Source organism: Chanos chanos, chromosome 6, assembly GCF_902362185.1.
Source record: "Chanos chanos chromosome 6, fChaCha1.1, whole genome shotgun sequence".
NCBI classification, from domain to species: domain Eukaryota; kingdom Metazoa; phylum Chordata; class Actinopteri; order Gonorynchiformes; family Chanidae; genus Chanos; species Chanos chanos.
Window position 1 is genome coordinate 36,891,775 of NC_044500.1, and position 58,725 is coordinate 36,950,499.

The window sequence follows — 58,725 nt, forward strand, 5'->3', positions numbered from 1 at the left end:
TCTACACTCTATGGTACTGTCACAAAATCAATGCAAATTTTCTAATATTTCGCAAACTAAATAGATTTAGAACTTCAAGATGACAAATTAAATATTAATTTATTAGTATGATAATATGTATTACTAACTATTTGAAAGTTATAAACATTTTTAAGAACATCTCATGTTTTCAGCTGCCACAGACATAGACTTGCTCTCAGCTGATGAATCTGTAAATAAATAACGAGTGTGGAGTCATCTCATCACATATTTCAAACACTAATTTATTCTGTCATCTAAACAGAACTGTGCACTCTGAAAGGGCTAACACATTTCAAGATCGTTTCTTTCTTGTGTTCTCTGCCATCTGTGCTTCACTTGCTTGAAAGTTCAGACTAGGAAAAATTTGGCGCATCAGTTTCTTCACACCAACTGCTGAACCCCCATGAAGAACTCAACTTCTAATGTATGGGTTGGTGAGAATAACCGTCTTCTGGCTTGTATCTTTATTCAGTTAAGGTAAGAGTTTTGAGTGTCCGAATATAGTGTTTATGTCAGTAACATTATATAACAAATAGATCAATAGTAACATCATAATTGAGAAATGAGATACATGCTAACCAGTCTGTAAAAAGAACACTTTTTGTAGTACTTATAGTTAGTAAAGCCTGGGGAAAATGAAAGCATGAACTGTTTGAAACAAGGACAAAATGATTCAGTTGTTACTTCCTGCAGGTTGGCATCGCTTTTATGAACTCTCTGGAACCGTATGACTCATTTTAATTTGAGTGAAGTAAAGTATGTGGCATAAATGAACCATTGAACTTTCAGTATCAGCCTATGAAATAGCACAGTGAAACAAAGGATGAACAAATGGTGATTACTGGCATGTATTTATCAGAAATATTTATTAATGTGATCAGGTAAAATCAGGCAAAAAAAAGTCAAAGAGCCCACATTCCAGGTCTTTGTTAAACCAAGAAAGAAACTCAAGGTTTGTCATACTAGCTTATTTCCATTTTCACCTGAAAATAAACAAACAAACAAATAAAAACTCCAATAAAATAAGTAAAGATTGCATGTCAAGAATTCAGAGAATGTGAGGCATAGTCAGAATCCATGCTAGATGTCTATATACTGTATGTACCCTCACAAAACTGCCTGAGTGATTCATCTCAGAAGGGAACTGTGATGCCATGTGAAACAGCATGAACCATTGAACTTTCATGTGTCTCAACTGCCTACTCATTTTCTCATGAGAAATTTTTTTTTTCAATAAAAGTGCTATCTACTTAACTGGTACAGTTTGGATAGGTCTCTTCTGAATGTGACTTATCTCTGTTCTATCTTGGTAATGGTGCATCACTGATTGATTCCCAACCAGACCTAAAAAGTGACATAGTGAGTTTACTGAAAGTCAACAAGATAATCATAAAAGGGTAGGATTATTTAATTTAATTTAATTTAATTTAATTTAATTTAATTTAATTTAATTTAATTTAATTCAATTTTCATTTTCATTTCAAGATTAATTGTTTGAAAAATTGACATCAAATTCTTGGTATCTCCAAATTGAGATTTTGGCACATACATTTATTTTTGAATTTGAGTCAAAGCTACAACATAAGATTGTATGTTTTCCACTCTAGAAGATGTGCGCAATTCCTAAGTAGCTAAAATGTAGAACTAATAACAAAAATTCAATAGTGATGTATTGATAGTAAGTTGCCAAGAGTGAAAAGAGACACAATTTATGGTAAAATGAAAAGATAAAACAAAGACAGCATAAAAATGTTAACATCAGGATGCAGTCTACTTGGGTACTTCTTACAACAGTTATTTACAATTTTACTTCAACCAAGCAAGTAAAAAATTCCTATCTTATAAGTAAATCTTTAATGATGGCCATTGTTCATAACAACCTCAAATGCTTCATACTAATTCACAGAGCATGCCACAATAATGCTGATGCTATTGTATGTACATCAAAATTAAGCTTAATGCATAAAATAAAAAAAGTTGATCTCACCTAATGTCACTTTTACATCAACAAAACACCCTTACTGTCTTTAGTCAGACTCTTTTTAATGAATCAGGCTGAGGTTAAGTCTTCAGGTTGACTGAGTGGAGTCGGCTTCGAGTTGTGGTTCCAGAGAGGCTTTCTGAGGTACCATTGGAAAGAGAATTTGAAGAGATGTAGCTTTCGGTTACCCCACCCCGACCCAAAAAGAAAAGACACAGATTTCTAGCTCTTCGCCTGAAGTGATGGTCCAGGAGTAGGTATATGACTGGATTCACACAGCTATTGAGAAATGCCAGGCAAGAGGAGAGAATGAGACCATTGCTTAAAACGATTTTGTTCTCCATGTTTATCTCTGTTTTGAAAATCTCAGAGATCACCCAGATACATTTGAACACGTTGAAGGGAAGCCAGGATACCACAAAGGCTGTAATGATGGTGAAGACGATTTTGACTGAGTGGCGGTGTCGGGCTTCAGCACGGCCATTGCTGGTGACTTTGCAGTGGTGGCGTAATTGAGCAAGGATGGAACCATAACAGAATAATATAATGAACACAGGCAGCATGAAGGTCAGCACTATAGTGAGCAGACAGACCGCCTGGAAGAGAACTGACTCCATGTCTTCTTGACATCTGTCAGCTTCATCTTGAGAGATCACCTTTCGGAACACCAGTGAGGGGATGCCCAGAACCAAAGAGGTCAACCAAACAAGGACACAGGTGAGCTTCATACACTGATTGCTGCGGAGGAATCGAGAGTCCATGAGGCGCACCACTGCTAGGTAGCGGTCGATGCTCATGCAAGTGAGGAAAAAGATGTTGGAAAAACGATTGACTGCGATGATGTAGCTGCTGATTTTACACAAGGGATCCCCAAAAGGCCAGAGGTGATGCTGACCAGCTGAGACGGCCCATAGAGGCAGTGTGAGTACAAACACAAGGTCTGCAACAGCAAGATTCAAAACGAATGTGTCCACCAGTCTTGCACTCCTCTTTCTTTTGCTGGCCATAACAACAATCACAAAGAAGTTCCCAAAGACTCCAACGAAAAACATGAGAAAATACAATGCCGGGAGATAGATGTGTGACCAGGGAAGGTGTGAAGGAGAAGAAGAGGAAGAAGTTTCCTCATAATCGTGAGTGTAATTCTCGTCATAGTCATAGTACGGTTCCAGCGTTACAGAAGCCATTGCTTGATTCAGTTGGGCTGTCTCTGGGCTGCTTACTCTCTGTCTGCACAACTGAGTGCCAAAACACAGAGAAGCCACTATATGTCACATGTTTGAAAACCACAAACTGCAAACCAATGTTCTGTTTTTGTTGAGCTGCAATCATCTCTCTCTCTCTCTCTCTCTCTCTCTCTCTCTCTTTTCAGTTCTTTATTCTTTTTTCAGCTCTACTTTGCTACACCAGGCCAGGAGGGAAATAATTTTTCCTTTCCCACCACAAAACTCTTAAAGTCTAAACTTTGCTAATTTTAAGTATATTACCGTAAGAGCTATTTATGAAGAGCAAATGTTGAATTGAGCAAAGGCTGCCACATCAATATGCAGTGTTGACTTGAATCAACACATCCTTTCACATTTGTTTTTAAAATCAGTTGTGGAAATAACTTAGGCCAACTCACTCGCTATAGAAAATTTGATAAGGAGTCTAGACTAAACGTGCAGGTCTACTTTACTGCAAATTTGCTTGGGGCAAATGGCATGTAAACAACTTCCATTTTGAGAGAAAATACAACACTGGAGGTATTAAAGTAATGACAAAATGGATGATCCATGTAGTCTTCCTGGGCATGGACTAGGCTATATCATTGTGTAAAAATATGCAACCATTGTATTTTATGAGAAAACAACCAAATGTGACTATTAGATTGTTGTTTAGGTTTGGGCACTGAACATGTGAACCACAGTTTCATCATCTTGAACTTAACAATTTAGAAATGACTAGAATTTCTCCGTTTGAAAAATAACTGTGCGGCTCAAGTTGTGATGTAAATGACCAAAGATTATGTCAACAATTACTGACACCTTTACAAATCTATAAAAGGCAAATAAATAAATTAATGAATAAATAAATAAATAAATAAACAAACAAACCCACATTCTGACTTCAATATGCCTATTTCCCATACTGCTTCAATCCAGTGGGGAATATTTCACGATTTTACAAAAAATGTTTTGCTATTAATGTAGGGCATTCTGCACAGTGTTGAAAACCGATTTTTTTAAACAATTGATCCATCACTCAGTAAACTAATCTAGCACTGATGCATCAAAAAAGTCTTTGTATTGTACAAGTATCAATGTCTTGTTCCAGATTTAAACAATCACGTCTGATTCTCTGAAAACTATTGTAACTTTTCTCCACAACATTGCAAAAGTTATTTCATTCCTGGAGTAGAATAGTAAATAAAAGTAGTAAAACACTGTAGTGATTAATACATGTAAAATGGGTGAGCATTAAATTACAGATGTTTCCTTTGGTTTAAGAATATATGTATTAGGAAATAATTTACACTTCTTTTAATAATATGCATACTTTTAGCACATAAACGTATGTTCATCGAAGTAGTTTTCCAGAATGCACTCAAGAGAGAATGAATAATAGAAAAACAACAGATGAACTGCACAAAGGGTTTTACACTAGTCTGACATTTTCATATATTTGCAAATGATTTTTATTTAATCTCAGTGAGAGCTCTCCCCCTCTTGTCAAGACATTTCAGTCCAATTGTTATGTTAAAATGTTGTTATTAATGAACATTAACAACACAAAATTTCAAATAAAATACTTTAAACTTGAAGAAAACTCAGGAATCACCTTTGCCATCAATCATGTCAGTCAGTCTTTTGAATCAGCCCATCCGATTTCTGTCAGTTTCCTTGAGGAGAGTTGTTGGGTTACAATTTTCACGTCAGAATTTCCATTGGATTTAATTTGAAGCTGTGCAGTGTTTCCCAAAAACTTAAAAAGAGCAGCCCATCGCATTCTACTGTTCTGCAGTGTAGCTTTGCACTAGGGTTTTGAGTAATCGTTATATTGAAAGGTCAAAATTCATGCCAGTTTCTGTTCTCATGTAGAGTGCAGGAGGGAATCATAAATTGTTTTGTCCAAATGAACGCACCAGTTGAAACTTCAAACGGCACCTCTGAAGAAAACTTTCTTCAGTTCAGTCAATTCAATTAAGACCATCTCATGGTCAAAAAACTGTCCTGTTTTCAGACTGTTTTTACCACCTTTGCTTCAACTTCCTCACACCGAGGTGATCAGTCCAGACATAGGGAACTGAATCTTTTTTAATCTTTCTTTCTTTTTTTTTTTTTTAAACAAAAGAGCCTTGAGTTTGGTTCTTATCAAGACAATCATAAATGAAATAACCCACAGAGGATTAAGCAACATGTTTTCCAGTTTTATCAGCTATTGAACTAAAGTATATAGGTATATACATTTACACGTATTTATGTGTGTATTCATATTTATTACAAGTCATGTACTTTGATATATGTATCAGGGCGCAATGTGCTTGACCTGCCTTGATTTACTTTAATCAAAGAATTCTCAGCAGCATACACACCAAAAACCCCCCCGAAGAGTTGTTGCCATCTTGCTCACTTCCTGTCACCTCTGGCCAACAATGCTCTGCACTCAAAGTCTCTAAATCCAGGGCACAAATCACAATGTTTCAAGCGGCAGAATTGCATGATATTACAAGCTGCAAAGTTCACAAACCATCTGACTAAAAATAACAACAACATCATATTAGCTTCATCTGCAGTATATGTTTATGACAATGTTACAAATATTGACAAAATTCATTGATCAAACCTATGTGTGGTTTTATTGCTGAAATATAATTGTTTACTTCAAAATCATCATGAAAACTTAATACCTAAATTCACTTAAGCCAGTTTTTCCTAACTTATCTTCTATTATATTTGCATAAACATAACATGTTTTCAAGAAAAGTTAAGAAATAAGGGTCAGGTTGTGTACCACATCTTTAGCACATCTTCCACTCTAAAGGCACAACTTGGCACAGACATTGATTACAAAGTAAAATATTTATGAGTCACGAGATTTTTCCATAAGTATTGCATTCTATGTGTCTGTTCTTATGGCCTAACATCTCTCGCTGAAACAGACTTTTTTTCCTCTTAAAGGAAAAAAGATCAAAATATTCATTTTTCGGGTAAGCACTCTGAAATCACATTCAGAAGTACACTTCCACCAAATAATGCATAGCATGATTGCATTTAATGGATGGTAAGCATTAAAATCAACTTCCTTGAGCAGATTCTAATTGGCTAAGCCTGAGCGTAGCTGTCCACAGGAATGAGACTGTGAGAAGTTTAGAGTTTATGTGTGGAAAAGAGTTGTTTCTCTTTGCTGGATTTAGAGATTAGATTTTTATATTTGTCTGGAATGACTCCTTTCCTACAACAACATCACTTTCTTTGATCTTTTTGTTTTTTTTATGTGAGATAAGACCAGGCAAGATAGGACCTGAATAACATGAGAAGATGTTTATTACCTTCTGAATTTGATATGGACAAATAAAGATAAAAAAAGGAATAAATAAAAATTAATTGAGATGACTGCCTTTTATCCTGTGACCTAACTCAAAAAACCTATGTGAAAGCTTATGGTAACTGTCATGTTGAACTGTTGAGTTGTCATGGTAGCTGTTATGTTGAACTATTTCAAAGCTTTGAACTTTTGCCTCCCAAATGGACTGGCACAGGTGATTTGGTCCCCCTGTGATCCTAATAAGTAATGGTACTAATGTTAATAATGGAAGTAATGCTCTCATTGTAACCAACCAGCCAAAAAATGTTGATGAGATTTGGCTGACTGACTGATTGACTGACTGATTGATTTGTTTCACTGAATTAAATGCACTTCTGGTTATTCAATTTTGAATATTCATATTTTAAAACTTATGAGATGTGGCTCATTTGAGTCACAAATAGTAGATTCAGAATTCTGAAATGAGGATAACCCTGGTGACTAGTGGTTGAATCTATAGGCTCATCCTATCAGACATCTAAGAATCAAGGAAATGCGAAAGTTTTCTTGTGATGATAGTATGACAGCAGAATACATGACTACTTTATTTTTTAATTTAATGAAAAACTTGACTAAACTCTTCTTACAGTCATAATAATGAATAGTAATGTGTTGATCCTGAGAGAAAATCAGACTAGCAGACAATTCCCTTAGGACATGTCAGAAAAAAGGGACATTTGGTAAGCAAATAGATTGCTTGGTTGTCAACATGAGAAAAAATAAAGCAATCAAATTGAATTTCAAGGCAGCAACTGCTTTACATTATTCACAAAGACAATCACACTATATTTAGTTTCTTGACTGAAACCCTGTGGGTGATAAGTGGGCTACTTCACGAGTTCACATAGCTGACATGATGAAAAACACAGTTCATCACAACAAGTTTATTTTTTTCTCTGCAGACACCACAGAGAGAGCAGACTGTGCATGAAAGGCAAAGACCAACCGAAATGCTACACATCTGCCACCCTTGTTGCCTTGCAAGATGATATGACCTCATTCAGGAAACTAGGAGAGGCCGTTCACTGCAAACAATCATAGCAGATATTAGCTAAAAAAAAAATACCTCGGTCATACATCACTAGAAATGCCATATACACATATAATTTACAAATCAGTCTAGTTCAAGGATATCATTCCAAATCCACTTGTTACAGAGACAAAAAAATGCTTTTGACAATGTATACACATGTTCAGAGTGGAAATGAGAGTTCTAAATAGACTCTACAGTTAAGGCCAAATAGGGCTTTGGATGCAGGTTTACAATCTTGATGCTGAATACCATATACACCAAATATCATTATAACATGCCAATGGATGAAAAAAGTGTTCTAACAGATAAGGAGGGGGCAGCTCCATTATTTGGAAGCTATCTTTCTTATAGTATTGCTGAAATAATGTTTGTTGGGAGTTTTTATTCCCTCCCCAATGTGTCGGTCCTCCAAAATGATGAACTAGCTTTCGCTTTGCTCCAGTGTTATCTCCATGTACTCTGTTAATGATGGGTGGAAATGTGCAGGTGTTCTGCTATATCAAATTCATGTTTCAAAGATGCACCCAAAAACATTAATGAGACTATGAAACAGTCATCAACTCAAATCAACTAAAACTGAATTCACTTTTTAATTATTCTTTTTAGAGAGAAGTACAAGTGCATGCTCTTTTCATTTGGTGTGTTTCAGCCATTTTTTAAACCATGTCGTACTTTCCTTGAAATTCAATCGCTGAATTTCACTTTAAATTTTTTTTTTTTTTTGGAGTGAATTTGGATAACAAATGCAAAATATTTTGAGTATGAAGATGGAAACAACTTGTGCATTAATTGTCTTCTATTTTTATAGCAGCCCTCATGGACTTATTTAATACACAAAATGATTGTATTCCACTCTGCTGGCAAGACAGTATGTCTCACACTTTGTGGACATTAGCTCCTAACATTATATAAGTTTAGTCTTACTTCACTGGATGGCTGACAGACCTCTAGTCCCTTCATGTTCAGGCCCTTTTTTTGTAAGAAATACATTACACGTGTCACTGTAAGTCAGCGAGATAACCAACATAGAATGAAATGAAAAAAATCAGATGTGATTTTAACAGGGATGCCTAATTACATCTCAGAAATGTTCTCACCATCTTCACCAGAGAGAATGTACCATTGACTTCATATACAGGGGTTGGACAAAATAATGGAAACACCTTGTTAAATAACAGTTTTATGATTTAATATCTAGTTGGTCCTCCTTTGGCAGCAATAATTGCTTCAATACGTTGAGGAATAGATTCATGCAACTTTTGGTCAATGGCTAAGGGAATTTTAATCCATTCCTAAAGCAAAATCTGGTCCAGCTCTTTTAGAGATGATGGTGGAGGGAAGTGGCTCTTTACTTGCTGCTCCAAAATATACCAGTGACACAATGCATTTTAGTGCTCTGCAGTCACGTTCACAGAGTTTTGGCTTCCCAGAACTAGTTTTCCATAGTTTCTGGTATGCCATTATGACTTTAGAAACAGTTCCTCTTGATACGTTATGCAACTCAGCAGTTTTTGTTACTGAAAGAAAAATCTTGGGTAATACATAAAGCACAGGATGTCTGCAGTGCATATACATAAGATTTACATATCACTGGGAATAGTATTTACGTCTAAACGTCAGCAAATTTATATGTCTTGAAATACCACGTTTCCGTTATTTTGTCCAAGCCTTGTATATTGCTGCAACTGTGTGCTTTTTGAGAGAGATCATTCTGAATAATTCTAAGCAAAGAGTTCAGTTCAATATAGGTGTTCTACTTTTGTTACAGTCAAATATGACATCCTGTGAACTTCCTCAGAAGACAGGCAATTTACTCCTGACCATATATTGTATCGTAAGTGTTTGCATTATAGCATGTCACCAACCACTCAGCGGTTCTGGGAGCCAACACTGATCTGTGGCTCTTGAGTAAGCACATTGTATGACTCATTGCAAAACAACTGCGCTGCTACCGCTGCAGTTTGAAAATCTTTCATTTTTTTTTTTTTTTTGACTGACAGGAAATTCCCATCATGTTGTTGTGTGCACATAGACCATAAAAGATATTACATGTCCCTACTAATAGCTGAAAGCAGCTGTTTTTTTGGTGAAGTTGTTTATGGATTGGGTTATTGTTAAAATAAAGACTTTGTTAAGTCTCAGTTGAGAGATCTGGTTCAGGGGTTATCACCTTCTTTCTTGAGGTGATAAATAGCAAAGCTATTTGATAACATGACAGGGGGCTCAGTAGATAATCTTCTCCAGGGGAATTTTCTGACACGAACTTCAAGCACATATCTAACATGTCTGAAAAGGCCTTGGGCTGTGTAAATTGTTATTTTTTTAATTGTGCAACTAAAGAAAAATGGATCAATCTAATATGCACTTAACACTTGCTTTATACTCATTGGCCTTATATGCCGTACTCTATAGGCTGAACATACTTCATGTCTACTCAGTCTGAAATCTTAGTTGATTGTTAGAGGGTGACAAGGAGTCGCTGAAATGTCAATATCTTGCATATCCTCTGCATGAGAACGTTTTAATTTAATCGTCTTGCTCTACATCAGAATAACAGTACAAACAATATCAAAAGAATATCAAAAGTTAACAGCTCTCACCCTAATCACCAAATATGCACACAGGTGTGAGCCACAGACATAAAGCATGTACTCTGTTTCAAGGCTTCATTGTGCTAAAGATGACCTCGCTATAAATACACCATGTGTTAACAGGAAAAAAAAATCAAACACCACAGCTGAAAGCTATTAAATTTACCACTGCTCACCTATTCACCAAAAAACCCCCAAAAGTTTGTTTGAACTTTTAGCCGTATAAATGAGGTGTCAAAATGTAAACCAGTCTTTGGATGTGAAAGTTTTGCCTGGTGGAGTGTGAATAGTAAGACAGACATAGGAAATTGATGCAAATATTGTTGACATCCTTCCTCATTTATCTTCACCAGATAAGATGACTTATCAGATAAGTCATCTTGCAGCGCTTACACATATCCTTCAATGAGGAAATGTCTAATAACCTATGGTTAAAAGAAAGAAGGTCAAAGTGACCTATCAGTTTTGTAATCTTGTCAGAGGGCTGAGGTAGCCTTGAATCACATGTACTTTTTGATGACAAAAGGGTTCTTGGTTAAAAACTCAAGACAATGGAAGCATCAGTGACTAGTTGCGCTAATTGTGGTCATTGGCCCCCCTATGCATAAGCATCTTTTTAGTGATCTGACTCTAAATCTTGACAACTGCATCATGTCTCAAAACTCTACAGCTAAAAATCTTAGTGTGATTTTTGACTCTAGTCTCTCAGGGGTCACTCAGATCAAAAACACTACCAAAACTCCACAATATCACTAAAATTAGGCCCATCTTAAGTATGGCTAATGCAGAAACTATTGTTCATACATTCATCACGTCTTGCCTGGATTACTGTCATGTTCTGTACTCTGGTCTGCCTCTTGTACCAGAAGTCTTCAGCTGGTCCAGAATGCTGCTGCAAGAATCCTGACCAGAATGAGGAAGTTTGACCACATTACACCTGTCCTGGCTTCTCTTCATTGGCTCCCAATTCATACCAGGGCAAATTTCAAGGTCCTGTTATTGACATATAAAATATGACATATAAAATATAAAAATTTAAGATTTAATTGCACCCAATAACCCTCCTTGCACCCTGTGCTCTCAAGGTGCTGGACTCTTAGGTGTTCCAGTTAAAAAGAAGTCCACTGGCCACCGAGCCTTTTCCAACGCTCTCCCTTCCTCTGGAATGCTCTGCCTGCAGAAATTAGGGAGTCAAACTCCCTTGATACTTCTAAAACCAAATTTAAGACTTATCTGTTTTCATTAACTTATGAATAATATAATTTTGATTTGACCATTGAGGGAGGCTTAGTCTCTGCCTGTAGGCCCTCATGTCATAGTTTACTTTAGTCTCTGCCGGTTTAGATGGCTCCCACTATTTCTCTCTTCTTCTCTTTCCTCTCTCTGTCACAACTGTGTTGTTTTCTCTGCAACCAACCTGTTCTCCTCTGTTTGTGCGTGTGGTTGATGTCTATGTCTCGCTGCATGGATGTGGATCCCATCTTTAGGTCGGTGGCCCGTCTTGGTGCCCTGCTGTCCCTGGCCCTGCATGGCCCTGCTCCTCCTGCACCTTCCACAGCCATTGGCTTTGCTGCGTTAGTACATTTATACACTACATTTTTTCTTTGCTTTATTAAGTCCTGGTACCCCACCAATGCCCCCGACCATTTTCTGTGTGTGTGTGTGTGAGAGAGTGTGTGTGTGTCATATGCTTGAGTATGAACGCCTTGTTTGAGAATGGCTGTCCTCTACCCAGGTGTGCCCTGCCCCCCCCCCCCCCCCCACCCCCCGCTTCATCCCTCTCTGTCATCCTACTAGTCATCATCACCCCCCTCGTCCTGGCGGTTGCAGCGGCTTTGTGGCTGGTCATCATCACATGCTGCTGTGGCTGTGTCGCCTGCCTTGGTTGAGGCCCCTGCTGGTTTTGTTGTCTTTATTTCGTCTAGCAGTGTGTTCTCTTTTGCATTTGTTGGTAACTGCTCACTGGGTCGACACCTATTGCACACCTGTCTGGCCATGAATGGGTCTCCTCTCTCTGTGGTCCTTCTCAAAATTTCTTCCATTTTTTCTCTAATACACCTGGGGTTTTTTGGGGAGTTTTTTCTTTCTTACCATGAGGATTAAGTTAGGGGGTGCCATCCAGTTTTGTTTGTTGTAAAGCTGTGGGCATGTGAAGCCCTTTGAAACTGTAAACAGTGATACTGAGCTTTAAATAAACTTGAACTTGAAACTTGAACCTCTAGATTTTTCACTTTGAAACTGACAACAGCAGGGCCTCCCAAGACAGTCTGTTTATCAGGAAAATCTCTAAACTATGCATTCATCAATTTGGCAGCATGTAGGGATGATGACAAAGAGCAAATCACCTCTATGTGGTGACAACACTGACAACACTCAGTGTTTCTTTACCCACATGCATTCAGAAAATCAAACCTTCATTGTTTGTCTGTGCTGCGTCTCTCATAACATGGCATGTCATAGAGATACAACAACAGGTATTGTAAAAAACAAAAGACAAAAAGAAAACAGGTTTGTAAAAAAGAAGACATGTTTAGTTGACAATACAATGGCTTGGGTTTATATCTTCCAGCTATTCTGTCAACAGATATTTCATTTTTACTATTTACCTCTCATTAGAAAATTACGTGGCATGTGTCGTCAACAGGGCTGTAGTACTCGAGTCGTTTTTTCTATTCTCTCAGACTTGTCCTGGACTTGTTGGTATTTGCACTCAGACTTGTCTCGGTCTCGGCCATTAGCAGTGGCGGATTTAGGCATGGGCGACATTGGCAGCCAGCCAGGGCGGCATCTTGCCGGGGGCGGCATGGGGCACTGGCCCAGAAAAGTTCGGAATGGTGACCAGTTTTCCATCGCTCATTTGCATATCATGTCACCGTGTGGGTCAACTAACCTTGTCGGAGTGGGCACCCTGATTCTAGTTTGTGAGCTAGGCGGGCTACTGCCTGGGAAGGTCTCCCACTCAGAAGTACATATATCTCAGAAGATATTTCACGCGTTACGTTATAACGTGAAAAGATTATTGTGATATCAAGATTTCATGTTTTAACAAGATAGTTTCACGTTATTACGTGATAACTTATATTGTTAGAACATGAAACATTTCAAGTTATAACAAGATCATTTATATTGTTAGGCTATAAGGTGAAACTCATGTTTGACTTAGGAAACTGTGTGTGCAGAATGGAGAAACAGAGGAATACATAATAACGAGAAACTATCTTGTTAAAACGTGAAAAACATCTTGTTATCACAATAAACTTTTCACGTTATAATGTGAAACTTCACGGTGTAATGTTATACTGGACCGTTTTCCTTTTTCTGGTGTGGCAGCAGTACGCTGCTGTAGTCCAGTGACGTAAGCAGAAATGTATTTTCAGATGGGCCTCGGCAAAAGTGAGTGGGCACAACTTTCACTCACAGTCCATCACTAACTAGCTTACACATTCTTTATAACCTACTGATGAACTGAATGACAGGTCAGACACCTCGTATCGCAACTGTAGCATACACAATAACCTAGCCAGTCCAATTCTTCCGTTCTTTGTTTGGACTGAAACAGAATTTGTAGCAAACCACAAAATACTGCCGCATTTTTATTCATCACACACACTTTGACCAGAAGTAGCATAAAACGCATGCCCTGTCACAACAAACATTAACATAATGCTGTCACAACACTAGCTGGGTTCCCATCCAACTATTTCATGCAAATTGACGTTTGAACTTCGCATAAAATCTTTTAAGTCGCATAAGAAGTTTATTTGCTAGAAAAAGGTGATTAGCATAGGGTGACATGATCCTGGTTGATGGAAACTGGTTCAATTGCAACAAAACAAGTAGATCTAAAGGGGGTTTGCTGCGATTTTACATGTATTTCCGTTTAAGTTCTCCTAGACAAGTTTTAAACCCACAGCTGTTTACAACTCTTTCCGAACAGACATTTCTGCAGCTGAATTTTCATGAATGCACTTAAAATGTGCGAAATATGGAAAACCAGCTGCTATCTCCCACTAAAGGTTTAGGTTTGGATCTATGAAGTCAAAACCAAACTTGTTAATTGGCTAATACAGACGTCAGTCAAGCCCATCAAGCATTATCAACAAACAATAATGTGTTCTTTTCTAGTATTAAATTAAATAATGCCATCCTAACTTGGGGGGCCTGTGCATCTTCTGGGTGGGCCTAGGCCCATCAGGCCTGTCGTTTGGCTATGTGCCTGACTCTCTCATTTGGACTCAGTTTTAACTTGGACTCAAACCTCTTTGGACTCAGTCTTAACTTGGACTTGAACCTCTTTGGACTTGGTCTTGACTCAGTCTCGACTAGTCCTGGTATTGGACTTGTCTTGGACTCGACAAAGATTGACTACAGCTCTGGTTGTCAACAATGGTGTCCGTTGTCATGAGCTCAGAATATTTGAAGGATGGTACTGCTACACACTAAACCATGTGGTATGCAAATGGCAAGTAGTGGATATTTGTGACTATATATTCAGTGGCTGAGACTTGTTTTCTTTTTTCGTTTTTTTTTTTTTTAAACGTTATTCATTTTTATGTTATACATTGTTGCTGGTGATAGGCCAAGTAAAATTCCCACCATACAAGAAAAGCTGGAAAAGGACAATTTATTAATAATTACTCAGTAATGTAGATAAAAGGATTGTTAGAACACTTTTTAAGTTCCATTTTTGGCCACAAGCTGAAACCTCTCTGTTTCATTTTTCTGAATTAGCAGTCTTCATTTTGCTGACACACACGTTGTCACATTATCCTACCAACTCACACAGCTACATTTTTAAAAATACGTTTATTGTTTTTTTTATATCTCAACAAAAGTGGTACTATACATACAAAAAATCAGCAACAATATAATATAAAGGAGTGAAATCAGACATCACTTGGCAGCGAGAAAACAAGCTAGTCATACTTTAAGCATGAGAAGAAAGAAAGATGATATCGAGTACATTGTAACGTGAGGGTGCACAGAGTCCTACACACCAGCCATATGTTATATACTTTGGCCAAGTATTGGTTTCAGAAAGTTCACACAGTTCTATTAGCTGAGAATGGGTCCCCAAAGTCTGAAGAAAATAAATGAGCTTTATTGTCAAACATTTATTTGTCCCTGGTTTGTTTGATTAACTTTTTTCATGTTATGTTATGAAAAGTTTTATGACGTACATGATTTATTCATGGAACACAATCTTGCCCATTCAGTTTAACTATTTGTATTTGATTGAGCAAGAGTTGTCACCTGTTCCTGTTGCCCAGTTGCCTGGGGGGCAGGGCATATGGGAGAGCAGGATGTTGGAAGTGCAAGGAGAATGAGACTGGGGACTACAAGGCTTAGTTTTGAGGAAAAATAAATGTTAAAAAAAAAAAAAAAAAAAAGTAAAAGTTTTAAATGTACTTTCAGAAGACATTGTAAGATATCGCTCTGTGTAAGTGGAAATAATTGTACTGAAATGTATCAGATTGACAGTGTTTTTAAGTATATTGTAAGGCAGTTCACAATAGATGAGTTTGTCCCCTCTCCTTCCCCTTACAAAATGTGTTGCTTGCGCTGAATGTAGAATGCTGATTGGTCAGGAGTGTGACATGATCGCGCATAATAGATGAATGAGATTCCACCAGAGAATTAAGGTTGAATGACAGTGCTCATGGCTCACCGCACGGACAGTACTGATTTGCTGTTCTGTGCCTGAGCTGGAGTGCACAACCCTCCATAACTGCCTTCACTGATGTATACGGCTGTATGTTCTGTACTCACCTGTCAAAGTTCAGTAAAGTTTATAAACGGAAGATTTCTTGTCGGGCGAAGTGATTTCCACCCATGCCATCCAGACAAGTCACCTAACTCACTTTAAAAGGTCCAAGCACAACAGTATTAGGTCTACCTGAATATCTGTTAGTGCAGAAGTTAATAGTTTATTAGCCAGTGCCTGTGGAAACACGAGCTGACTGCTGTTCTCTGAATCTCAGACTAGAAGAGAAACACCAGATAGTGCTCCAGGTGACTTGAATAAAAGCCCCTGTGCTCCACTGGCAGCATGGGATGATACAGGTACAGATAGCACTACAGATGATTGGAGATGCCTGTGAATTCCTTGGCAGTCCTTCTCCATGGGAGAAAGATTTCTCCCTAATCCTCTGATTTTCGCAACCCGTCTCGTTACAGTCTCCCCTCCATGCAGGTGTATGTACAATAATCTCAGGGCTGAGAAAAAATGTTATAAGTAACATTGTTAACACTGTGCTACATTACAGAGAAATACAAAACCGTAGTAATGAGCCTTTAAAATATAAATTTCACAAGTGCACACACAAAGCGAGCCACCTGTTAACGATAATGCTAACGGCAGAAGAATAAGGCCGTAATAGCCTATTACGAGAATAAAGTAGTAATTGAGAATAAAAGTCTTAATATTACGAGAGGAAAAAAATCATAATACTAACGGTTTGGTTGACTATTAGGGGGCAGCCCTACCAGGAACCCCAAGGATATGGAGAATGTCATCTGTACCTCTGGGAATACAGAGTGACCTGGGTAGAATGGAGTGAAAATGGCTTCTCCCACTGTCATCATAGATAGAATGACGGTGAGCAGACCCATCCAGGATACCTGGGGTGGTCAGGTGGATGGGTTTATGCATGAAGCCAGTGGTAGTCAGGTACATGAATGGTAAGGATAAAACTCTGATCCATCCCCTGAATCCAGAGTGGAGTTCAGGCTGCGCCTGGTGCTGCATAGACAAGCCTGCTCTCATAGCCTGTAGTTCTTCATGAAGGTTGGAAATGTACAGCTTTCATGTTCATAGTAAGAGACTGGTCTATTGAAATGATAGTCGGGGCAGCTGTCGTGTGTGTGAAAGTTGGCCCCTGATTTTTGGGGAAGGTGACATTGTGTTTGAATACAGGGTTCAAATCAGCGAAAAATCTCCTTAATCTTTCCATGTTGACAGTTGCCTCACTATAAGATGGAAAATCTTTATGTATCAGGCATGGTATTGTGCAGCATAAACCTCTAAACCCTCTTTTGGTGATGTAGGGTGCACATTTACCAAGTTTTGGAATGGGGTCGCCCCGGTATTGTACTTCACAAAGACATATCTCAACTTTTCAACAGTCTATTTGTAGTCCAAACAGACATCACCATGAAAAGAAGTCCAGTACACTGAGTCCCCACTTTGTCTAGTTGAAAGAATTGCTCTTTGACAAGTTGACACAAGCCCTTAACTAATACCAGACATGTGTTCCAGAATGTAAAACTGTCTTTGTCCTTCCTGTGTCTATGAAAAGGCAGCAGTAGATCCACTTTTAAATGAACGACTTCATTTACTGTGGTACATGTTTGCTGCTGGCTGGTAACATTACTCACTGGTCTGCACTGGAGTCAGGGCGCTGTGTATTTTTGCTCTTCCTCTGTTTAGTATAGGTGATCGGATACTTTTACCTCTTCCTTGTTGAACGTAATGTTCTCTTTTTATTTCATGCAGTTGCTTTGAATGTATACCAAATATACCCAGTGGGCAAGTTGTGGTGAGTGGTGAGATGTTATGTTAGCTCGCTAACTTGCTAGGTTTCATTATTTTTTTATTTTTTTTTAAAGTCCACTCACTAGCTCAAATGGGTATTCCACACTGCTACCACCACTTATGTGAGCACATACTCGATGAAGTCATCAGCACTACGAAGTTGATCATCGACCATTGGCCTAAGGAGCTGTGGTACCAGGTATACATGTGAGCTGCCTTATGCTCGAACATGATGTTCATTATGGACAATCCATGACTCACACAGAAGTCCAACAACAAAGCACCACTTGGGTTACCGTCAAGTAGGCCATTCCTCCTAATCACTCCCCTCTAAGTTTCTTCATCATTGCCAACTTGAGAGTTGAAGTCTCCCAGTAGAACTACAGAGTCCCCAGATGGTGTCTTCACTGGGACACTTTCCAGTGCCTCTAGGAAGGCTGGGTACTCCGAGCTGCTGCTTGGCACATACGCCATCATGACAGTTAGAAATTTCCCTCTTGCAACCCGAAGTCACAGTGAGACAACCCTCTCGTTCACCAGGACAAACTCCAACATAGCAGTGCACAGTCGGGGGCTAACAAGTAACTCCACACCAGCCTCTCACCCCGGGCAACGCCAAAGAGGGATAGAGTCCAGCTCTCATACAGAAGTTTGGATCCAGAGCCAAGGCTGTGTGTAGCAGTGAGCCTGAATATATCTAGTCAGTATCGTTCGACCTCCTGCACAATTTCTGGCTCCTTCCTCCCCAGAGACGTGGCATTCCGCGTACCAAAAACCAGTGTCTGTACCGTAGGTCCAGTCCGACAGGATCTTCGCCCCAATCCGCCACCCGTGTGGCATCGCACCCAGCACCCAGGTAATGCACCCAGGTAATGGGCCCACGAGAGGTCCCCATGGCAAGTCCCCTCCTCTCTCAGGCCTGGCTCCAGGAGGGGGCCCCAGTTTCCTGTTCCAGGCGAGGTACCTGTATTTTTGTGAGGACTGTTCATAAGGACTTTTGTGAATCGCTTTTTGTCTGGCCCCTCACCTGAGACCTCTCTGCCTTGGGTGACCCTACCAGGAGCTACGTGGTCCAGACAGTACAGCTCCCAGGATCACAGGGGCACACAAACCCCTCCACCATGATAAGGTTGCGATTCCGGGGGGGGGCCCGAATAAGTCCATATGTAAATTTTATAACGCTTACATTAAACTTTGGACCACATAACTTGGTATCAGTCACTTTCTCAATCTCCTCATAACCCTTCCTGGATCTCCATTGACCTCTTGTGAAGGGCATGTATGCTTTCTAGTGCTGTATGTTGTAATTTAACTGTCAAATTAGCACAGAAAACATACCACACCTCATGTGGTATTTTCATATTTACTGCCTTTCTTAGGTTTACTAAGGTTGGGTTCAGGTTACTTTCAAACAGCAGAAAAAATATAAAATAACAAGTAACTTGAATAAAATGAGGAAATCTGAAAAACTCTCTGCTCCATAAGATATTCTCTGGCACACCCCACACCTAATTTTAGAACGATCCATTTGTTTTGCCTTTCACCAAAATGTCAGCAGATGTTTACAATGACTTCAGTTCCTCCTCATCAGCCAGTTTATGGATCCATGTCTTCAGTTCCTTTCTCTTTGCTTCTAATCATCTCCATTGTCTTGGAGACTGTTCAGGCTACCATGACTGTTATTCTGCAGTGTCCATGTAATTAAACAATTCATGTTCTCCTTTCCACTGGCTTCCTGTCTGTCTAAGTGTGAGCCAAACAACTAATTCCTCCAACTGCTTTTTTTATGAGACACATCACAGAGATGCGTATATTGAGATGGCTCAGTGATTGTGGGATTAATGCTCGCAGTAATGGGATACAACAATGACATTTAAAAGGTGTTTTGGTATCAACATTGTGAGTGAACACAACATATGTTGTCAATTAATTTTATAATGGATTATGAATGTATTGTATGACTATTGGTTTCTAAAACTGATGATGTAAGAGTGACATCTTGTGTCCAAACATGGCCAAGCTGCTTTTGTGTACAAACGTACGCACGCACGCACACACACACACACGGAATGAGAGGGAGAGTTTTGGCTATTGGTTTAGGAGCCTAGTGAAATTCTGCACTGATGAGTTTAAGTGACATTAGATACAATCTCAGGGTTCAAGCCTTGAAAATGTACTACTGAACATTGGACAATGGACTAATTTGTGCCAGTGATGATCTAAATTTCTGTTATGACATTATGTTCAACTTTACTACTGTCATCATAAAATAACGTAAAATAAAGGAGAATACTGGGTTTTGCAGTTCAGTAAAAGTATTTCTAGTCTTTCTATCATATCTTTTTCTGAGTTTCTGTGTTTTTTTGCACTGTACAGAATTTACGTTGTCATTAAGCCTCATTGTACAGGAAGACTCTATCTCATGACATCTTGGTCTCCACTTGTAGATTTTGGCCAACTGGTCATCACCCACAAATTACACTTACTAATTACAAATTAAGCTAAATTACGCTTACTCCTTTAGCACTGCAGGGAGGTACTGGATCTTGTGATTGTAAGACTATATCTATTTTTACCATTCCCTGTTAGCCCTTTGTTTTTGAGCAATTTCTGTGGGTAAAACTATATGTGATTAATTTTTTTATCTAACTGTTCATGTAGTCAGGAAGGCTGGAGCTGAAAAATGGAGGGAGGATAGAGGAGAGTGAAACTGTGAATCAGGAAACATGGTGCTGTAATGCAAAATAAACAAATGAGCACATTTCTTATTGCCAGAATTTAAAAATGCCCTCATCAAAAAAAACTTTTACTAACATTTTATTTATCAGTGAGTAAATTACAATTCAACTATATATTTCTGGAAATCTGGAAATACATATTTCCAGAATGTTTCAGAAATTTGCTTTGTCCCTAAATTTATGTTGTCATTACTCAGAGTAGAAGTGAGGAGGAGTAGAGAGTTCTAGAGGAAAGAGAGGAAGGAGTACTTCCAGATGTGTTAAGCCCCTCCTGCCAAGCTTTTCAAAACATTCCAGCCAAGTTTAAGCTTTTTTTTCTCCTCTTCTCCTGTTCATGCACAGACACATTGAAACAGGATCTGATAGACTGTGTCCATGATGACAGCCCAACAGCTTCTTCTCCTGGTCTTTACGGGCCTGGTCAGTGCCCAGCAGCAAGCCCTTATGGATTACCTAGAACGGAGACTACTGGCCATTGAGGTAAAAGTTCCTGTCCTCCCAGCCAGACCCTGGCCTCCAGCACATGACCAAAAAGAATTTAGAATAAGTATCACAGGAATAGTGATATTCAGAATGATGAATGTGTTTTTTTTATATTCCAGAGAATGTGATTTCTGAATGTGTAAATGATTTATTAATCATTATTGCTCAGAATACAGAGCAAGTAGTTAAGCTGTTGTTAGCATGTGTTCAATCAGCTGCTTCTCTTCTGTAACCAAAAAAAAGTCTAGTTAACCAAGAAAATGTGGTACATCTGCAGTACCTGACTTGATTTAATTTCTGACAGACTGAAATGATTTCTCTTGCTTTTTTGTCCAAGTAAGACTCTTAGCAACTAATCCTTTTGTAGTTGTGCTGTAGCTCTACAGCGTTTCTCCTCTGGCTGCTACATCTAGGTCTCTGCAGAACACTTCCCTTCCTGTCCAATCACACAGCCCCATTTGCAATTTCACTCTTTCCCTTTTTGCCGTTTAGATATATCATCACGGAAAGTTTCTCTTTTTCTCCTTTTCATTCTGCTTAGTATGGACTTTTGTTTCGAGTCAGTTCATGGGCTTTTGCGTCACAACTCATTCCATGCAGTGAGTCACAGCTAAAAAAATAAAAGCCTCTGCTGATGTTCCTGCCAGGTTTTTATTCGTTTCCGTTATATATGATGCTGTTATAGTGCCAAAGTCTTAATGATTGCTGCAGCTGTCTGAAGATCAAACTTGTATTCTATGCTTGATCAAGATTTCTTGGCTCAGTGTAGGTTTATGATAGTTTGAAATGTTTCAAAGTAACTGTTATGTCAGGGCTTTTTGCTGACTGCAAATCATGTACTTTCACACAGTGGGAAACAGGCAACACAAGAGAAGATGTTTTGTTCCCTTTGTGTAATTAAACAATCAACTGACTACCCACAACAGTTGTAACTGGACTTTCATGCCATTGTAAACTCAATATTGAATCAAATAGACAAGTGAAAAACAAATAGTTTTACTCGAATTCCTGTTCCTTTTATCTGCTTTAGGACCGCATTTCCTTGTGGCATGAGCAGACTAGCCGCTATGCCTCTGAGTTGCGGGAGTTCAAACAGCAGATTGTGTCCCAGCTTGAAGGCCTGGACAAAAATAAAGAGGCCCTGCGGAGTGAATTGGAAACAGTGGGCACACGGGTGGACCGGGTGGAACGGGAGATGGACTACCTAGAGACCCAGAATGGAGCACAACCCTGTGTTGATGTGGATGACAAACTGGTGGAGCAGCAGGTAACAGTCATCAAGGAGAGGAACAAAGCCAAGTACTCCAAACTCACAGGTAAATAGACCTCATGCACACACAGAACAATCGTTTAGTACTGGGACACTGTTGTTGTATATAAAATAATAGTAAGATCTGTTGATCTTGACAAGTTTTCTCTATGGAAAATAAACTTGTACACAGCACTCTGAGGGTTAACATAGCCGGCAAATGGAACAATCTTGACTACTACTCTTTGTTATCATGTAAAGTTATTTTATAAAGTTAACAAAGTTATTCTCTTTATAAACATCAGATATACTGTTTACAAATGCTTATTTGTAAAAGTTAAGCTACAAATGTATTATAGATTAATCCAAATTCATTTTTAATTACTTATATTACAGCATTTTTCGTACGACTGTAATGTTTATAAAGTGTTTGTGAGTGATTTTTATTACTGTTTTAGTGTGTCTTGTTGCTAAAATCTAATCATGATTAACTTCAGTTATCATGAACTTTGGCAGGGTTGCATCATTGAATCATTTTTTAATTTCCTGGGTAATTAAACTAGAGTGCTGGGGGCAATGTCCTTTATTCAGACCTAATCAGGTTTGGAGTCTGAAATATGCAGTACTTCAGGGACAAATGCATACTAACGTGACTGCAATGACAAGGTGGTGGAAACACTCTAATGGATGGGGAAATGGGAAAAGAAGAACATGCTAATTAGATAAAAAAGCAAGCCAATTTCAAAAGTCACAACTTTCAGACATCACTTTTTAGACGCTGAGCACTCGCTTATGAAATATTTTGGGGCCTTCAGATGTTCTCTGGTTGTTTCAGCTAATAAATTATGCTAATGTAATTCTTATTTTCTTGACATTCAAAGCAAAGCAATTTTCTTTTTGATGGTGATTGGAGAAAAGGGATTCTGATGCATAAATAGATAGAACTGTGACCAGTATGATGCATGCACAAGATAAAAAGGGAAAGAAGTAAAAGATTAGTGTAATGCTGCATGACAGTTCTGTAATGTGGGCTATCTCTTATTCAAAGATTGCAAAGATATGATCTCCAGCATCAAAGCAATGAAGATACTCAAACGTGTTGGTGGCCCCAAGGGCATGTGGACCAAAGACTTGGGCAGTGGTTCAGGCAAGGCCTACGTCTTTAATGGCACAGGGGAGGACACGCTATATGAGTTTCGCTCTGTGCGTGATTTCACCACCTCCCAGGGGACCAGTGGGGCCACAGCCATTAAACTACCTCACTCCTGGAAAGGAATGGGCCATGCTGTCTACAACAATCACCTGTACTATGTAGAGAAAGGTGAGGAGCTAAAAGTAGTTAAGTTTGATCTACAAAAAGGTTCTGTGGTGGATAGCGCTGTGTTCCCTGCCGAAAACCAACTGCCGGTTTATGACCTGAATCCTGAGACCTACATCGACCTGGCTGTTGATGAAGAGGGTCTTTGGGCCATTTATGCTACACAGGAGAGTGAGAAGCATGTTTCACTTGCCAAGATAGATCCCAAAACTTTGGATATTGAGCAGATGTGGGACACACCATGCCTGAGGGAGAACGCTGAGGCAGCCTTCGTCATCTGTGGGACTGTGTATGTGGTTTACAACTCCAAACTGCCCAGTCGCTCTCGCATCCAGTGTGTCTTTGATGTGAGTGACATGGTAACCAATGACGATGTTCCAGTGGTCTACTTCCCCAAACGCTATGGCGCCCATTCAAGTCTCAAATATAGCCCCTTGGAGCAACTGCTTTATGCTTGGGATGATGGTTATCAGATCCTCTACAAGCTCCTCATGAAAAAGAAGCTGGAGGTTTAGAAAATGAACAAAAGAGAATATCATTCCAGTTTTCCAGTGCTTCACAGTCCAGTAGAAAGCATTCTAACTCTCCTCAAGATCTTGTATCACTAGAAACTAATGTGCAGATCCTTTTACCTTAAATGCCCATGAGTTTGGCCCCAAGTTTATTTCCAATGTTATGAATTTTGTGGAGAGCAGACCAGAGTGATGACAATGCAAATATATTTTCTAGTGATATATTATTAACAAATTAATTAACATTTTGCCTGGAGCAAAGAACATCAAAAAGTGCATTTTATTGTATGCTGGTTAATGATTAATTATAGACATTGTCCGCTCTTGCTGTTGTAACTGTAAGATAAGAAAATCTCTGAACATTTCCATTCTGTAAATTTTACTGCATTTATCTTACATTATTTCTTCACAATGTTGCCAGAGTTTTTCTGGTTTGTTCAACTAATGTCCATTACAGCAGAAGTAAAAAATAATTAAGAACCTTTGCTTGGGAGTGATATTGTACATCTACATATAGGTTATGACAATATTCGTTAACTTAACTAAAACTAAAATAATTGACGTCTTGACAACACAGTCCTTTACCATGGTCTATTCCCAAGCCTACAAATGATAAAATGTCTTCATTTTATTTATTACTTTTAAGATTTGCCATACATACAGGCTCAAGCATGTTCAAGTGATTTTGTCAGGTCCTATGATTCAAGCGATCATGGAGAATTCCTTTTATTATTTTACTGTTTTTTGATACTTTTTCTAATAATTTTAAAAAGATCACTCAGAGGAAGTTACACTCAAGTTAGAAGGGCAAACTTTAATGACACAAGGGGATGCTCTGAAATAGTAACAATAAAATGCAAATACAAATTTCCAATATAAAAGTGAAAAGTTGATCTTAACTGCCTGAAAAATGGTGTTTTGCTCAAAAACAGTATAATTCACATTGACTAGTACGGAAGGGTTCCAGCCAAGCCAATCACCAGAGCCTATAACATTAACATCTGTGTATAGTCTAGATCATATAATTAGTATTACTTTACAAAACAGAAAAAAAGAAAATAACAAGGATTTATTCGTTTTATATTCTGATATCAAGTAAATGCTATCAAGGAGCAATACTAATTCTCTGGGCATCTTGCCCTCTCACAACTACTCAGTGCTAAGTATGCACTGTGGTTGCACTTTGTAATGAATGATTTGGAAACAAGACAGAATGAAAATTTGATATCACAACTTAAGGAATATTACTGTTTTCTGCCGGGCTCACTTTTTTGGACTATGAAGCCTGAGATTATGCCTGGCATAGACAAATAAAGGCTGAATTATAAGACTTTGTCATGGCTAAAAATGGACCACTCAAACTCACAGATGTACTTACAACACTGCTGTTATGACTTAATTGCATTAAAAGTCCAAATAATTACATTTTCTTTTTTTCATTATGTTTAGTGTGAACCGGTAATAGAAGGAAAAGCTGAATTTTTGGATGTATGTTTATCTACAAAAAGTCTGTATTTTGTTATGAGGAAACACCATGACTTGTAGTACTTCAGACAACAGCTGATGACTCATACTTTGGAATAGCAACCTGAAGAACTCCCTTTTTGATAATTAAACCATAGCTGAGAGTTAGGCAGAAATAATCCTTAAAACAATAAGCGAAAATATGAACATTTCCAAAGTACATGTACAAAGATAGAAGATCCAAAACATTTTAACAAGGTAAAAACAGGCATGGAGAAAAGTCTCTTGGCATTGTATTCTCATACCTTATTGAGTGGTAGATGCACAACAGTGTCACAATCTCACAAATAAAAAGAAAATGAAAGGACTACCTCTGCCAAGTCAACTACATATGACAGTTCTGTTTATACACCTCATGTTGACAGTAAATCAATGCAGACATTACATGGCATCTCTGTGAAGCTTCTTTTGGCGCTTAATTTATCTTTAATATCTAAATGTGTTCTAAATTAGAGATGAAAGCACAGCTTTTACTAAAACAAATTCATTAAGAACATAGCTAGCATTTGAAAACTATATATTTAGAATATTGTGACATAATAAACAGAAAATATATGTTTATATTATATTGAACTCTTTCTCTCTGTTTCACTCTTCATCTGTGCTACTTCTATCTTGAAGTCCCACATATGGCTGCTCATTAACAAACCCTTTTGGACTGGTTCATGAATAAACTTTTGGTAGGCAAATTAGACCAGCACTGAAACATGTATTAAGATGGACTCTGCATTTGAAGGTCTGATTTTGTTAGACTCAGTAACACAACATACCCTTATATCATAAAGTCTTTCTCTCTGTTGTTCATTCATCTGTTTTTCAGTGTCTGTTCAAACAGACAAATGTTGTGCCACACAATGCTCAGGATACATTTGGAGTCTACCAAAATTTCCTGGCAGATTCTTTTAATTTCTGAAGCCCTAGGGAGAGGCATGTGCTCCAGCCCCTCCCTTATGGACTGGATAGGAGTCTGGGGGAGGGGCAGGACCCTTGGCTATCAAAGCTTGAAGTGCGAGCTTTCCACTGAAAGAGAGAAAGAAAAGAGAGAGACAGTATGATGAGGAGAAGACAGACAGAGAGAGAGAGAGAGAGAGAGAGAGAGAGAGAGAGAGAGAGCATAGATCATGATTATTAATAGTTCATAATCAACTAAGTGAAAATGTCATCATAAAAAAGCTCGCTTGAAGCTATTGTCAGATCAACAAGACCAGCAAGACAATTACCTCTTTATCCGTCTTCTTGGGTTCAAGAAGTGGATGCCAGTGTGCAATAGGCTTTCGAGGATATGCAAGCATTTCATTCCAGTGGTCTCTGCCCAGTCCTTCCACATGGCTCCCCACACGGTTTACACCTATGATCTCGTTGTGTCCCACCCTGCCAGTTACAGAAATAAAAGACAGAAAGAACAGATAGAGTAGACAAACCATTTAAAAGTTCTCTTTTACACTCTTTTACACATACCAACACTAAATGTACAGAGGGATATTTTATATATATCCCTGTGTCACTGTTGAAACAATTTCATACATATCAACATAACAGTCTGTTACTCACAGGTCATAGTCCATAACTGATATATGTAAGCTGACTTGATCCATGTTTTCTGGGGGAATGTCAAAGATGATAGCTTCATTATAAGTGGGATTTAAAGTGTTCTTCTTGATAGTAGTCTTCTTCTTTTTTAAGCGCCTTCCATCACAAATGAGGGATACCTTCACATATGGATCTGCACCAAACCAGAATATGTTTGGTTCATTAATTACCAACGATGCACCTCATACAGTCTTGGTTCAGTCAGACTCTCTCTCTCTCTCTCTCTCTCTCTCTCTCTCTCACACACACACACACACAAACAAACAAACAAATGGATTATGCTTAAATGCATGTAAACACAGGAATTTACCAGAATAACCAGTGATGTCCATTGCCTTAAGGTTTCTACACTTAATGACAGTAAGAGTGAGTCGTCCTGCAGTGGGTAGGTAGCACAGGGAGAACATGATTTCCCCCAGGTCCACACTCTCCTGTTGGGTCAAACAGAAAACAGAATACTGTGGATTATCAAGTCAGGTGTCATTAGTAATTCAGGTATTTCCTGTATTGCCTCTGAGATATACTCTCTTCCATGCTTTACAGTGCAGTTATTACAGTAGTTTATCAATCAGTAGAGGAGAGATCCATCAGTTATTGAGTTTGGACCTCACGTCTCACTTACCACCGATCAACAAATTATGTATGAAAGTAATCTGATCATCTCCAGACCCATTCCCATCAACTTCCTGGGTCAAATGGCAATAAACTGATTTGTCAGAACATTGACAGATCAACATTACTGTCTCCTAAAGCAGGGAATGGACAACATACCACAGAAAACAGCTGATGCAAACATGTTTTTCTTCTAAATTACAGTTGAAATCCCGCAGTTCATATTGTGCACTATGTTTTGCAAATTACAGAATAAGTTTCATATTTTATGTCCTACAGCAATGTTGATCTTATCACCAACAATTACTGTCATGTGATCTCATTTTTGGAGCATTGCTACTGCGTAACTTAAAAACTAACATTTTAAAATGAGGCTAAGAACTATATTTTGAAAAAATGTGTTTTTTCAGGGAAAAACTCGAGAATGTAAGGATGTAATATGTTTTAAATCAGTTTTAAACATTAAATGCCTTCCCATGGGCACTTTTCCCCTGTCTTTCTACGAGTGAAGTCACGCTGTGTAACACCTGAATAACTGATCTAGGGTTAGGCAGATGGATGCCCTAGTTACCAATTTAAAAACCCATACTGATAGCACAGTTGCCACAACATCTTTTGAGATTTGGGTAGAGAGGTTAAAGTGGCTTGATAGAGAGATATGAATCACAGACAAAACAGATAACAGGTGACAATAGATGACAGTTGCTACCAGTGGTTTTCACTGTTGAAACCAGTGAAGAAAATGAAAATGAGATTTTCAAGATATCCTGATGAAAATCCACTGCGATAGTTCATCTGTTCAAGAGTAGGTTATTCTAACATGTGGACACAGTATCCAGTTCCAGATGACCTAGATAGGACATTTGAAACCAAAGCCTGGCTTAAATTTCCCCAGTGAATCAGTGTTATTGAGTATAATCATGTGCTTTTGGAAAATAATGATTTCTGACCTATCCATTGCTATAATGGATATAATTAACAATGGAAGGATATGTGGGCTTACTTGGACCAAAATTCTCCTTGCTAGGTACAATATTTATCATTAAAATATATGTGCTTATAATAGTATAAACTATAATAAGATGGTTAATATCCAACTAAAATATTTTCCTCTCAAGCCTGGAGAGACTTTTCATGTGATATACAAAATACTACCTTAAGTCTTTATTCCTCAACCTACACTGCACCTCGACACTTTTTCTAAATGGCTTTAACACATTTTCTAAGGTGCTACATACTTCTGAGATAGCCTGTCCACAGCCTTGCCATACTGTGTCATCATGTACTAACGCTCAGACACTTTGAGGTGAGGAGCAGTTTGCCACTGCCATTTTTAGAGAATAAAACTTTCTTCTGCATATACTTGGAACATGAACACGGCCATTTGTAAGATATATTTAGTTCATTTAGATATCTCTTCTGGATTGCACTTGCAGTGCACTTGACCGTTAAGCACTCTATTGGGGAACATTTTCTCTCCTTCTGAAACATTCTTACTCTTTACCTACTCAATCAGCACAATCCCAGATGGCCTGTTTCTACTTCAGCTCCAGATCAAAACAGTAAATTCAAACCTTACTGCAGTTGCATATCTGCGAAACACGAATTATTTAGCATCACTTTCAGACAAAATGCAAATGTAAAGTAAATTTTTGGCAAATGCATAAACAAAATCTGAACACCAGTCAGGTAAATCTTGTGACCTTAATTCATGTACTAGTTCACAGCTGTGAGAAACCCATCCTGTGTGTTTTCAATCTTGCTTCAAAATCAATGCTTATATATAGATGTTTGCACCACTGGTTTAGGGCTTGCTATTTTAATTACTGTAACCGTATACGGCCCAGAGCGATGTTATTTATAGAATGTATTGTGTATTGCATAGCGAGAAAAATATTCCTTGGCACCTGAAATGTGACACTGTTGAATGAATTTTGAGTAGTGGATTAAGTAAGTTAGTGATAAGAAGTTACTGTGTTTCTAGAGATGTATTTAAGCACTTGAGAAAAAACGTAAATCAAACAGAAAAGGTAACTTTTAAGTAACCCCATGTTTCTTACTATAGTCTTTATATTTAAACAATCTTAAAACAACATGCCGTGCATGAATTACTCATTGAGTAGATATGGAGAATACACTTGGAAGAATCAGTGTATAATCTAAAATCAAACTATTCTGCCTATGTAATGCTGATCAAATATTTTCTGCCTGATGTATTTTTTATGTTTCTGGAGAAGGTAGCCTATTGCGTACATATGCAAAAATGTTCCATCGTAGTGAGTCATGCATTACAGGGGTATAAACTGCCATATCACCATGCACCTGAAGTAGGACTATGCATTAGTTTATCTCGGTAATAAAAAGGATGGATGGTCTTACGCTGGTGGCGTATTGAATGTCTTTCCAGATGGATGTCTCTCGTGAGAGATCAGATGCTTCAAAGAGGTTATCCAGAATCACTTCCCCAATCATGTCGTGGCGTGAGAAACGGTCGAAATCAAACACGCTCAGGTGGAGCTTTCTGGTCCCTAGCTCGTCATAAGGAACAGGGAACTGGAAGGTCTCGTCAAACGTAGGGTTCAGTGTTTTGCGGTGCACACGTGTCTGGAATTTACGTTTGCGGTCAGGAAGCAGGTATATCTTGACATAGGGGTCTGAGCTGCCGCAAAAGTCTTTGGCGGGCAGATCAAAAGCCTTTATGATCGTGACAAGGAGGACCTCACCCTCATAGTCGTACTTGAGGGAAAAGTTGATTTTACCACAGGCTTTGTCAGCACTGTTCTTAGAGGTTTCGTCTGCTTCCATTGTGCTCTGTTTGTACAGCTCTGGCTGGATGCGGCCAAGTGATGCTGCTGTACAGGTGGGATGGTCATCCACGTCTAAGAAATCATTGCCACGGTCCAAGCTGGTCACGTGGTGGATCTGCCTGGGGAGGTGCTTTTTGAAGGAACTGTGCCTGGTGACATTTAAACATGATTTAGCCATTCAATAATTTTAATATGATGCATCGGTTTGATCATAAAAGACATACCAGGTGCTAATTTGCACTTGAATGAAGGCTTGAGATCAAATACAATTTAATGCTGCTGTACACAGAAAAATATGACTAGCGCTGTTAATGCATTCATGGAATTATTTAAAAACATGAATTTGCACTGTGGACTGTAAGACTGATTATAGCCCATGCGTCAGTTATCAGCTAAAAGAATCCACCTTCATCCTCAACATCAACCATACTGAGAGAAAGACAATTAAGTATGATCTAGTTTAATTGAAAATGACTGCCACAAGTAACCTGAGCGCTCCTTGCCAAAACATTATTGTTTATAGCTGTTAAAAACAAATTTTGTCACACAAAAGGAGCAAAAATAACCGCATGCACTTTGCCAAAAATGACAGCACTTCAGTTGCAACATATTAAGACATCAACCAGGGCAATAACTACACTGGTAAGGTATGAACAAATTAGTCATTTCAAATTACTCTCCGCAACATCCTTAAAATACTTTTTAAATGACGCAGCTGAAATAATGAAAGACGTTTTTGGTTGGAAGGGGCAACGGCTGTGAGAACGTCTTACCACAGGCTTGTACCACAGATTTAAACGTCTCCAGACTGACCTGTTGGAGGAAGTAGGTTCGGTGGTCTGGCGTGCAATGCGCGTGCGGCGCAGCAGGTGGTCTTTCATTGAAAGCTGCACATCTGCAGGGATGTCTGGTGATGTGTGGCTGATCTTCACCGCAGCCTCCAGGAAGTTGCCTGGGTCCTTGGTCTTGTCTGCAGCCATACCATGTAGGTGGTACTGGCAGTCTCTGTCTGCTGGTCTGCCTTGGTTTGCACTGGGGTGGGAAGGGCTGAAAGCAGGCGTGTCAGTTGAGAGGCCTTTGCTGCGCCAGGGCACCCAGCACAGTTTCCAGGTGGCAAGGCTGATGACACCCAGTAGGGCCAAGCCACACACCACAAACACCAGCAGCAGGAGACTGAAAGAAATGTCTGATGATCATACAGAGGATGGACATGGAGGAAACAGCAAAATGGGACAGATGACACATGGGGGAGACAAGCAGATAAAAGATTTATTCATGGAAATCATATGGGTAAAGAAGAAAAACACAGAACCCTAAAACAGAAGGTTTGCAGTTTGATGAAATTTTCTGCTATAGTAATTATGTGATGTTCATGATTGACGTATTACACCAAATTAAAGAAAAAAAAGCCATCTCTCTTATTCCTTCGTTTGCCAGTTGTAATCACCAGTGAGACACATGGCTTTGTATTGTGGTTATTAGAGTCTACACAATCCATACACCACCACAGCAGCCAATAATGCCCATCACCGTCTTAATAAGAATGGGATTAGTTCTCCAATGTAGCCTGACACAATGGAGGTAGTAAGAAGTAGGTGCTAACAAAACGGAGGTAGTAGAAAGTAGACACTAACAAAATACTCAGAGTCATCTACCTTACTTTCCCAATACAGGGCACATTTGTACAAACACATGCAAACGACAAGCTGTGTTTTGTTCGTGGATTTGACAAGAGGAGCTTATAAAAATAGGAGAGATGCACTTCCAGGGGGCGATGTAGATAGTATATTCTTCTGATCACAATTATCTAAATAGATCTTATTTTCGAAAACAGCAATTAAAGGCTAAAACTGGAAACAGAGCTTGAAAAGATTCAGACCCAGTGTGAGAAATTGCATGGAAAGCTCTTTATTTTCTGGTTAATCTCCTGCTAAATGTATCATGTGATGAATGCACCTCTTCCATGATGTGGGTAAATATTTTGGTGATATCATGATGATATTGTTTCTCACACAGACAGCGATCATACGGGCACAGGCAGGACTACTGACACAGCACATAGAGGATGAATGGGGGTCATATGCAGTCAAATGCAGGCTCTTCCACATTACTGGATGCAAAACCAGTTTTAGTGACACTGAGTAATGCTTTAAAATCCAAATTAGAATAAATATTGCTCAGTCGGTCGCTTATCACAACTTTCTTAAATCTCCAAAGAGCAAAGCACACTGTTCTACTTGTAAATGAAATAAATGTAATCACAGACTTAGTCTTCGCAAAAGTAAAAATACTTTTTCCAGAGGGATTGAGCCACACAGGAAAGATTGCCATGCAGCCGAATGGGCCTCTGTTGTGAAGATTACATATCTAAATGGATGGGAAAATGCTGAACTATCTATTTGTAATGATTATTACAAATGCAGTGGCGTAGAGGCCTCCTGGGGAAAGAGAGCACTTGGAGACTGACCAAAAAAACAAACAGGGATAGTGCTGATTTAAATTCTGATTTCAGTGGCTCTCTCCCTGTAATCATCTGCTCCCACTGAGGCAATTGCTGGAGCTTTACAAATAAATATTGTGGCAAAGAAATAAACAATTAACCTTTAATTGTAAGACATGTTTCTCTCGGGGATGTCTATAGGGAAAACATTCACATGTAAAGCTCCATGCTGAAGAGCAACTGGAAGGAGGATCATTCCTCATAAATACTGCAGTAATACACGGCCTTACATAACTATGTACACTAGAAGTGTTTGTTCTGTTTTTTCTGAGTGAATTTGTTTAAGTGTGTGTAAATTAATATTTTAATACATGCACTTGAGATGTTGAGTTACCAAAAATTGTGCAATGTCTAAAATGTTTTATCACCTAGAAGTAGCATATTTATTTAAACTGTTAATGTTACACAGAGGAGAGATTAGCAACCAGCCTTACACGCTGAACCTTAACTTTTTTCAGAGCCTGCATCTTCAGTATTATGAGGAAATATTTCATAATCCTACAATTATTTTCTACACTAGTTCATCAAAGAATATAGTGCATCATTTCTCACTCTGTGCTTATGGCATGCTGTATCTATTAATCTGTTTACTGTCTGAATTTAGTTTTGGAGATAAAGGTGCAAGGTAACTAAAGTTAAAACGTTTTTGAACATCAGATACCGGGAGAGTGACTGCAGAATTCTCCGCATTTCACTGGACCATGCATTTAGATGAGTTACACACTTCTGATCAGCACAAGGAGATCTAAACAGAAGATATGCCATCTCACATTTTACTTTGGCTCTTATCTGTCTCCGTTGCTGGTGCAAATGCAGAAAACATGGGCTCAGTCTGTGGACTCTTTCTAATTTAGGTCTGGTTGAGCCCGACTTTTTTATCTGTATCGTTTATCACAGCAGACAGGACTGGATTTAATGAATCATCATCAGACCTTAATTTGGGCAACACATTCCATAATGCAGGAGTGCTCTCAGGAAATCTTCTATGATGAAAAATGAGGATAGACCAGGCAGTTCCACCAAATGCTATATGCAGTACTGTAATTGCTGCCCTGCATTATCCACCCAGACAACAGACTTCAGGGTTACATTTTCATTTTAGACTTAATAAATAAATAAATAAATAACAACTAATGAGTACATTCAGGTTTGACAAAATTTCAACATGTTTGAGATCATTTGTGGCTGTCACGATCAAAACCTAATCACACAATCACAACAACACTCATTTCCAGAAACAATGTGCTATTTTTCCCTCTGAATACATTAACAGCAATTTCTCAAACCTTTCAGATTTAGAGAGGCATGATTTCAAGGAGCCAGTAAAAGAAAACAAGAAAAAAAATAAAAACAGCAGAGACAAAAGAAAAAATAAGTGCAGTGGTAGTACAGATGTTGAGACTCTCATTGAAATATTGATGGGTGTGATGCAAGGTTATACAGTCATTACACAGTTTATGCTTTCGGCAGCCTAACTTAATGATCTAAACCGTTCAAGAACAGCAGTGCATCAACTGGAACACACTGCAAACAGCAGAGGGATTCCGACAAAAGACCACTTGCCCAGGATGTTTATATAAGGGAAAAAAGTAAAGAAAAAATGTGTTTTTTTTCAGTGCTTAAAATGTTTCTTCTCATAAGGAAATATATATCTAGGTACTAATGCATGCAAGTTATCTAAAATTACATAGGAAACTGGGAGAGAAAACACTGCATTTGTTTGCTGCATTCCCAGCAAAAGCTATCGCAAAGCTAGACTTGTGGAACATTTCCTGGGACCAATAAATCTAATTAAGGCTTGTTTGGTTTCAGAGGCATAGAGCAACTAAAGCCCCAGGGTTTTTTTGATTCTCTTCAAGTGCCTTCAAATCTAACCTGGTCTCCATAGAAACATGTCCATTAGAAATTTCCCATCACCCATTTTAACTCACTATCTCTTTTGTCAATGTTAGTGCTTCTTGCAGTCACTAGTTTAATATACAGGGCTATATTTTGCTTTCAGTAACCACAGTTATCATCAAAAGCAATGTGCCATCATTACTCTTTTTGCTACACTTAGGTCACACAAATGTTGCTGACTCTAAAAAAAAAGAAAAAAAAAAAAACAGAAAAAGAAAACAAAACAGGGATGTGTCATAGTTTGCCGGTTTCCTTTCAGTCTGAGTGTCTAAATGGCTAACATCAGGGAGTAACAAGGTAATGTAACTACAGCTGCCATTATCACCCAATGCTCTGTAGCAGACAATTAAGATGAATGAAACGCAGAATAAACCTTAGTCAAATAGAAACAAGAAAAAAAGATACATTATTAAACATAAATGTCAATGTTAATTTGTCAGAACTGAATTTGTTTATTTAGAATATTTGGATATGTTACCGGTGAAGAACTGATAGGACCTATGATAGGCAACACAAAGGATGAAAGTAATAGACTATTATCTTTTCCACACTGGGTGTTCTTTCTGTGCTTTGAAAATGAGACTAATGAGAAGGCAGTGACTATAGGTCTACATCAACAGACTTGTCCATGAATTTTGATGATGGGATTTCGCAGCTGTGTAGTGCTGCTTTCACATAACCAATCTATTAATAAAAATTTAAATAAACATTAATTTGCATTTGAAGCTGTTGGTGATATAGGAGAACCGAACTGGTTACACACTGATAAGCTTTGCATGCAACTGAGTACAAAGAGAAACATAAACATTTGTTATAACTTGTGCTTCGATAATTTGCTACATCCCAAGAAACTGAAACAGCGAGCAGATACCACAAATAGAACTGCCAGTCTCACGCTTCCTCAGTGCCTCAGTAAACTGTGAATATATCTTACACAAATCTATGCACAATGATGCTTCATCAGAGACTTTGCTCCTGAAAGTAAAAATATGGAAGAAAAAAAATGGAAAAGTGCAGTAGGCTAATTGTTGGACCGCCAATTAAATTTGCCCTTAGCTCCTCCTACTGTGACCCTGTTCACTATACGGAAAAAACCTACCTCTCTTCCTCTCCAACCGTAATTTGTAGACTAGCAATTACTGTGATTGCCAAAGAGTAATGGCCTCGAACAAGCCCCACAACAACCTCTCTCTCAGGCGTTCACAATGCTTGTCTCCCTTGTGCATCAAACCTCATTTTAACAACATAATTATTGCCCTCTTGTTATCTCACTATTGGATCATATCCCTGAGGACTAACAAGAACCTCCCATATCAACTGAACCCCTACATTATTTGTGTACTCTATGAATTAATTGCAAAGATACATTGATTATAGGAACTATTCGCTGTGTACCGCCAGTTTGTCTCATGAACAATACAGTTTTCATTAACCTGAGCGACACCACGTTATACAACAATGAATAGATGGGGAAAATCACTCTCACTATAATCATAGACTATGCACAGTGGCCTATACTGTTTTATACTATATTCCTGCAAGTAAGATTCAAAGCATTGATGTCATTCTGTGGTAATAAAAAGCAATGCACATTCTTCCTACATAATAGCTAAGTTTTCAATAAACCCCTGTCATTGCTGTGTCCAAATATGAATTAAGAGGATAGCAGCTGTAGGGAAAATTTTTACATTTACCACTTAAAAATACAGCTCATTACACTCACGCTCAGAAGGATTTGTTTCTACCCCAGAGGACACTTAAATAGCACCAACAATGAAGGCACATATAGCAGGACAGTGTCCCCTACAGATAAGCAGAGAAAATCACGCCATGTGCCACTTTGAGTGTGCCATCCCTTCCTTCCAGGGTGAAACTGGGTTAGATTAGCATTTGTTGTGCAGGAGACTGGGGAGTGTGAACGGTAGATAAGACAGAAAAAGACCAAGCTCACTGGTTTTGATGGACACAGGCAGTCATTCAGAGAAAAGGCTTGAACGAGGGGCCAATGGGAGTGTTCCACTGAGCAAATATCCCTAAATCTCCCCATTGACTGACTAAGAGGCAACAACAAGGCTCCAAATGGTGGAAATTGAGTTATTTTAACTTTTCTATAAAGATACGTTTTCTTGTGACACCAATGAAAGGGATTTCCTGTACAGCGTTTAGTGTAGCTTGGACCTCAGCTTTTGACATTCAGTAAAAATGTTCTTCCAGCGGAAATGTAAACTAAACGTGTGAATGCAACCTTTTTGCATCTCGAATGATGATATGTCCCTGCTAGCAGGCTGATTGTGTTTCCTGAATGTAGTAACACAATTAGTGATCGAATCAAATAAAACATCCTGTGAAACTCTAATTTAGACAGAATTCTATTAGTATGCATTATTTAGTAAGGGAATGGCTCATGATCCACTATCGGTTATGTCTATGGCACCATAAATGCTGGAAGGAAAATATATCTATGCTCAGCCTGATTACCTTGGAAAAGTAGCCTCAAGGTAATGTTAATAAAATTTGTTGTACAAATACAACAAAACATACACAAAATTTGATTAAAAATATTTATGCTTATATATTAATAGAACAATTTTCATAGATAATAGCCTACAATTTTAAGGACAGAAAACAGTCCTGCTACGAAAAATTTGGAGATTGCATTAGCAGAACGTGACTAGTTTTAACACACTGAGATGAACATGTCGTAACATGTAGTTTCGCGCATAGTCATTGCTGTGTACCATAATTAGTTTGTGGGCTATCCAACTTGGTTTATCATGTTTACCATTCTGAATTATTTCACTGAGAAATGTGCTTTGTCTTATGTAGCTAAGCTTTCTTTGCAATGTATATTATTTCACACCATACTTTTATACAATCTATTAATCAGCTTTTAGCTCTACTTTTTTAATCTGCTTATGAAAAAACATGTATCTTGACACAGACTCCATTGCACATCCGTGAGAGGGGTGACCTTCCCAATCAATGTAATTTCCAGAGACATAGGCCTACTGTTAAATACCCCATAGAGTTTGAATGATCAACTCCAGTACTAATGGTGCCTCACACTACTCTATCAAATAATGTTCTGGTACCCAAACACCTCTAAAAACTGATCTTTTAGACTTCTGTGACAGCATCATTTATAAATCTGTAGCAATTCTGGCTGGCAGGTCAAAAATAAGAACACAAGTCTAAGTTAATCTCTAGCAGGTTGTTTATACAATATGGGAATTTGTTTTGACTTAAAAATAAACAAATAAATAAAAAGTGATTATATTTAAGTGGAGAAGAACTATCCAGAATACATTTTTTCACAGAGTTTTTCATATCAGTTTATGTATCTTGTCCCAAATGACTGTCTTCGTCATTCTGAGCAGAGCTACTGTCCCTTAATAGCACTTTGTGAACTTGTTGATATTATTTTCCAATCTATTAGAGATGGTTTAATGCGCTTTTAAGACTTGAGTGTATGGAGTGGTTTCAGCAACATAAGATGCAAGTGCTCGTGAAAACATAATCATGTTTCAAGTAGATTATTGTTGAATAAATCATATCAACATTACAGAGGAGTACAGTTGTAAAAAGGACACAGATGTGCTTGCAGGCACAACCAAAAATTGCTTATGTAATAGTGGTGTCATTATCACAACCCCCAGCTCACTGTGCATGAAATATAAACTCACAAAGTCTGTTACTGCAAAGCACTGTAATACATTCATGCATTTCCCCCAAGACACCCTGCCAAAACCACGCTGGGTAATAGTGTGTTTTCCTTAAGACATTATGTGTGTGTGATACTTACACTGTGTATTATCCTGAAAGTGTTGGGCTATCACATCATTATTCAAGCAAGTGAGAGTTTGAAGCCAGAGAACTGTCAATGCCAGTTTTATCTTTAATCACTGGTTTAAGGTGGAATGAATTAAGACAAGGAATAAGTATAACATTGAGTCGACAATGATGGGCAATGGATAGAGCTTGCACTAAAACTTTGTTACACAATGTCAGGTCTTGTACCACTTCTGTGTCTGGAACCCAGACCTCTGCCAAGGCAAGATATGCAGAGGGACTAAAGGTGGCTGGAGTACTTTGGCAGTCTAGCGCTCTGTGAGAAACAGTGATGGAAGAGCCTGTCACTGCACCAGAGAAGCAGGTCACTGCACTTGCAGAACCCTTACAGAGCCAAGCCTCTCTCTCTTGCTCACTCTGCCTTGTCACACACACACACACACACACACACACACACACATACACACACACACACACACACACACACGCACACACACACACACACACACACACACAGACACACACACACACACACACTCTTACCCAGACATACACATACCCCTTTCACCATCTCTGCATTTCCTGTTGTTTTTGATGTGTTTTTGCGTGCTGCACTTTGTGAGTGAGCGGCATATGAATGTACACATAATATTTGTCCTAGCCTCTTTCAGCACCCCATTCACAAGAGGCTTAGGGCTGGACCCACACACTTCAATGCTGTGAGTGAACACTAAACATAAGGTGTTTCAAGTCTCAGCAGCACTACAGGTAAAAGCAATCTCTCATTTCAGAACAATGTGTATAATGCGCAAAGATATCGGATGCAAAAGGCATGAACAGAAGAGAGCTAAACACACTGCATTCAGAGGCAATGACTTAATTTACCATGACTTAATGTACCACCCAAGCTTTATTATATTTAAAATGAAATGTGCAACATTCAATACTTCCGAGTCATGTTGGATAAATCAAAACATTTTTAACACACAGCACATTACTTAACTGCTGCTCATTAGGCGACTTCTTGATTATATTAGGCTTATATAAATCCAAATTAAAGACACTTAAACCGCAAAATCATCTTCAGCAGAAATACATACAATATCCCATTTAAAAATGCACTCAAAGTACACATGGTACTATTTGCTGTAACATGGTACTATTTGCTGTAACATGGTACTATTTGCTGTAACATGGTACTATTTGCTATAACAACAGTGAGGGAAAAATCAGGAAAACTGCTTAGTCTGCACCTGTAAATTGTTAACTACGCCGCTTTGTCTTTTAATGGATGAATAAGAGTCTGTATTAAACAGTCAAATGACAGAGAACTTTGCATTTTGTAAATAAATAAAAAAAATAATGATAAAAAAACACCTCACCTTAAACAGACTTGCGCAGTTTTCCTGTCGTATTCCCACTTAAGAACTGTTTCTTTCCGTTTCTCTCTATCTTCAGAGATCCTTCTCTTGCACAGGCTCCCAAACAAATGAGCTTTCCTCAGCACCGTGCACGGGACCTCGTTTCTATGGTACCGTGAGGAAGCCAGCCAGCGTTCAGCTTGAGATACTGTATGCTGCTATTGTCTGGGGGGCAGGTACTTCAATCAACCCGAGGGAGTCTTGACTACCTCGTACGTTTTACCTCGCAGTTTACCCCCGTTTCATTCTTCAGTGCATGCTTTTGTCTTCGATCCGTCTGTCTTTGAATTCATATAAGCATTACTGATTATTTTAAAACAGTTTTCTAAAGTCCATTCAATTTGTTTTCATTAAACATCAGTAAATTATAAAAAACTAAAAAAAAAGATGAACATTTACAAATAGAAGTGTCTTCAAAGCATCAATTCACGAATTTCAAACATTACTGGCTACAAAACCGACACCAATGATGCAAACATGCAAACAGAATGCACGGAGATTATTAAACAGTACAACTGGGAAATTCAGAGAAATTCACGGATACTAAACTAAAGCCACTCTGCAAGCATGTCATGCCTAAGTTTGTGATCAGTGAAGCATGCATCATTGCATTAATATGCTTCTTAGCACGATCAAGCCTCTCTGTTTGGCTCACATAATTGTGTGATCCACGCTCTATCAGTCAAGATGTGGCTGTTCCTCCTAGCCTACTTCTGACCAGATTACCATCAGTGTGCCTCCAACTGCATTCAGAGGGGGGTTGTGCTCTTGGTTGGGGGATGGAAACCCTTAAGTTCCATTTCTGATTTTCTCAGCTGTCGTAGCATAAATTGTACCAGACAGAATCCTCTCTTTCTCTCTCTCTCTCTCTCTCTCTCTCTCTCACACACACACACACAGACACACACACACTCTCTCTCTCGCACACACACACACACACACATAATTAATTCAATATGTCATCTTATTAAAAACTGTAATCATTACAGTGTATTGCAGTGAGGATCACATTAAACTGTAGTTGAACAACTAACTATTACAGACCATTACAGTCAACTGAATATTCCCTCATATAAATTTGTCGTATACTGTTTTGTATACTGCATTTCCTGATGTGACAACAGATTGTTCTTTTGAATGAAAGGGTTTACACGTGAAAAATAAAGACGGTTCTCTAGGGTTCCATTCTGTTCAAAATGAATCCCTATACTACAAGGCTAATTGTAATGTAAATCAAACTGCAATTATGCATGCGCTCATTTAAATCTGCTTAGCTTGCCCATGCTGACCGATGTTATGGACAAAGTTGAATAGCATAAAAACTCAGCACTGAGGTTTTAATTGGCAATTGGTTTCCTGTACCAACGGTTGTGTAGAACAAGGTTATCAAAAGAGACCACTGGAATAGAAATGAGACCCAAAAACCTTGTGATAATAAACTACATGGTATTGATCAGATCAAGTGGTTGTAGAAGGAGAAGAAGAATAAGAATTAGAAGAGGAATAAGAGGAAGAGGAAGAAGAAGAAGAACGCTGAGCTTTGGGATGGCTATTTCCAGGCTGCTAGATCTCTTGCTGTGTGAAGCATACAAAGTGAGAATAAATGAGGAGGAAGAAAGAAAAAAAGAAATGAGAATCCAAACGAAAGCATTGATAACACAATTATCCATTTGAAGCAGAATATGAATGCTACTGTACTGTCTGGTTTTGAATGCGTTGTTGAAAGGTGCCAGGAATCATCAAAACTCAATTACCCAGTCAGGGCTACATATTGTGTTCTGATAAGGAAAAAAAAAATCAAAGTTGAAAAGCTATGCAGTTATGCTCAGGTGTGCGCAGCATGCTCAGATCAAAGCCAAGTCTCTGCGGTCCTTCCAGCTTGGCTGGGCATCCGTACTGACGCAGTTGGTGGTGTTCACAATTCAGAAACGGGTGATGGGTCGAATCCCGGACACTGCAACTCCCTTTACTGGTCGGGGTGTCAGATTAGCAGAAGGCGGATCCGGGGAGTATCACAAGAACCTCAGTGCGTTTTACGGCCAGCTAGAGAAGCCATCCATGGTCTGCTGGCTGGTGACTCCTTGTGTCCTGGAGGGGACATGGAATAGTCTGTGACCCTCCCTGGCTTGTGTGGGGATTGCACAAACATTGGGGAGGGAGGTGTGAGGGAACTGGCCACAATGACGTTGTGTGAAAAATAGGGCAAATAGAACACCATCACCCTGCACACCCTAACTAGAGCCCAACCATTATGAAAATGATATGCCACATCTGCTTAGGCTGTTTATTACCAGTGGGAATTTGAACGTGAGAATGTTTGACACTCATGAGAATGTTGCACTCTTCTTTGCTGTGACAGGCTATGGTTTTCTTTGTGACCAGCTGAGTCAGTTTGAGATCATTTCCAAGGGCGGGTGTAAATTATTTGTTCCATCAAGAGAGGAGTGAATATCAGACTGAGGAGCCAAGCAGCTAACTTGTTGCAAAGACAGGAGGTAAGAGGGCACAGTCTGAAATATACTCTGTTAGGTGCTTATAAGCATCTTTTTCAGCTAACAGTTATTATTTCAGCTACACAAAATAATAATAATCAAATCACTTGGTAAAATACACTGATACATGTAAATTCCCTGGACCAAAAATATGAAAAAACAGCTGCACATTTACGGTATTTCCTACCTGGGAATGAACAAACAAACCAAAACTGGCAGATGCGTAGACGGGGGTCTTAGTGGAGTTGTTACCTCTGTTACAAGCACTTAGTCAATGGGCTTGCAGCATTTAGAAGTAACTGACATGCATCAAGTGTGATATTTGCAAAGACAGGAAGACCATTTCAGCTATATATTGTGGTTTGATGACGTCCAAATTATTTAAAGAATAATACGTTTTACCAGTTAAATGCGGAAGCATTTTGCAATATTTTTATATGGTAGCTTTCCTTTCCTGCGCACAGTTAGATCTTAAAATAAAGGTCTCACATGATCTTAAGTTTGTTGGTTATTTTGCCTCTCGGAAATCACTGATTGTAGGAAATTCTGAAAATGTAGGATTTTCCTGGGGAAACACCCCCAGATACTGAAGACCCTCTAGTAATCACAACCTTAGGTAAGTTTTCAATGTGAGAATTTTTGCATACCATAGGTCATACAATTATTTTTGATTTTGATTTTTTATTCAGTTATTTAATGAAACAGAACATGCTGCATCTAGTTGGGTTGGTTTTAAATGATATGTAATATTGGATTGTGGTATTTAAGATTAATGGATACTTTTGATAATTTGATATTTATTCCAATATGCTTTACAGTTGGAATGCAGACATAAGAAGTCTGCAGAGGACATGACAGAGACAGAAGTGAAACTATAAACCCCTCCATCTGTTCGGCAAATTGTTCCCTTGAATTAGTAACTGGTATCCTGAGTTTACACTCAGAGAGAATAGTAAGACTGGCAACTGAATTCCATCAGATGGAACACAAATAATTCTGGCATGGCCATTCCAAATAGCTATTCAACAGTTTATATGAGCATAGATGGGCAAAATGCTGTAGCTAGGTACATACGTTACACGGGATAGTCTTGTGTTTAACACTTCGCCTAACTCACAAATTATATCTGTGTATTTCAGTTAACGGAAATAGAATTCACTTAAATTGGATGAAGCAGTTGATTACGGTTTGTACATTTTGCCATTAAATTGATTTTTGACTGTGATTATTGAGCATGAAATTTATCTACATGGATGTTACATCTGTCTCTGTTTAGCAAAGTAAAACTGATGACTGGATATGCATGCAGAAAAAGAATGAGCATTGTATGCTGTTTTTAAACATGGGAACACAAACGTTCGAGTAATACTAAGCCACTGGGTTGGGTTACTTGCATAAGCCCAGGAAATCCATGAAGGTTGCGCCTTTGAAATAGATTTATAGATCCACCACTTGGTTGTTTTTTTTTTTCCCTCGGCGCAGTGAGAATGTTTCACACATAAATCGGAGCAGCTAACGTCTCCATGAAAGTAACAAATTTTTTTTGTCCTCATATTTTTGATTATAGCCCAGTTTAGTCATACACCATCTATGGGCAGCGATTGATACATCTCAACCGAGCTTTTCTGCCTGTCATTCAGTTTGCGAACAGTTATAGGTATGTTTATGAAAATCAATAAATTCAAGCTTATGAGCACTCTGCTGGAAATAATGAAACGCTTTACTGTGTGGTATCTATGAGGTGCATTGATATTGCTTGTGACATGGAGCCTTTGAAGCATATTATCAGCATTACAGACACATGCATGAAGAATAAATGTTTACATAGCACATTTACCTTTTGCTCGCTTTAATGCACTGATCAGAATTTTCTATGGCTGCATGAAACAAAGCTTGACCTATGTCACCATGCCTCCTCCGGAGGTCTGCTGACGTGAGGGAAATATGCAAGAAAGCTCCCTGCATATTAACAGCTGAGCGGCTGAATTGATGTTTTCCTTGAAACTGAATAAGCAAATCTGTATGAGATTTGAATGTATTAAAGAGGACCCATAATACATGTTGGATTGTGATACTGAATATAAAAAGAATGTTATTTAAGAAAGGGTCTCATAGCTTTGCTCAAAGAATGAAGTCAAGGATAGATAGATCATGTTTCAAACTAAACCAAAATAACACTTAGCATATTCTACAATTTTGTTCTGAAGGTATGTGACAGAGAAACAACACCTAGCCATGAAAACAATGATTTTGCAGGCAGACTGAATACTAATGTAAAGCTACACAGTGAAACAACATAAATTTGTAATGTTTATACTGCCTTTTTTGTCTTCTCCTCATGTTTCACTGTGGCTTCCAGGCAGGCTTGAGTGAGAATATCACGTGACTTATGACACAGAGAGAACACTGTCCCAGTGGGAGACAAGAAATATGTACATGTACATCATTAAAGGTCACCTTCAAAGAAAGGATATGAGCCAATGAAAAATTGATATTAAACATACATACTTAGCAGTATAAATTGACCTCAGGTTCAGGGTGCATACTGATCTTGGTGAGCTGCCATAGAGACATGGTGGTAGATGTGGTCTGGACTTGACCGTTTGTATCATTTTATGAAGCAGTTTGACATCTGGTTGGATGCTAAGCAGGGTCATAATAGCTTCAGCTCAGTGTGAATCCATTGCAGAACTGTAAGGGCTGTCTTTTCTTATATTGGTCCTGTCCTTTATGGCAATTTGAATGAAGTTCTAGGCTATCAGACCTGTGAACTGATAACTGCATGTTCAGTTCCCACTAAGTCTTGAGTCAAAGCGTTGCAGAGCATTAAAGGGAAACTCAAACATCAAAACAGCTTTAACTTTGTTCAATTTAACATGAGACAATTATACAAGCATTCGAAAAACAGTGGAATGATGCTTGTGCACTCTCATACAATACGATCCTTCTCACAGTGAAGATAAGAGAATCTGAAAACATTTCCATATCAGGTGAACCAGCTACAGATGTATTACTAGATACCAGTATTTGGCAATAAGTTCTGCAACAATGTTTTATATTAACCGATATGGTACTAGTTCTGTCATGCTTTAAAATGTTTTGCAAGCATTGAAAACGTCCTGGAAAAGATTTTAAATAGGCTTACTTTGAAGGGCAATAAACCTGCTATTATACACATTGACTTCCAAGTTTTGTCAGTGTGTGTGCTTTGCTTGTTAACCTCAATGTGGTTAAGCCAAGGAGAAATGTTACACAGTAAGGGATAAAATGTCACAGTGGCTCATAAGAGGCAGCTGCAAGGCTGAAAATTAGATTTCTGAAATGAGTCAATTTGGATGCACCTTGCACATACCTCTTCTTCTCAACCCCCACATCTGCCTCTCCTGCTACACAACAGGCTTAGAATTCAATTTCCCTCTGTTAGCCAGAATGAGGCATTTTTCAACTGCTCTTTGCTTTTTTGTACCCTTCTGAGGTTACCCCTGCACAAGTGCTCCCTAACAAAATTGCAGTGTCTACAATGGGTTTCAGTGGAATCTTCTGGAGCGCATTCGGTTTTAGCAGTCACTGAGGCCTGACAAAGCCTGGCTGTGAAGTGAATCAAAAGACCAGAATGTTTAACATAAACTGCTAAATGTTGTTGTTTTCATCCCTGTCATTTTTTAATCTTTTATTGTGAAATATGCTATTACAGTATATGCAGTAGACTAGACAAATTATGCAATCATGAGAGAGAGAGAGAGAGAGAGAGAGGGAGAGAGGGAGAGAGAGAGAAAGATTTGCTCCTGCAATTCCCCTGAGGTATTGCTTTTAATAATGTGGTGAGTACATTCATTATTTTCATTATTTCATGCCAGATTTTGGGAACCTCAAAATTCACAGGTTAGATCACGTTGCATTTGAATGCTTGAAAAAAAAAAAAGACATCATTATGGCTAAGGGCATTCAACAAGGTGTGCACCTGTTCAGTAATTAACAAAGTCTATAAAGCTGTAGTCACATATTTTTGCCAGCGGTGTGCTTGGCACAAATGACTGGGGAAAGCTAAATTATTTACTCAGGCAAAATGGGATTCTGCCAGCTTTCTGATAATCCCTGTAGGGATATTGAGACTGGCCTCCCTCAACTCCCCCATGTCTCTCTCTCCCTCTCTCTCTCTCTCTCTCTTTCTCTCACTCTCTCTCTCTCTCTCTCTCTCTCTCAAGTATGGTGTTCACATAAATAGTCAGTGTGCTATTTTCTAGGCTACTCTGCTACCCTGGTATCTACTCACTGCTTTATTTATTCATGGTCACATATTGCAGCTGCAGCAATAGCATGGGAGTGGGATGGATAGTGCTCTGCAGTGGAACTCAGTCAAGGATAAGACTGTTCTCTGCAGTGCCTCAGTGCTTAACAATGCCCTGATGATCAAAAAAGAAGTGCTTCAGAAATAGAGGAGGATCCAATTGAAGAACGCTGCTAATATTGTCTCGCTGGTTCTCAGCATTCCGCTCGGCCACCCTGTCGTGTGCTATCTGAAGCACATTAGAGATGAAAAATGAGGTCTTTCCTCTATGTGCCCTCTATTTCTCAAGGAGCTCAACTGGTCATACCACCTCTTGTCATGTTTGATGGGGAATGTGATTGATTTAACCCCTAGTGCCTTAAAAGCTGTGTAAATTGAGCTCCTGGATTAAGTGATTGAGGCTTAAGATGTGGTTACCACGCTGTCCATATTTATATCAAGTCAAGTATGTGTCTGGCATGTAGGGTTTCAGTTTCAGAGAATCTCTTTTTCATAGAAGCTCATTTATTTCCCGTCAGGGTTTTATGACTGAACATAATGGCTGCAGTCCTAACAATAAGTAGGATGCAAATGAAGCTCGGTGAAAATACCCCATCCCACCACTGACCTTGTGAATTACCATTCCGTTTATTTTTTTTTTTTATTTTTCACTTACCGTTATATACAACTCTATCATAAGACTACCAAAATTATTTTAAGCAATATTTTAAGAAAATGTATCTATTTTTTTTACCTACATGGAAATATTTTGGGTAACATTTGTTAAAACAAATCAGAAAAACTATTAATATTTATTAAAAATAAATTACAGTGATCACTGTCATTTTTATGTAAAGAATGGCTTTGGCATATCAAATTCATACTAATGCCATGCACTTATACAAGCTTCATAAATATGAACTTGCACAAAACCCATGAAACTCAAATATTAAAAGTCAGATATTTTAAGCAGTAAAATGCCTGACCCTTTCTCAGCGTTTCTCAACAAAAAGCATCTAAAAACATCTTTAAAAAGCTCAAATTAAAACTCAAAATTCAGAGCACAGACAATCACCACATTACCCTAATGAACTCATCCCCTGTGACAGTTACACTAGACTGACACAGGGTGGACACTTGCAAAGGTGCAGTACCACCTGTTTCTCTGACTGTATGACCTTTGCTTTTTGGCAGGTGAGGTGCAGAACTCAGTACGGGGCTGGGGGAGGCCAGCGCCAGTCCTCTATTCATCTGGTATTAGTGCACGGGGGCTCCAGACTCCAGACCCCTCTCCCTTCCTGTGTGATCGGCAGGCAGCTCCTCTAACATACACTCTGCTCCTCCCCTAATTGGAGCCCAGTCAGCGTGAGTTTAAGCCACTTTTCTACCGGCCTTATATTTACTGCTGTGTTTACAGGTGATACAAAGGCTTGTATAGGATGTTATGAACAGAATATCGTAATCAGGTAGGACGGCGTGGTACATGACATAAAAGTCAAACATAAATGCTATCAAGAAATGAGCTGAGGCAGGGACTGGGCCGAGACACAGTGTGCTGTCTGCAGATGAGTTGCAATTTTCAGTTTCAAGTCTTTTGCTGCGTTTGCACTTAAAAAACAAACTGAACATAACAAAGCAAATAGCTGACATTTAGCCTTTATGTAGCAACAGTGATTCATGGTCCCTTGATAATGAGCAGTGGCTGTCCTTGTAGTTGGGTCCAGGATAACTATGGGCCTGAAGCAGTTTGTTTGATTTGTCCTGTGATGGAAACTCAGAGTGACAATTAGATTCCGTATATTACCACATGGTATGTTTTCCAGAGCAGGAATTCATCTTAATTTGTACCTTGCTAGAGACATTCATAGTACATGCAAGCAGAGAGAGAGAGAGAGAGAGAGAGAGAGAAAGAGCTCTCTGGCTCCTAAGCCTTGTTTCTGCATTCCCCTCTCTTTTCTCAGTGGGGCACTGCAAACTTAAATGAATCTGAAACTACGTTTCATTTGCACATCCATGAACGAGTATTGCAATGACGGTACAAGGTAAAGTGGGAAGGTAAACACTTCTTGTTTATAATGAAAACCTGACTAAACTGAACTCCTGCCCCCGGACAAACAGAGTGATAAAAGTCAGACTGCAGTAATATTCCTAACCAATAAATCGGTATATACAGTAAATAAGGCTCCTTCTTGTGTAAATTAAAATTAAAATGTAAAAATTAGAAATAGCCTTTAAGATCACTTACTCTCACCCGAGAGTCCACAGCAGTTTTTAGTAAACACAACTCAATCATTTTGCCTTTTGACTTTTCACCCTCTTGACAGAAGGGAAAAAGATGGCTACCAAGACTCGTCCTCAGCTTCATTTCTGTAGTTTTGCTCCTTTTCGGTGCTACCTCGTTTAACTTTCACTGATTGAAAGTAACACATCAGTTGAAATCAAATCAGCACCTTCCATAATGTGTTGTACAAGCTCTGACATTTATCATTTTAATTATCTGACTTTCAAACTTTGCCTTATATAAAAATGTTTAGCATGAACTTTCTGAACTCATTTGAACCTGTCTCCTGACAGCACAGATTGATCTGATATGCACAAGCTTGCCAGAAAGGTCAGCACTTGATCATTCTGTTTACTCAGTGCCATTTCCTGACCCCAGCTATAGAGACACACATGCACACATGAACACACACACACACACACACAAACACACACACACACACTGTCTACTCCTGTTTCTGACATTGCCGTTGATAACCAGCGAAGGTTTACCTGAGTTGGAGAGGTTTGGGTTGTGGTTGGTTAGCAGCATGAGAAAATCCTGGCACGTGTCAGAGTCTAGAAGAGGGCTGTCGTCCAGGCAGAGGTCAACAATAAGTGTCACTGCCTTCTCACAGAATATGTCATTCTCTTCTGTTGTTACAGCACTCATCCTTTAAGACCAAATCCCACCGTATCTCCCACTCACATCTAGGACAAGCAGGAGTGGGCACACGCCAAGCAGAGTAAACGCAGGACATCAAATATGCATGCAACTCTTCTTCCTACTGGATCTTCCTTTGCCATTCCTGGATGTGTGTGTTCATGTGTTGTGTGTGTGTGTGTGGGTGTGCATGTGTGTGAAAGAGAGAGAGAGAGAGAGAGAGAGAGAGAGAGTTTGTGTGGGGGTAGGTGGGTGGGAGGAGGCTTAATGAAGCAACAGGACCCCCTAGGTGCTCTGGGAGCAAAAGTGCAGTATCACATTAAATCCAGACTCCCACAGTTCAGTAAGCCAGTGGATGCATTAGGCTTCGAGTGCTCTGTCCTTGTCCCCTCATATGCTCTGGACTGTCAGTTGCTTTCAGCCTCCTTTCTTCTCTCTTTCCAAGTCATTCACATGCAGGATAGTTAGTGTTAGTGGAGAATAGTGCTGAGAAGGAGGTCTCTTTCTCTACTCCTCCCCCTGTCCTCCTCTCTCCTCCTTCCCGTAACTTGGCTGCTGGACATTTCCAAAGTGACTGCACTGGTACAGGCTTTTGTTTCACCCTATCAGACCCAAAATGCAGCTCTGTATTAATATTAATGGTGGAACAGTTCACCTTGGCTTCTTGCACTTGCTTTTGTCAATAAATGGTTGAGAGGTTTTGTTTTATTTGCGGAATAAAGTTGCATCAGGTATCGCTGAGAAAAAAAGTAATGGTATTTTGGGTTGAGGTGGTTAAGGTGTAAAGCAAAGATGGTTAAATAATGGAAAGACAAATCAAAATACATTTCTTGGGTTGTTGCACAGAAACACCAGTAAGAAGCTGGATGCTTGTTTCCTTACTTAAGTAAGTTATTCAGCCCAGACAGTTGTGTTTGCTGCTCTGTGTCCATTTTAGAATGATTATGCTCTATGTTGACACAGATATTCCTCTGTGTCAACATAGAGCAACATAGACTGCAACATAGAAACTGTACTGGTGACACAGGTAAATCTAGGCAGTCTCCAGTTCTTTTACTTTGTGCGTCACCAGCAATTCATCTCTAAGTTCCTGGTTTTGCACAGAAAACATTTGTACATACTCTTCTTTGCTAACAAATTTAGCATGGCCAGAATGACAGGACTGACATAATTTAAATCTTGACATAATTGTGTGGATTATTTGAAATAAATAAAGGATTTACAGGTACTCATAAAACAGATGAAATCCCTCTTTTGAGCTGAGAGCTGTTTCACACAATGTTGGATACTTCAACAAAACAACAATGGAAAGAAATCAGCTCTCCAATCCTAATATATACATATAGTTTTCGACTTACTCGTATTGTCTTTGTGATAGGTGCTATAGGTATAATTTCATCAATCAGTCTAAAATTACTTTAAGCTCAATTAATGGCATTTCAATTATTAATTAAAAGCCAATTTTATGATGATTAAAAAAATTCTATAAATATAAATATCACTTCCTCATATATCAAATACATCATAATCAACAACACACACACACACACACACACACACACCTGCATGCTATATTCTGGGGACCCTCCACCAACTTTCACTACAACAAAAGTAAAGAACAACAAGCTAACCATACCATAATCCTAACACTAACTCTAACCCTAACCTAAAAACCCTTTCACACTCATATTCTACCATCATGAAGATATAACAATAGAAGCTCATGGGATTGTGACTTTACCCCCTGTTGGACATGGTGTCAACAACAAGTATAAAAAACAAGTACACACATGCACACATGCACTCACACACACACACACACACACTATGCTCAGAGCAGAAGGGTACCCTGAGTGGTAGCTTTGATGTCCAGTTGGACAACTGCACACCTTGGAATGAAGCCTAATAATTATAAAATTATAGAGGCCAGTTTCACAATGATTTTTGCACAGTAATACAGCGATCCAGTCTTAAAGCTGTTAAGGTAAAACAAAAAATGTCTCTTCTACTGCAGGGTTTCAGTCTCGTGGAAGGTAGCATGCACACTCTGCTTTTCAAATTCTCATTTCTCATTTTTGTTGCATTCACGCTGCTCCTGGGGTCTAAGATCATATCTGAAGGGCCTAGGTTCGAACCATGCAACAATAAGTTCAGTTCATGCATAGTTCAGGTAGAAAATATCTTATTTCTTTTTGTTATGTTGAGTGGTGATATGAGTTAGTATGTTGTATTGTAACATAAGAAAATCTGTCATTTGTTGATTAAAGTCTTTTTGTAAACATGGAATCAATCTGGTTGATTGGAAGAGGGTGGGGGCTCCCCGTCCTTTCTTACATGTCAAGATGCGTTTCTGCTCATGTTTAAAAAAGTGTCTGCAGAATGTTAAACAAGCCTGATCTAATACATGATTTAATGTGCTACTGCTCAGTTCTAAGATGGTTATGGCACCATACTTTGCTATTGCGCGAGCTAATAATGTCAAGTAGGCTTAATGCTCAAGTAATTTTCTTTTATGTTTGAAGCTATTATATACGACTACTACATTTAACACATGAATTACTTCTTGGTGAGCTCTGCATATTGAGCTGTATCATTACAATATCCAGAAACATTTCTGAGCAGGTCCCAGACCTACAAAGAAACATATGGTAAAGTGTTTCAAAAATTGGTATTTATTAAATATTTACTGTCAGCAGAAGAACAGCAAGTACTCGGCTTCATCTCTGCTCCAACTAAAAATTTTATGTGTCTGCCTAGAAAGCATTTCTTTGTGATAAAATAAGTAAAGACTAGCTAATACATTTGTGTAACTCGGAGAGAAACACTAGACCTTTTAAACGTTTCCTTCTTTCATTCACTGAAGTGATGCTGTCTCAGAGTCAAAACATTTGTTTTCCCCAAGTTAAATTGACCATCACTCTTTTTCCCCTTATGACAACAGTTCATTTCACCGTGGCCTGTTTTTTCAGAGTAAAATGTAAAAGTTCATCCCTTGCGCATTTCTCTGTTACCCTGTTTGCCAAAGGAACAGAAAATGATGAAAATTCCCCTTGACATTTGTTATCTCATTCTAACTTGTCCAAACCAATCCTACCATTTGTATTTTCAGTTTATATCCATGCTTTAATAATCTTCCATTTAAAAGCTAGGCAAGAGTAATCACTTCAAAGTCAACAGGTTTATCACTAAAGAGACTGTTTATAAAGTGTTCTATGGGGGATTTGAATAAATGAACTGAGAAGTGATACCTAGAGCAGTAAAACATAATGTCACAACAGACCCAAACAGAAGCATCCTGAGAACTGGCTTCCATCCAGTCTCTGAAGTAGTGTGACCTCAATTTTAGAGGATACAGCTATTTCTCCTGCCAGCTAAGAGGAGACGGCAGCTTTTGTGCCGCTTACATATGAGTCTAGAACTGAAATTGCAAATAACAGTTGACAGGCAAACTAGAATTATGACATCTAGTTCTTAAGCTCTTAGGAGGGCCTCTTCTTTGGTCAGAACAAAAGTTTTTAGTTTCTATATATGGGTAAAACCTTAAAATCCTGTAGAGATTAAATGAAATAGTAACTCTTATTAAAAGGGGAATGTGAACCACTTTATGCTCATTGCCTTGCCATTAGTAGATTCAAGTATGAAATGATAAGAGTAAACTTCTCATTTGATACACATGCCACTTTTAGAAGAGTGCTGCTTTCTGCTCAGGATTTTAACTTTAAGTATCTCAGCTTCTGGGCTAAATCAGCTTTGACAAATGCTACTTATGATGTTTGATGGTTTCAGTAACTCAAACAAACTGCTAACTTACCCAGGTTTCACAAAGTGGTTGCACTTTTAATTCATAAATTGAATTAAGCACGTACATAACCATTTTAAAGTACAAGAATTTAGGACTGTACCAAACTGCACCTTTAACTGCAATGCAAATGATGAGCAGGGTATTTGTATGTTTCAAATTTCACTGAATACTTTTTAATAGAAATTTGAAATATGCAAATGATATTTGATTTATATGCTGACCAACCCTTTAATCATATTGGCTTCCATTGTGTTTTCAAGATATCTGTTCATTTAATTGTGTAGTGTATGGCACAAATGCTGCTGGATATAGATTTGTTACTGGCATAAGTACTGTGAAAATACATGATATTTACTCATCCGATGTATGATATCAGATCTCATACAGTCATCAGCATCAAGCAAGGCTTAGAACAATATTTATGAAGGTGTTATGGTTAGTCTGTTATTGTTTTTCCAATGAACGCACGGCAGTGGTCACTATATCCTTGTGAAGGAGGCATCTGCTTGGAGCAGACTCATAGTCTCTCTCAGTAGAGGCCTTTCACATGGATGAATATTTCATCAAATGACAGACAGGGGGTCTCAGCTGCAGCCTAGAACTCTGACACCAGAGAACTCATTCAGGCAGACTGAAAGACGACAGACGCCTGAAATTGGTCATTCACTGCAGAATTAATTGCAATCAGGAATCTCTGGGTCAAGCTGTATTCAAAGACAGTGGGCTTTCTCTGAGGCAATGATTGGTTTCAGGTGGATTATTTTTAAAACCAACAGAAGTTAAGTTTGCAGTGACGACAGTTGAGGACACTTTGGCGGTTCCCAGAGAACAATGAGTGTCAATATTTATTAATGGCTTGAATCTATTCTTACCGCACTGCAGGATGTATCACATTGCTTCGAGAACCATTCTTCATTGAGTGCATTAAAGCAGAATTCAAAAAGGATATCAAAACCGATAGAGGGTACTTTTCTCATAATCTAGCATCTTTCTTTTATGGTCCAAAAAGGAACACAATCTCAAAACACTGTATGTCTTGGGCTGCCATGAAAACCAGTCCTGATCATAAAAATAAACCGGATCGGTACATAAAGACTGAAGCTTTTGTTCACAAATGTAGTTAATAAGTAGCATGCAGAACTCACAACTCAGTTCATACTTACCATCCAACCTTCAGGTAGAAGCATAAAATATTTCTGCAAACCAATATTTTAAAGGCCAATTGGATTCATCTGCAAACGTGTCTTTAAAATTTTGTGCTCGACCTTCTTCATACTGTGATTTTTCCTATGATCTTTGCTGTCAGTCTTGAAGGACATGCCTGATAGCCTCACAAGAAGAATTTCACTGAATTAGATTATCATTGCTACAGCCAAGCGATACAGTAAGATCAATGCTCCTGGTTTGTATCTAGGTCACATACTTAATTCCATCAACATAGCGCAAACATACTGATGTAAGAACAATTTCAGTTTCTGCAGATTAATAAATTCCAGTCACACATTACACCTCATAGAAAGAACTATCAATAAGATATTTTGAATTCGAATACATTTTTGACCTATAATGACTAATTGCATAAGTTACTTTGAGGAGTGTGGTTGCTTATGGTAAATGATTATTATATGCTGTAGAGAAATCAAAGAATTGCATAAGGACTGGTTTTCTGACAAACTGTTTTTCAGACGGGTGCAACAGAACAGTGAACAGGTTCGGTGTTGCTTTGTCAGCACAATTCTTATACAGCCTCATAAAAAACACCATCTTTCCCCAGTGTGAGGGGATCTAACTTTGAAGTTTGTAGATTTGAAGTGCGAAGATTTCAATGTGACCCTTTCTCAGTTTCTTTGTGGCTCTTTGTCTATGCCTCCTACAGCTTCTGATTGGTATCCATCTCAGGACATTGAATTGCTATGCATAGATTTCCACTCCAGCAGGGAGGCTCAACAGGGAATAATCCATGTTTCCCTAAGCAGCATACCCAGAATATGTAAACACCTACAGCTGCCTTTGGGAATGACATGACTCTTTCACATTAGGCGGAGGTAGAAGGGAATGCGTTTGGATTTGCAGCTGCGACACCAGTGTCCCTGGTGGAAATTTTAAAAGCTTTTAGGCCTCTACCCAATATTCCATTTAAACTATTACAGTCGATTAAATATGAGCTACATCCTCCACCAAAAACCTGCAGCTAGCTTTAGGGTTTTAAGATATTCTCTGTCTGGTTGAATTGTGTTCCCCTGCAGTGCATGTTTTGTCACTTGATTAAATTTGCAGTTTTGGAGAGTGAGAGGAAGCAGCAGCTAAAACCGTCCACATCCAAGAAGGTGAAAGCAATGTGTTAATGGGTAAGTGGCATCTCCTAATTGTGGGAGAGGTAAAAATATTGACTTTTAAAGCAGAGCCACATAATTGTTATATACTAAATAAGACTCCACAAGGGCTGTGATTACCACAGTGAAAGGCCAGTGGAGTTTTCATTGGGTTATTAATGCTGTACACTTATCCTGTAAAAAAGGGCACATACTCACAAAATATCTAAAAGCACAAATACTTTTCTTGACATGTTACTTTTATTCTTGAAGGATGGGTGCTATGTAGAGAATCCTCAGACCACTGGAAAACCTTCATATTGGTTGTTGAATGAAGCACAGCCTCCATGAGCCCCTATTTGTTCATCTTAGCTGCCATTTTCATAAATGGTGTCTCACAGTGCAATAGCACTCATATGTAATAAGCAAATCCAGGCAAATCTCCATGTGTAAAAATCTAAAATTGTCACTTTGCAGGGGCTGAACAGTTGGGCTGATAATAATGTGTAAGTAACGAGGGAGAGCAAGGCATGTGTCACCCTCTCCTTCATGAGAACAGATTTTAATGCTGTACTGCTGACACCTTTCAGGGCAATCTGCATATCCAACACCAAGTAACTGCACTGGTGAAAAAAACAACAACAACAACAAAAAAACACATTTATTGATTAAAAAGAAATTACATAAAGCCCCTACACAAAGCTGATAGTGAATCATATTGTATATATCAGAAGATTTTACTCACTACCTCTGGTTACACTTATGTTTTTTATATTATATTAAATTGCATTTATATTTACATTTACAAACAATTTGATGCAGTCACTCTTACAGCATATTTCCTGTCCTGCAAACATTGCCTTTTCACACGGTCACATGCGTATTTCTTTTAATTAATGAGTGTATTTTTGCGGCATGGAATAGAGAGCTATACTTTTGTTTTTGTTTGTTTGTTTGCTTGCTTGTTTGAAAATTCTGTTCCTGGTGTCTCGGTTTAGCTTTAATACTGATAGGGAGTTTCCTTCTTATTTGTGTGTTTTACTTTTGGCAATACCCCTGACCTGGACACAGAGCTACTTGAATTGTGACTAAATGATTTATGCCATTTCAGAGGTCTCTCTGATGCTTGTGGAAGCTCCTTACTAACAATAGGGTAAAAAAAAAATGTAGTGGGAAATAGAATAAACTCTACTTGCCTCCCTCCACTGTGCTCAATGGCAGAGCCAGGCTTTGATATCTGGATGACAAAGCAACAATAAGCCCTCCAGAGTAGACAGGCACAAATGAGGATTCCAGAGTAAATGCAATTTCACAAATGTTTTATTCATGAATATGGTTAATAAGGTTTTTTTTGGCCAATTAAACTGTTATTACCTGAGTTCATTTCAAGGGTTACACTTACCCACAGGAGGTTCCTCTGTTGTTTAAAGCACAAATTTTGAAGGATACACACCTACTGTCCCTGCATATTTTTTGTGCATATATTAGTGCTTTGATCCCAAGACAAACATGCATGCATCTAATTATTGCTGAGGTAGATTAATGTTGAACCCATTTGATTTGATCCTGTGCCTACTTACAGAATTCGTCATGTGCTCTGGACAGTTCAAAAGCCCTATTTTATTTTCAGTTATTCAAAGAATTTCCTTGTCAATAATCCGTCATAGCAAAAGTACTTATGCAAAAGTATTTTCTTTCACTGCATACATACAAATAACCTAGTTATCTGTCTATTAATATGATCTTGTGACAGGCACAGCTTCCTCACACAACATCCCTTTTTGCCAACTGGTCAATGTACTTCTCATCAGTTTTACTGCTGCCCTTACTTAACATTCATTGTGAAGGATCTGGAAAGAGGAGGTGTTGGTATAAACTCTTCAGTTGTATGATTTATCTGTGAGGACAAATGATGCCCAAAGGAGCATGTACTTGGATGACATGATACAGAATGCCATTCACCAGAGGCTGTGGAAAAGTGCTCCACAGTATGACTTTTCATGGATCCATAGGGAATGAATCTATAGCATCTGGGGTCTGGTTTCTAAATGAGAAGACAGATCATGTAATAAGATTTCCTTTGTCGTAAGTTCCAGAGCAGCAGGAGAAAAGCAGCGGGAAAAAAAAGATGAAGGGCAAAGGACAAGGACAGACATTTGTACAAATATTTTGATTATGTTTAGACCCAGGAGCCTGGAATTAGATGCATTGTGACAGCAGTTTTACTGTTTTGATATTCTGCTGAAAATTTCAGCAAATTGCCATTGTTTTGCTTACAGTAAGTTCTTTGGGGTTATGGGAACTAATGAAAAGCACTGAATCAAGAGTGACCATCCAAAGAAGTTTGGATTTACTACAGTCAACAGCATTACAAAATAGAGAACTGAACACAACAGCTAAGATAATGATGTGTCTTTCAAATAAGATACTTCTGACTCTTCATATTAGTTCTGCTCATACATTATAACAAAACCGTCATGGTATGTTCTGCCTTCTAAAAATAGTCTTTAAATCCTGTACGACATCAGCAAAAACCAACTCCTGGTGCTTCTGGGGATTCAATACAAAATCAGAAAGACTTGGTTTTATTAGATCTATCCTTGGGATGGTTTCTGAATGGAGAATCTCTGTTTAAAATGCTATGTTTAAAATTTAAACGTTATGGAGGAAACCATTCCTAATTGTCTAAGGGACTATGTACATTGACTATATTGTTCTGGATCATATTTCATTTTAGTGTCTACTGTGTCTTGTAAACGCA

At 38.6% G+C, this 58,725-nt stretch overlaps 3 protein-coding genes across 3 annotated transcripts; 1 reads left to right on the forward strand and 2 right to left on the reverse strand.

The window, feature by feature from the left end:
* Positions 1-2,082: 2,082 nt before the first annotated feature.
* On the reverse strand, positions 2,083-3,189 carry gpr25 (G protein-coupled receptor 25). The gene has a single exon (XM_030778319.1). The coding sequence runs from the start codon at positions 3,187-3,189 to the stop codon at positions 2,083-2,085; it is 1,107 nt and encodes a 368-aa protein (XP_030634179.1).
* Positions 3,190-20,839: 17,650 nt separating this feature from the next.
* olfml3b (olfactomedin-like 3b) lies at positions 20,840-24,029 on the forward strand. The gene is made up of 3 exons (XM_030778635.1): positions 20,840-20,944; positions 21,978-22,263; positions 23,245-24,029. The coding sequence occupies exons 1-3, from the start codon at positions 20,840-20,842 to the stop codon at positions 24,027-24,029; spliced, it is 1,176 nt and encodes a 391-aa protein (XP_030634495.1).
* A 2,469-nt stretch (positions 24,030-26,498) lies between these two features.
* syt6b (synaptotagmin VIb) lies at positions 26,499-49,859 on the reverse strand. Its single transcript, XM_030777042.1, has 7 exons — positions 49,700-49,859; positions 31,373-31,745; positions 30,132-30,708; positions 27,451-27,571; positions 27,102-27,273; positions 26,771-26,921; positions 26,499-26,570 (listed from the first exon to the last, which is right to left on the reverse strand). Exons 1-7 carry the CDS (start codon positions 49,857-49,859, stop codon positions 26,499-26,501), a joined length of 1,626 nt encoding a protein of 541 aa, XP_030632902.1.
* Positions 49,860-58,725: the final 8,866 nt, after the last annotated feature.

Coding starts and splice junctions, on each gene's coding strand:
- olfml3b (XM_030778635.1), top strand. CDS start 20,840: ATGATGACAGCCCAACAGCTTCTTCTCCTGGTCTTTACGGGCCTGGTC. Junction 20,945..21,977: donor GGAGACTACTGGCCATTGAG/GTAAAAGTTCCT, acceptor TATCTGCTTTAG/GACCGCATTTCCTTGTGGCA. Junction 22,264..23,244: donor CAAGTACTCCAAACTCACAG/GTAAATAGACCT, acceptor TCTTATTCAAAG/ATTGCAAAGATATGATCTCC.
- syt6b (XM_030777042.1), bottom strand. CDS start 49,859: ATGAGTGCTGTAACAACAGAAGAGAATGACATATTCTGTGAGAAGGCA. Junction 30,709..31,372: donor GAACCTACTTCCTCCAACAG/GTCAGTCTGGAG, acceptor AAATGTCACCAG/GCACAGTTCCTTCAAAAAGC. Junction 26,571..26,770: donor CCAAGAAGACGGATAAAGAG/GTAATTGTCTTG, acceptor TCTCTCTTTCAG/TGGAAAGCTCGCACTTCAAG.
- gpr25 (XM_030778319.1), bottom strand. CDS start 3,189: ATGGCTTCTGTAACGCTGGAACCGTACTATGACTATGACGAGAATTAC.